The 72089-nt window shown below is 33.0% G+C and overlaps 5 protein-coding genes and 2 long non-coding RNA genes across 8 annotated transcripts in view; 3 read left to right on the forward strand and 4 right to left on the reverse strand.

The window, feature by feature from the left end:
* LOC144551283 (putative polyol transporter 1) overlaps positions 1–19 on the reverse strand; it is an 8206-nt gene extending 8187 nt beyond the window's left edge. The window contains exon 1 of the mRNA XM_078299196.1: positions 1–19. This exon is cut by the window's left edge and continues 186 nt beyond it. The gene's annotated coding sequence lies outside the window, so the exon portion shown is untranslated.
* Positions 20–7122: 7103 nt separating this feature from the next.
* Positions 7123–9546, reverse strand: LOC144551286 (putative polyol transporter 2). Its single transcript, XM_078299198.1, has 3 exons — positions 9308–9546; positions 8862–9224; positions 7123–8310 (listed from the first exon to the last, which is right to left on the reverse strand). Exons 1-3 carry the CDS (start codon positions 9411–9413, stop codon positions 7271–7273), a joined length of 1509 nt encoding a protein of 502 aa, XP_078155324.1. The 5' UTR covers positions 9414–9546; the 3' UTR covers positions 7123–7270.
* Positions 9547–29992: 20446 nt separating this feature from the next.
* Positions 29993–35521, reverse strand: LOC144551290 (uncharacterized). 2 transcript variants are annotated; one of them, XM_078299207.1, is made up of 7 exons: positions 35399–35521; positions 34321–34880; positions 32232–33820; positions 32059–32137; positions 31652–31971; positions 30956–31054; positions 29993–30332 (listed from the first exon to the last, which is right to left on the reverse strand). In XM_078299207.1, the coding sequence occupies exons 2-7, from the start codon at positions 34766–34768 to the stop codon at positions 30162–30164; spliced, it is 2706 nt and encodes a 901-aa protein (XP_078155333.1). In that variant the 5' UTR covers positions 34769–34880; positions 35399–35521; the 3' UTR covers positions 29993–30161. The 2 variants fall into 2 exon arrangements, with proteins under 2 accessions (XP_078155333.1, XP_078155332.1); XM_078299206.1 differs by having other exon boundaries at positions 29993–30335.
* Positions 35522–40065: 4544 nt separating this feature from the next.
* LOC144551934 (uncharacterized) lies at positions 40066–41366 on the forward strand. The gene is made up of 2 exons (XR_013510892.1): positions 40066–40700; positions 40823–41366. It is a non-coding gene; the product is annotated as an uncharacterized LOC144551934 (long non-coding RNA).
* LOC144551933 (uncharacterized) lies at positions 41132–42761 on the reverse strand. Its single transcript, XR_013510891.1, has 2 exons — positions 42313–42761; positions 41132–41840 (listed from the first exon to the last, which is right to left on the reverse strand). It is a non-coding gene; the product is annotated as an uncharacterized LOC144551933 (long non-coding RNA).
* A 2422-nt stretch (positions 42762–45183) lies between these two features.
* LOC144551291 (pfkB-like carbohydrate kinase family protein) lies at positions 45184–49717 on the forward strand. The gene is given in 11 exon segments (XM_078299208.1): positions 45184–45354; positions 45431–45553; positions 45907–46009; positions 46105–46152; positions 46757–46854; positions 47474–47588; positions 47800–47827; positions 47829–47916; positions 47993–48545; positions 49008–49133; positions 49229–49717. Coding segments are annotated over 10 exon segments (1293 nt in total). The 5' UTR covers positions 45184–45264; the 3' UTR covers positions 49055–49133; positions 49229–49717.
* Positions 49718–64865: 15148 nt separating this feature from the next.
* Positions 64866–72089, forward strand: part of LOC144551293 (ent-copalyl diphosphate synthase 1-like) — a 10903-nt gene continuing 3679 nt past the window's right edge. The window contains exons 1-10 of the mRNA XM_078299209.1: positions 64866–65046; positions 65523–65633; positions 69504–69595; positions 69677–69980; positions 70107–70290; positions 70540–70754; positions 70933–71053; positions 71148–71260; positions 71466–71692; positions 71997–72089. The exon at positions 71997–72089 is cut by the window's right edge and continues 23 nt beyond it. Coding sequence (XP_078155335.1) covers positions 64938–65046; positions 65523–65633; positions 69504–69595; positions 69677–69980; positions 70107–70290; positions 70540–70754; positions 70933–71053; positions 71148–71260; positions 71466–71692; positions 71997–72089 — 1569 coding nt within the window. The 5' untranslated portion in view covers positions 64866–64937. The remainder of the gene's footprint in view (positions 65047–65522; positions 65634–69503; positions 69596–69676; positions 69981–70106; positions 70291–70539; positions 70755–70932; positions 71054–71147; positions 71261–71465; positions 71693–71996) is intronic.

A 72089-nucleotide genomic window follows, 5' to 3' on the forward strand; every position in this document is an offset into this window, starting at 1 on the left:
GTGAGTGCCTACTGTCTACAGAGCTTGTGTGGTTTGCAAGTTATATAGACAGAGAAGGGATGGTCAGTACCAATCGAGTCCGTATCTTCTGCATTAACTCGACTTCTTAGTTAATGCATTTCGGCCGTCTGATCAGCATCGGGACCAATCCGGCCGAGATGAAATGTTCGGAACATCTTTAATATTCGTGCCAACACGGATCGGCCGGTCCGGATTCAGTATGCATTATCTCTAAAACTTGAGTTAATGCTGAGGAACGAACTCGAGGTCGATGCGAGGATTAAATACTAACTAGGAGTATATATACACCTCTAGAATCTACGAACTTTTCACATTTCATTGGTTTAATTTAAAACTATAAAATAATCTGCCTACATGTGTATTTAGTGAAGAGTTGTGTAACGTGTCTGGTGGTACATCATAACACAGAATATATATAATTTACATTGTAAGAAAATGAGTCCATGCCTCCGTGGTGGGTCTATTGCCAGTTGATTAGTATTTAGTAGCAACTTATTTGGCCCCATGTGAGTATGTGACATGTTGTACAGTGCTGTTCGCTGTTTTCGGAAATATTGTACCAGATGAATTTTGCATATGTACCTTTTAATATATTTTTCTATTTGAGCTATAATTTTTTAATCAAACTCTTTAAAACTTTCAATGTTCAAATGTTATCTTAATCAGACTTCAACAACTTCTGTCAGCTCTGCACAGGTTGCTACACTAATATCTGAATTTATATTGATTACTTATGATTATGAGAAAAAGTTTTCATACCCAATTTTATGTATTCACTTTTTACCTACATCTCAATTGGATAAGACTTCTAACCACCTTAACCATTCTTTTAACCTCTTTCTAAAATTTCTCCCATTATCGGTGTTTCTCTCAAAACTGTTTTCTTCTCCTCCAACGCCTCTCTGTCCTTCGTTATCTTCCTCTAAAGATCTCTCCCTCTCCCCTCTGTTTTCTTCTCATGAAGATCTCTCTCACCTCCGTTCTCTTCTCTCTCCCTCATTCTCTTCTCTTCCCCTAATGCCAGCTCAGCTGTTGCTCCGACCACAAAGATAAGAAAACACGATTTGAGAATATGAAGGAGAGAGATAAGAGAGAGGCGATCTGGAGTATTTACCTGGTTGTATTCACATTGTAGTTTTACAGTATGCATTTCGTAGTTTTATAGTATTCATTTTGTAATTTTACAGTATTCTCTTATGACAATCTGAAGGTGAGATGAGAGAAAAGCGATCTGGAGGAAATAGGAGAAGACGATTTGAAAGATGCGATTTGGAGGAGAAAGATGAGAGAGAGGCGATATGGAGTTAAATGACAGTTGTTTTACAGTATTCACCTTGTGGTTTTACAGTATGCTTCTTGTAGTTTTATAGTATTCATATTCTGGTGATCTGAAGGAGAGAGATGAGAGAGAGGCGGTCTACATGAGATAGGAGGAGACGATCTTTGAGAGGCGATTTGAACTCGAAGGTGGCATGGATCCGGGACTTTTCAAGGCAATTCTAAGTCGGTCAGGCGTCAATGCAGCACCGCTTGAAGAACGGTAAGGAGATCATGCTCTTCTTCCTCAACACCGATGGAAGCTGCAACAACTATCGGCCGCTACCGAACAAGCAGTCTGAGGAGTAGGAGGAACGGTTTTACATCTTCTATGTCCCTATTGTGCTTAAACGGTAGATGACAAATATTTTCATCTTCTATGTCCCCATTGTGCTTATGTCATCCATAGTGTACAATTCAAATAAATAGCGCTCACTTTTGATCAGTATTTTAAAATGCAGTTTTGTTCATGCATGTGGAAGGCCGCTGCATACCGCATATGCGGCATGCGGCCGCATATGCGGATTTGTATGCGGAAGTATATATGCGATTTTTACTATGCCTTGTTAAAGAAATATAGATAAAATTAAACTAAATTATATCTAAAGACTTGTTTAGTCTAGTGGTGTTGTGCTCTTTATTATATTATGAAGGTTATAGATTTTAATTTTCTCCACCGCAAAATTATTTGTAAGCTTTTTTCAAGTCCATGTGGACCATATATGTACCCGTATATTCAAACCGCATGAACTTGACTGTATGAAATTCTGTATGCGAAAGACCACTGCATAAACATATGTGGCCGCATTTTAAAACACTACTCTTAACTAAGAGTTGTTTGGTTGAGGTTTTATTCCATGGATTTAAATTCTAGTTTTTTAAAGTAAAGATTAGAAGTCAAAGACATCTAACTATTTAATATTTACAAGAGATTTTTCTATTCGAATTTTAAACCTGCAACCTCTCATTCAAATGTCATTATTTTTGTCACTAAACTAAAAACTGATTTTTGAATTTAAATTCTATTTTATCATAACACATATTATTATGCCAACTTAATTAGACGTAAGTTTAAAGTTAAGACCGGTCTTAATTTTGACGAACTTAAACTTAAACATTCATATATTCCTATTTAATTTGAATATACATTCGTCCATTCTATTTAAAATTAGGGCAGTATTCATATTTTGAATATTAATGTTCAACGCCTATCTTATTTTCGTAATACATTTGTAATATCATATATTTAATAAATTTATTTTTTTATGCCATAAGAAATTCGGGTTCTCTCTGTCTTTTTTTTTTTTCCCTTATATCTCCTCCTCCGTTTCCTTCAATTATTTTATTAGATTAAAACTAAAAAATCCACATTCTTTCAACACATTATCGCTCTCTTGCATCAAAGCCACTCGTATCCCTCCATCGCTCTCATATATTTGTATCTTTTAAGGTGCTATTTAATATGTCGGTGAAAAGTGCGAACCATCTAAATTTTGAAATCGCGAATGTTAAAACCGTCCGCTCAGAAAATACATTTCATAAATTTTAAGTTGGTCCTTTCAAAATTTGAGTTAGTTGCTCTCTTACCCCCACAGCACAGAGAGCCTGCAGTATATATATATCATACGATTTGAGTTCAAATGATTCTAATCAAATTCAATTCAGTCTTAATATCTGAAATATGTGGTACAATTTGGTGCCAGTTGATTGCAGGCGGGTTTAATTTTGATCAGATGTGTAAATTGCAAGATATTAGGAGGGGATACCGAAAAGAGACCAGAAGAGAATTGTTGCAATGAATGGAGTTAAGGGAGGCGGAGAGCTACTTTTTTTGTTTGAAAGTTAGCAGATTGAAAATATGTGTTACTAACAATTATATCAATAACAAAAAAAGTAATTACAATACTTATATACAAACATTTATTTTCCTTAATCCTTCCAAAATATGAATAACATTATTCCATTTTTTTAATCTAACATATTTAATTTTTTTATTCTCTCTATTTTTTTCTATTCTACATATTTAAGTTAATACGAAGAGGAGAACCAATCTTTAATCTAGTAACAAATGCAATATTCTCTATGTGAGAGGTTGTAGATTTAAAACTCGGATAAAAGAATTTCTTGAAAATATTAAATAATTAGCTAATTTGACCTCCAACCTTTATTAGAACTTTATATATATATATAGGGTTTCAATACTCCATGTCTTTCATATCGCATCATACCTCATATTGTATATCATCGTTTTCAAAGTCCAAATTGTGGATCCAAATTGCTCAACATAATATCCATATTAAAATATGCTTAGTGATAAAATTTTATATTTTTTTAAATTTTTGTACTATTTTTAAGATAGGTACAAAATCAATGTTTTTGGACTATTCAAAAACAATCATTTTCTATCTATCTAAAAAAATAGTAAAAGATTCCATAAAATTATCAAATTTCATCTTCAAGTATATTTTAGTATGAATATTATATTGAGCAGTTCGGATCGACACATTAAACTTTAAAAATAAAAATATAAGATATGAGATATAATAAGATATAAAAAGAATGAGATGTTAACATTAAAAGATTAGAAGTTTATAACAAAACAAACCAACATATACATGAGAACAAAATTTGTTTCCAGTTGGAACTTGGAAGGAGAGGTAATTTGGGGAATTCGTGTCAAATTTCGAGTTTTGATCCGGATAAAAATTAAAGAAATCTCGTCAATTCTACCGAAATTTTTATTAATATACTCAAAAATAATATTAAATTATACAATTTACCCACTTTTCTTTTTTGAATTTCGAAAAGTGTTTCACTAAATAACCGGACAAAAGCTATATTTCTTGTTGTTTACAAAAGCTATCTTTCTTGTTGTTTAATCACCGGATCCAAAAAATTGATCCGGTAACTAAATAACCGGAAAGATGAAATTGATCCGGTTATTTAATCACCGAAATTTGAAAAGGTGATCAAAAGATTTAGCTCAGGTTCACAGCCGAGGTCAAATTTCTCTTGCTATCATCACGCTTTATAAGGTTTGTTTTCACCCACTGCCAATTCTCCATTAAAAAAATAGTTGGCATGAAAAAAATCCAAGAATATAGAGATCTTTCTGAACAAGAACAACAGACGTGGACAAATGTATAGGACCAAACTTAATACTATATATCATTAGGAAGAATTTTATTGGCCTAGCCAAAGCAAAAGCAGAGCTATGGATTACATGCATATAATTTATTTAATAGATATTTATCTGTTAGTTGTAGTCCCCAGGATCAGGTCATGACACAGATAGAGACAATTTTGAATTTCATTTCATTGCATAATTATCTCAAAAATTAATTATAGAAATGTATAATTAAGCATTAAAAATAATCTAAGTTTAAGTATCATAAAATTCACATTTAAAATTATTGCATTAGCTATTTGCCTCCTCCAATAATGATTTTCTTATTTATTATTGTTTTGATGTCCCTTGAATATAGTACATATCGTATTTGATAAGTTATGTATTCAGATTGTAATATTTTTTTTAAATTTGATAATTATTATTGGATCTTTACATAATAATATAATTTAGGACTTTCTGCAAATATATATCAAGGGACATCAAAACAATAATAAATAAGAAAATCATTATTGGAGGAGGCAAATAGCTAATGTAATAATTTTAAATGTGAATTTTATGATACTTAAACTAAGATTTTTTTAATGCTTAATTATACATTGCCATAATTAATTTTTGAGATAATGCAATGAAATAAAATTCAAAATTGTCTTTATCTGTGTCATGACTTGATCCTGGGACTGCAATTAACAAATAAATATCTATTAAATAAATTATGTGCATGTAATACATAGCTCTGCTTTTGCTTTGGCTAGGCCAATAAAATTCTTCCTCGTGATATATAGTAAGTTTGGTCCTATATATTGTCCACACTTGTTGTTCTTGTTCAGAAAGATCTCTATATTCTTGCTTGTTGTTCTTGTTCGGAAAGATCTCTATATTCTTAGATTTTTTTCATGCCAACGATTTATTTTAATGGAGAATTGGCAGGGAGTGCGGCCATTTTTATTAATACTCTTAAAAAAAGAAAATTTTAAAACTGTCCCGCATTGGATTTTTTTTTTAAATTGCCCCTACCGCTGGGTCCACGAGCGGCCCACCCTCCTTAGCAAACCGCCCGGGCCAGGGGCGGTCCACTAGGGACCAGACCGCCTGTGGTCCGGGCGGTCCTCTTTTTTTTTTTGTTTTTTTAGAGAGATTTTAATATTTTGATTTAAATAATTTTATGAAGAAAAAATTTTCTTGTTTAGAGTGTATGCCAAAAAATAAGACATTTGATATATTTATGCAGTGATGTCGTAACTCTTTATAACTTTGATTTGGTTTATCAGTTGGATATCACAAGTTTAAAGATAATACTAATTAAGGATTTGGCCATGATTCAAAAGTTTCCAAGCTCTGACAGCTTGTTGATATTCTTCTCTGTATTTCAGGTACTAAAATAGTAGTTTATGCACAAAGCACCATAGACTGACCTCTGGTATGGTACCATGTCCAAACTCAGCAGCCAAGCACTAAGCAAATGCCACTGGTATAGTGCAATACACTAAAAATATCAAATTTGACCTGTTTTGGTAAATCATCAAGTCTGGACTGATATAGAGACCAAACTGAAAAAGTGATTACATTAGCATGTAGAGTATTAAAAAATACACATAATTGACATAAATTTTAATTTATTTAGATTTTTCTACAATTAGTTATGAATTTTTAAAGTTCAACTTTCGAAAAAACTTTAAACAACCATAACTTTGGCTATGAAAGTCGGATTTGCGTGTATGACCACTTTTCGGAAAGGAGGGGACAAGACAGATCCGAATATTTCTCGAGGGGAGAATCCTGGGCATCCGAAGCATCAGAATTTCAAAAAAACGTTGTTTAGTGCGTCAAAAATTTAGTTAAATTTTCGTTCAACGGTAGATGCACAACGATCGGTATTTTGTTTAGTCAAAAGCCTAAGAGATTAAATTTTCGTTCACTGTATTTTTTTTCCTTCTAAGTCGTAATTTGCATACAATTAAATTTTTGGCTTTATAATTTGAGAGCTTTTTTTTTCCCTTTTCGAGATGACCATGGCCATGAGAGGAGAATATAAAGAAGAAGAGGAGAAGAAGAGAGGGTATTTTAGTCATTAATTATTTGGAGTGGCAAAATTAAAAATTAATGAAGTTTAGAGTGGAATTATTACAATTTCAAATTTCAGAATGATATTTTTCAAATTTGAAGGTTTTAGAGTGACAAATAACTAATTTTCCCTTTATATAAATGCCCAACTGAAAATTAATTTTAAAGATCAATTTTTTCTAGATCTAGATCGATTTTGTTTTTAAATAGAAAAAGATATATAGTTTATTTCATGATGCTTAGATTTTTTTTTAATAGAAAAAAATATATAGTTTATACCATGATGCTTACGTTATTTTGAATGAAAAAAGTAAATAGTATATGATAATAGTAGAGATACTTTGAATAACAATTTAGACTTTGTAATTGTTCAATATGAATGTTCTAATTTCTTAATCAATTTTTTATTATTTATTGCTCTATGAAATTTTAGATAATGTTGATAATTAGTAAAAAAAACACTATTTAGGATAGCTTTTGCTATAGCTACGCTATTCGCGATAAATTTTTTTTTAGTCTTTCTGCTATAATGCGACAATCGCTATTTAGAACCTTGATTGTAATATAATATGGTGCAGATTAAAGTTAACAAATTAAAGACCAATAATTCATTGAAATAAATCAAGAAGATTAAACACTGAAGAAGCATTCTGCTTTTCGATTAAGGGGTTGTTAAAAAGAAATAATTAACCCACTTGATTGTGTCATTTTTATTCATTTCATTTACATACAAACCAGCTGCTAGCTGGCCATTCCCTTGGATTCAGTTGGCATCTCAACTTCTTTCATCTCCTCAGGTTTGAGCCCAAACAACATGCCAATCTCCTCTAGCGACTTACCACGTGTCTCCGGCAAACACGTATAGAAAAAGATCCACCCGACAGTTGCAATCCCCATGTACAAGAAGAAGCTTCCACCGATGGTTATCGCCTTGTACAATGAAATAAACGTCATGCCAATAATGCCACTCATTGTGCGATTTAGAGCAACACCGATCGACACACCCTGAGCCCTGAGCCTGATCGGGAAGATCTCTGACGTGTAGACCCATGTGATTGGGCCTTGACCGATTGAAAAGAATGCCACATAGAAAAGCACGGATGAGACGCATAGCCCGACGGCCCATGGGATCTTTGTAGCGGGATGTTGGTCGATGACAGTTAGCCCAAGGGCAAGGCCGAAAAGGGAGATGATCATCCCTCCAGTGCCTGTCAAAAGAAGAGGCCGCCGGCCAAACCTGTCAAGGAAGAACGTTGCAACAAGGATGAATACGGTCTTGACAAATCCGACTGCCACGGTGGCACCCAGGCTGGCGTTCTTGTTATGTATCCCGGCTTTCTCAAAGATACGGGGGCTGTAGAGCACGACCGAGTCGATACCAGATGCCTGTTGGAAGAAGTGGATCGCCAGAGCAGACAAGAAGATCCGACGGACAGGAGGGGATGGTTTAAAGATCAGCTCCTTCCACACCCCTTTACCTCGGTTCTTCTTTGACACGGTGACTCTGTCATCAGTGCAAGACTCAGGGATTCCAGCAGCCTTCTTGATCTCAAGAAGGCGGACCATGGCTTCCTCTTCCGTCTCAGAGGTTTTCTCCAAGACAGTTTGTGCGTCCTTGAGGCGTCCTTGTAGAACCAGCCACCGGGGGGACTCCGGCATAAATAAGACCCCGATGCCGAGAAAGACAGCTGGAATGGCTCCAATGCCGAGCATAACTCGCCACCCCAGGTCCAACCGGAGCTTGGATAAGAAGTAGTTGGACACGTAGCCAAGGAGGATCCCTGTCATTACAAAGAGCAATGTGTATACTTAATTATGTAATTTAGCAGGAAAATTTTCACAGCATATGTACAAATTTTCAACGTGTTCATTAATGCTTGCATTATACTACAAGGTTAATTTGACATGTTATTCACTTTTGCGTTGCGAAATATTTTCAAATCATTTTAATTTATTACAAAAAGGGTGATGAATGATGATACCACGATGGCGGGGGACGGATCTTATCATATATATTAGTATGATGGATATATATTTTATTTTGACATGTATTAGTATTTTTAATTCATCATGTGTAGTCTAAAAAAGAGAAAAAAAAAACAATATTGATGTCGTTTATATAACTTTTTAATTTAACTTGAACAATAATTTTTAGAAATGATGATAGTCCCTCTCATATTCAAATTGCAGTTTCTAAGGTGACAAGATTGAACGATTGAAGAATGTAACGAAAATTTATCACATTCAAATGGTAACTTTGTTCAATATCATTAGTTTTGATCAAAAGTTTAAAAACCGAATGATATAAACAAATGTAGAAATTAATCCATACCTATATTGATAAAAACCTCAGGGAAGGAGGAGAGAAAACCACGATAGGCAGCCGGGGCAACCTCTGTCGTGTAAACGGGAGCGATCATCATGGCAAAGCCGACGCCAATGCCTGCCACAAAACGGCCGACCATGAGGAAGGCAAAGTTTGTGGCCAAACCCATCAGAATGGCACCAATGAAAAAAATCACAGCTGCCATCACAATTGTGTACCGCCTCCCGACTATGTCAGAGATACGCCCAGCAGCAAACGAACCAATCAGCGAGTAGAGGTTCAAGACACCCGAGATGACCTCAACCTGCGTGTCCGATATCTTCAGGTCCTCCTTGATGAATAGAGTCGCACCACTCATCACGCCGATGTCTGACACACACAAAATTTAACATTTCATCTAAATTTAATCATCATACATTCTTACTAAAAAAAGGAAAATTTGGTGATTTTACCATAACCAAGAACAATAGATGTCATCGAGGCAAGAATGCCGCACACCAAGGCGTAAGTCTTGGCGCTGACACGCTTATCCGATTGTCCAGATTCTACGTTGGCCATTGTTGCACTGCTTTCACGAGTTCTGAAAAGAACGACTGGGGGTTGTACGTTGCTTTTCTTTTCTTTTTTTCCCGGAGAGACTGGGCTACATCTACGACCCCTCTGAAATAAAGAGAATTAAATGGAGGGATAGGAGCAATATGCGTCAGTTTGGATGCTGCATTTATAGGGAACTTGTACCGGATAAGGGGTCGATCTAATGTATACTTTAGGTTCCGAAACCTGCGTATCAACCAGTCTTTTTTTCCTTTGTTTTAGAAGTTTAGCTGGAAATCTTATCCTAACTACTAAATTTGGGGTTTTACAAATTTATATTACTCTTCTTGAGTTGTGAGAATCTACCAGGCCGCAAATTAATCACGTCGTCCAACTTATTTGAGCTCATTTTAACTAAATCCAATCAGTAACTATTTGGATAACTAATTAACCGCGTCTATATTGCCTAAGATTGATTACATTAAATGACAATTGATTTTAATAATTAATTGTAATATTCAAATAATATACATTGTATATATAATATAATATATATTTTCTTTTATATGAATGTATATATACCATCACTATAGACCGAGATGCAGTGTCAATGCGTCAAATTTAAGGATAATGACACAAAATTTGAGAGGATGAGCCTGTCAAATAATAAAATGATTAAATTTTAGCATAATGCCACAAAATTTGAGAGGATGAACCTCTAAAATAATAAAATGATTAAATTTTAGGATAATGCCACCAAATTTGAGAGAATGAACCTCTAAACTAGAAAATGATTAAATGTTAAGATAAAATTATTAGATTATGTTTTTAAAATTTTATCATTTGAAAATTTTTCCTTTAACCACTACTACAAAAATGTTAATCATAAACAACACATTATATACAGTCATATAGAACCAAAAAAGTTCCAACAATATGCTGGTGCCTCTCTAAGAGACGAGCGAGCTGTTAATCTAAGGTACCTCGGTGAGTGTCTAAAGAAAGGAGGTCCGCGCGCAAAAATGATTTCTAATATACACACACGGTCAGATCGTTGAGAACCGTGTCCGAAAGACACATGCATTTGTACATGGTTTCCTAAAACACCCCGTTATACACAGTTTAAATGATAGAATCCATGTATGATTTTACCCAATCTCCAAACACATTTTTTCTAACAGAACCTCGTTATTTGCACACACCTCTTCACATTCTCCTGATCTTGATCCATTTAAGTCCTGCCCCACCCCCTCCCCCCTTCTGATCGATCTTCATTTCTCATTATTTTTGTTGATTCTTTACACTCAAAAAGAGAATGACATGTAAGAGATAAGCTACTATGCTTTGCAAATTAAAGTGAGTATTTTAATTTGCGTTCACATTTCTAGTTTTAAAATTCAAATAGTCATCAATCTGAACTTCTCAACATTTCTTCATATTGAAATATGTTTGGAGACCAAATTTTATATTTTTTTTGAAATTTTTACTTTTTTTTTAGAATTTTTCAAAATAAGTGTTTTTCATTAAATAAAAAATTCAGAAAAAAAAAACATTATTTTTGAAAAATTCTAAAAAAAATAGCAAAATTTTTTTTAAAAATATAAAATTTGGTCTCCAAGCACATTTCAATATGAAAAACATGTTGAGAAGTTCGGACTAACTATTTGAACTTTGAAACTAGATATATGAACGCAAATTAAGACACCCAGTTTAATTTGCAAAACATGGTAGCCTATCTCCACATGTAATTCCATTATATATGAATTCATCATCGGCGTGGATAAAGTAGAGGATATATAATTGTACAAGAGCAATTAAGTGTTGAGCTATGTCATTCTTCTTATTTGGCCTTTGAGGCAAATTAATCTCGTTGCAAAAGGGGTTAATCCACAACTCAGGCCAAGTAAGAAAGACAAGTTGAGCTCGACAATTAGTTGCTCAGATTTGCGAATTTATGTCTTTTTCTTCCATGCCTATCAATTCATACATATTTGCAAATTTAGTTGCTTGGGATTGAGAGCTCTACCTTATTTTTTTATGATGCATGTATGTTATTCGTTAATTTATAATTAATTCTCGGTTTGTTTTGCATCATCATTTCACCTCCACATATGTTAATTAATTACTAGCTTCTCCTTGTTCTCCTTTTACCCCCACAATTGTCATTTTTACTGATCAGTTTGCAATGATAACTGAAGAACTGACATCGAGACATTCTTGGTCTGATATTTGGATTGTGAAACACGTCATGATTTTGGTTCTAGACTTCTTGTGCTCAATATCTACTTGGATCCGTATCTCCTCAAATACATGTATACTTAAAAGGAGAATGGTCTGTATTTAGTTTCAGAGTTAAAGAACGATCTGAATTTAGTTTCAGAGTTAAAGAATGATCTGAATTTCTTAATTAATTGTACCCACATGAGGGGATACAGATTCATATCTACTGGCGAGAAGAGGTTGTGCAAGGCTTGTGTAAGAAATAAGTTATCATTTAAATTTCAAAACTAGTGACTTTCACACTGCAATATGTAAACCTTGTACCGAAGTTTGTAAAACTAGCAACTTTTCATTTAAGATGTCGTCATCAATCAAATCTCTAAACTAACCGCTTTGACGGAGATACTTGTTGCATCTAAATATTAAAATCGAATTTTTCAAGTATGTAAATCTTACTATATAACTCTGTAAAATACTATTCTCAATTATGTAAATCTAAAATTTTATATTTTTAGATCTGCAGATATAACATGCAAATTACAGCATTGCAAGTCTGTAAATTTTTCATATCAAGTCTATAAACTTATCATATCAAATCTACAAACCAACCAGGTCAAGTCTTTCCCACTATTCTTAACAAATTTAACATATTATTTTATTTCAAAATCCACAACATATTCTTTCCAAATTGTAAAGAAAATTTATAATGTGAAATAAAATTGACTAAGAAAAAAAATGACACAAAAACAAAATTCAAGAAAAAGGAATCCACTAGAAAAACAAAATAATTATTCCATATTACTGCAAATCAACACTATAAATCTTTCATATCATGTAAATATATCATATCAAGTCTGTAAACTTATCATATCAAATCTCAAGAGATCCAGCAGACTTAGAAAGCATAAGCAGCAACCGCAGCAAGGTGATCTAGGAGGTGGAGAAGCTTCCAGCGACCCTCGACTCAAGGGTGGTGCTAGAAACCTCTGTTGGTGTTGAAGAGGATGGAGGAGTGGGCCGGGGGGAGACGCGATTGGAGAGGTCTTATGAGTCGAAGTTAGTCAGAGCTATGGCTGGGGCAGCACCAATAGAAAATAAAATATCTAATCGGAGAAGAGATTGAATCCAAAAAATGAAAGAAAGAGAGCTCAAAAATTTTAAAAAACAAAGAGAGATGAAAAAAGTTTATATAAAGAAACTAGTGAAGAAGACAGTTAGAGTTGTTAAAAAAGAACATGTAAATATTAGAATTTTTTTTTAATAATAAATTGAAATGTGGATAATATATTTTTCTCATATATATTTACCTCAAATTCGTTGAATATTTACTTAATTCAGGAAAAATCAAAAGCAAAACAAATTCAATGAACTGGTTTTTGTTGTTCTCTTAGATAGCTGTCAACTTTCATTTAATTTTCTATAAAAATTCTCTTTGCCACTAGTTTCGAACCCAAAACTCCCACACGGAGCATCTTGTTTTTTGCCACCGAACCAAAAGTGATTATTAATTTTTGTTGATTCATTGGTTAAGTGTTCACAGTTACAAGTTACTTTTCATCTCTCTGATTTTATACAGCTAATAGTCCAAAAGTACATGGCCTTTGTATGGCACATATGAAGAATAAAAGTTGAGGATATAAATTGCAAAATAACCTTTTTATCTATATCAATGAAATGGAAGCTTGAGTCATATTTTTTTCTCAAAAAGAAATTGCTAAATAACCACTCGGGTATGCTAAGTGTACCCAAAGGTTGTGATCTCCAACAAAAACCTTAAAACCAAGCCGGACATCTAATACAAGCTACTAAAATTCAAGATATTTAATCCCACGTGGAAAATACCAAAAAACTTCTAAAATTACTCTATTAAAAATGTGGATAAATTATAATAAAGTATTGATTTGATTAAGAAGGCCGGAACCTAAACCCTAGCGATAGAGATGTCAAAAGGAAGAGAAAAGTACTCAACCATCTTGTAGCAATTTAAATGCAAGAAATTGAGTTTTCAAACAAAACAAAAATTGTAGCTTAATTAGGCATAGAATCAAAAATTCAAATTGAAGGACTGGATAAATAAATAAATGTCATGTAATTTAATTTTATGAAGAGAATGATATTCACGTGAGTCCGCTCACTGACCTTCAAAAAAAAAAAAGAGAATGATATTCATTTTATGAGGAAACTAATAGTAATTTAGAAAAAAAAAATGAAAACTGTTGATTGGTGCTTTGGTGAGTGAAAAGAGAGAGATGCGAGAAGAAACAAAGAAAGGTTTGCAAATTGCGAGTATGACTGTATGAGAGAGAACAAACAATTAAAAAAGGAAAATAAGAGGTTATAGCAGCACGGGTGGGTATTTTTATCCAAATAAAAAAAAGATAAATCCACCAGCACAAAAAAAATAATTCAACGCCCGAGCAACTCAAAAGAGAGCTGACGTAAACAAATTTTGAAGTTGATATCAAATTCCCATCTTTTAGTTTGACTAATTTTAGTCTTCAATATCGTGCGCTGTTTGGTTGTCTTTTATGGCAGGTAATATGACACCGCTAGTTGTGGTAAAAGAGATATTGCTATTTTATTTTATAAATTTTAGTTTCGTAATCCGAATAGTTAATTTAGATTATTCAATGTAATATATATGTTGACATTTTTTGTGAAAAAGTAATATATGTATAAGCTTTTCTATATTATTTCTTAGATAAATAAAATCATTACTACGATGAAGTACATAATGTTTAAATTTAATGAAAAAATTTCCTATTTAAGAAATACTAAAAGAATTGAAAAAAAAAAATTCCAACAAGGTTTCAAACTTTCAATATATATAGTTATATTAACTAGCTAAAATTGAAAATTAAAATTTTAATATAAGAATTTTTTTTTATCTTATAGAGTACAAGTCATGATAACAATACATATTATTACGATTAAATTCCTCTCCTATGTTGACAATTCTTCAAAGTGTATGCATTGGAATGTGGTCTAAGTTGAGTAGTTTGTTATGCCGTTATTCCATAGTTTACTTAATTCATTTATTTCTAAAATTTGGTAATCATTTTATTATATGATATTATGAGATATCACATACAATCATGATTCATGTTGTGTTTGCCGCAAATTGTACGGATGACAAAGTTTTGTTATTGATGTCAAACATTTTTTTTTCCCATGACAGTAATAATGGACAAGAAATTGCTATAATTAAAAAAAATTATATGAAATTCGCCATCTAATTTTATAACGAGTTCAACTAGTATGGTATCGGTGTTATATATTAATTATTAATAGGTGGCATGCATTAATTATAAATTTTGTGTATAAACGCACAACTATTGAAATATATCGGTTTGAACAGTTTAGATTCACTATTTAAAAGATAGTGTTATATAGCCGATTTTTTTATTTATATTCAAAAAATAAATCAAATTACAAAAAATAACCACTATGCCGTTGAAATTCAAAAATTACCCAATCCGGTTAACCAGTAACCAGATTTTTTCTTTTTTTCCGGTGAACCAATTCCCGGAATTGGGAAAAATGTCCGGTTATTGGATAACCGGAAATATGGTTTTGGTCCGGTTATCCAATAACCGGTTTTTTTTTATAATAATAATAATAATAAATCTATGTGCCGAATTGGGAATTCAGCACACCGGTTTTGTGTTTTTTTTTTTTTTAAAAAAACAGAATTTTTTTATTTTTTGTATTAAAATATTATAAATTTTGAATATATTTCTTTGAAAATAGATGGAATACAATATAATTTGATTTATTAGAAAGACTGCAACAAATAACCCGGATCAATATTTTTCAGATCGGATTTTTCGCGGCTGTAAAAAAAATTAATATATTTCTTTATGTATTATTGGAAAAAAATAAAAATGCTTAGATTCCGAGTTATTGATCCCGGTTCAAAAGTCACTTCTAAGTAATCTAGAAAATATTATGATCTTTCTAATAGATTTAATTTATTAAAAGTTGTATCTATTTTGAGAATTATTTTTGAATAACAATCATTAAATAAATTAAAGTTTTTATTATTTTTTTCAAAATAGATACAACTTTTAATAAATTAAATCTATTAGAAAGATCATAATATTTTCTAGATTACTTAGAAGTGACTTTTGAACCGGGATCAATAACTCAGAATCTAAGCATTTTTATTTTTTTCCAATAATACATAAAGAAATATATTAATTTTTCTTACAGCCGTGAAAAATCCGATCTGAAAAATATTGATCCGGGTTATTTGTTGCAGTCTTTCTAATAAATCAAATTATATTGTATTCCATCTATTTTCAAAGAAATATATTCAAAATTTCTAATATTTTAATACAAAAAATAAAAAAATTCTGTTTTTTAAAAAAACAAACAAAACCGGCGTGCTGAATTCCCAATTCGGCACATAGATTTATTATTATTATTATTATAAAAAAAACCGGTTATTGGATAACCGGACCAAAACCATATTTCCGGTTATCCAATAACCGGACATTTTTCCCAATTCCGGGAATTGGTTCGCCGGAAAAAAAGAAAAAATCCAGTTACTGGTTAACCGGATTGGGTAATTTTCGAATTTCAACGGCATAGTGGTTATTTTTTGCAATTTGATTTATTTTTTGGATATAAATAAAAAAATCGGGTTATATAGACTAAAATGATACTTGTATCATAATAGCCGGACTCTTTTAAAACTAATTAATTATCACCTTGATATTTTTACTTGTTGAGAGAAACACCTATTCGAAGAAAAAAAAAATTGAAGGTGAAGAAATTTTTTAAAAATAAGATGGAAGTACAAGGAGAGAGAATGCTAGGTTGGCAGACATACATTTCTTACGTTTTGCAAATGACACAATAAATCCAGTGTCATGGTCGCTGGTTTAGCTGAAATTTCGGAGCCGTGAAGAAAAAGAATTAGAAGAAAGAAGATACCATGGTGCTCCGAGAACAAAGCAAATTTTTATTTATAGAAATTAATATAAATCACTATAGGTTATTTGTGGATTTAGATGTGCCAAACGGTAAAGTACAAACAATCGGCTTCATTTATTTGAGCCATTTTTTAAGTCAATATTCTTAGAATCTTATAAATACATCACACATCACATATCACATCACGATATGGACTTGATCATGTAAGATCTTAATAATTCATTGAATACACCTCTCCTCTCTCTCTTCCTCAATCCAAAGCAGTTTTTTTAACTGCGGTTGTGTTCATACATATAGAAGATCACTACTATAGTATGCTATCACATATGCAGATTTACTGTGAGTTGTTAAAAGAATATACATAAAATAAAACTAATTTATAATGTAAAAATATTCTATTCTAGTGATTTGTACTCTTAATTTACCACACTCACATAGATCATGAGTCTAAGCATCTCCAAAATAATTCTTTTCTAGACCTTTTTCGAATTTGGTAGCAACTAGTAAAAATTCGCATAGACATCCGCAAGATCATATATAACGCCGCATATTTAAATCCGCATAAAATGGACTACACGACCTTTTGAACGGCATCCGACTGCATATACATATGCGGTCGCATTTAAAAACACTAATCCAAACTATGGATCCAATTTTTTTTTATTAGGATCAAATTTTTCGTGTGATGTTTTGTGTTGTTGTGGAACTCTAATAGATCAAAAAAAAATTTCGGCTCCATTGTTGGAAGTTTTTTTTTTTTTTTTTCAATTCCGTCTATACAACTAAATTCAGGAGCAATTATTCTAATACCTGATATTATTTCATATTTATTTCTGTAAATGAAAAATTCTCAATAACAAATCTACACAAATTGACCTTTTGTCATTAAGCTCACCGATAAAGTTTAAAGTTAGTTAATATCTCCATTTTTTCTTCATTTCCGGTCAAAGACGATGGGCGCTGTATTTAAGCGCGTCCATATGTGCTTTCGTTTTCATAAAGTAGGGTTTTGTTTTTGTTTTTTTGTTTTATTTTTCTTTTATTTGAATGTTCACCTTTGACTTGTTGATGTCATTTATGAAGAACTTTTAATTTGAATATAATCCATCAATTTTGGAATGGACACCTCACTAAAATAACTACTATACATTACAAAAAATTGGCAGTATATACATTTCATTAGAGTGTATCATATAACTTCCCAATCTAAAAGAACAAAGTTCGACCTCATTCAAGGGACAGATTTAAGAGGGTAGGGAGACTAAATCCTACTGATTTACAATAATTGTAATTTTTACGTATAATATTTGCTACTTTTAAATAAATTCTAAAATTTATCTCTTTTCATTGAAGCAATTATTTAATTATAATAACAAAAATATTCCGTTACAAAATTATGTTAAATATTATTTTTAATTAAATTCGGTCCACAATAATAGGGTGCTTGCACTCTATCCTTAACACACACACACACACACACACAAAATCAAAAATCAAAAATCTTGAATGAATTTTATTGGGGTAAGGGGGGGTGTCCGATGGGCATCGGACCAAATCCTGTTCGATGGGCTGTTGGAACCGTCGGATCTGCTTTAGGATTCGCGCCCGCAATTTCGTGTATGCTTTAAAATCCGTACACACGAATCCTAAAGTAGATCCGACGGTTCCAACAGCCCATCGAACAGGATTTGGTCCGATGCCCATCGGAAACCCCCTCTCCCATTTTATTGAGGGTTGATATGTGGTTTGCATGCATGAATTTGTAATTTAAAATAACATTTTATCTAAAATATTGAGGAATAATTAAAGGGGTTCACACACCAATTTATTCTTAGCATATATTGCATGACAAGTTTTTTTGCTTCTTATATATTTAGTCACGCACTGCTTCTTAAATGAAAAAAAAAAAAAAAAAATTGAGAGAGGGGTTTGTCTCCGTTCCACCCCTAATCAAACTTACATAGCCACACATTTGCAGTTAGTATAGTAAACTTTACACAAATTTAAATTTGTTGTGAAATGCTTATAGTTAGTATTAGATGGGTAAATATGTCAGATCAGGTACAAAATCGGGCTAATATAAAATTATTATTAATTAATTTCATACGAGTCAAAACCGACTCTAGCCGACATCGAACAAAAATTAATGTTCCGATCCGTACCCAACCTTGATGGGTCATGGTTGACTAACGTGACCGTTCAATAAATATTGAGAACATGTTAACATTTGGTAGTAGTGACTAGAATCTTGGCAGCTTTATAATATTTAAATATTCTAAAAAAATCATTAATTATTTTAGAATAATTAAAAAAAAAAAAAAACAGATCCGATCGAATTGATCACTGATGAGTCAAAAAAATTAAACCCGTATTCAATCCAATTACGTTCAGTTTATTTTTAGGTTTGGTAGGATACTAATTGATCTATCCGATTTCGACCATATGAAAAAAAAAAAAAAAAAAGTCAGCAGAAAAGCCGGAAAATAGACCGATACATGTGGAAGCAACTCATATTATAATTATTTTTCCTCTTTCTGAGCTGGATAACTCATCTCTTACGATTCCTTGCCTTTTCAACTTTATTACAGATTTGGATAAGAAAAGTTCTCGTCTCGTTTTGAGAATTATCATTGACTGGTTTGATTTTGCAAATACTTATTTAATTAACAATTGTTCAATACACATTAGTATTGTGTTAATACACACTTGTTTTTGTTTTTTGTTTTTTGTTTTTTTGTTTTTGTTAAAAACTTGATCAGAAACAATTACATTGTTTAGTAGGTAAAGAAATAACATTTCTTATTCTTATTCCCATGCAATGCTTAAACGACTTCTCTCTGTTAAATTCCAAATATTTTCTAAAGTTGATTTTTTGTGCGTCCAGATAGTAGATACATTGCATGTACCTTATCTGCCGGGTGGACCCACTAATTTGGCCACTATCTGATCTCTATTTCTTATAAATCTTAATTGTTGTTATTATATAGACATGCAAACTATTTGATCTCTATTCTTATCAACCTTAATTGTGGTTATTATATAGACATGCCAATAAATCATTTACACAAAATTTAAAATGTCGGATCAAATTTGATCTAATATATGATTGGAGAGGAGGGTTCAAATGCATCCAAATGCACTCTATCTTTCAAATTATTTTTCTCCGTTTTCAAAGTCCGAATAGTCAATCCGAACCGTTAGATGCGATTTATATATTAAGATGTGCTTGGAGACCAAATTTTACATTTTTTTGGAATTTTTTTACTATTTATTAAGCCACTTTGAAAATCGCTGATTTTACATTTTCTGGACCATTGGATCAGCGATTTTTCAAAGTGGCTTAATAAATAGTAAAAAAATTTCAAAAAAATATAAAATTTGGTCTCCAAGCACATCTTATAGATCGCATCTAACGGTTCGGATTGACTATTCGGACTTTGAAAACGGAGAAAAAGGATATGGTGCATTTGAATCCTCCTCATGATTGGAATAGTTTGATCTGCTTTAAATTTCGTGTAAATTATTTATTTTAAAATCCATTTCGTGAATTTAAATAGACAACAAATTTTAAAGTGAATTCAACAATTCCAATCAAACATATTTGATCACACGGCTCCTTTCTCTGTACATTGTGGTCACCAAGTGCTGTATGATAGAAAAACGATACCGAATTTCAAGAAAACGTGCTTGGAATAAGCCTCCTCTTTTGGCGGTTTCGTATCTTGTCATTGACTATCAAATATTTTCTCCAATAAAAGAATTGATATTTTCTTGTGATTGCTAGTAGTTGCGTTTCATACATTTGAAAGCTACAACAGAAGAGAATTGTCAATTGGCCGGCGATTTATCTTGAATTTTTTTCATAAACCATAATTAAAAAAATTAATGTTACGGAACCAATATGATTACTTTTTTTTTTTTTAAAAACCATAAAGACCGTGGGGTTCCCACGGTCTCAAAATTTTTTTTTTTTTAAAAAAAAAAGAATTTTTTTTCCAAACCGTGGGGTTCCCACGGTCTCAATTTTTTTTTTATTAAAATATTAGAAATGTTAAATATATTTCTTTGAAAATAGATGAAATACAATATGATTTGATTATTAGAAAGACTGCAATAAATAACCCGGATCAATATTTTTCAGGTCGGGTTTTTCGCGGCTGTAAGAAAAATTAATATATTTCTTTATGTGTTATTAGAAAAAAATAAAAATGCTTAGATTCTGAGTTATTGATCCCGGTTCAAAAGTCATTTCTAGGTAATTCAGAAAATATTGTGATCCTTCTAGTACATTTAATTTATGAAAAGTTGTATCTATTTTTGAAAAAAACAAAAACTTTTAAGTTATTTAATGATTGTTATTCACAAAGAATTCTCAAAATAGATATAACTTTTTTATAAATTAAATGTCCTAGAAGGATCACAATATTTTCTGGATTATCTAGAAGTGACTTTTGAACCGGGATCAATAACTTAGAATCTAAGCATTTTTATTTTTTTTTCTAATAACACATAAAGAAATATATTAATTTTTCTTACAGCCGCGAAAAACCCGACCTGAAAAATATTGATTCGGGTTATTTATTGCAATCTTTCTAATAAATCAAATTATATTGTATTTCATCTATTTTTAAAGAAATATATTCAACATTTCTAATATTTTAATACAAAAAATAAAAAAAAAATTGTTTTATAAAAAAAAAAAAAAGTTGAGACCGTGGGAACCCCACGGTCTGGAAAAAATTTCTGTTCTTTTTAAAAATATATATATATATATTTTTGAGACCATGGGAACCCCACGGTCCTTGTGGTTTTTGAAAAAAAAAAGTAATCATATTGGTTCCGTAACATTAATTTTTTTAATTATGGTTTATGAAAAAAATTCCTTTATCTTTCCGTTCGTACTTTTTAATATTTTTCATAATCATCTCTAAATATTTTCGTATTGTACTCCGTGTGAAATTTGGTAAGTACGGGATTTATACTTGTTATTAATTAAATATAGATAATGAGGATAATGTCTCCGTTCTTTTTGTGAAAAATATGAGAATCATTCTATTATTGATCTCCATAGTTATAATCTATATTTTCAATAATTATGATATCAGTATAAATATTACATATGGTACTTGATCCACATCTAAAAATTTTATGGTTACAACTATTTATGCTTTTTATCTAGAATGATTTCAGAATAAATAAATTTATGTACAGTTTTTAAGAATATTTAGCACACTTTTACCAGTATAATGTCTAATCTTTATACTGCTGACTGCTGAAAGCCCAGTCCAATGCAATATGTTGTCTTGTCTCTCTCTTGCCATCCCCAAGCTATGTTTTAGTAGGCTTTTAAAAACTAGCTAGGGGTCTGTCTTTTCCTTAGTTGGCCTTTTTTAATACCTACCACTGTTCTTCTACACTTCTACAGTAGTGATATATGGATTTCATTTATTGAGAAGTGTTTACAATTTTACACAATCTTGCTACTAATTTATTGCAGCCGCAAGTGTAAGTCACGCAATTACTGAATTGCGCGGAGGGCCATCAGGCCAGAATTTTTTTCATAAACCATAATTAATAAAACGTTTCTTAGGGAACCAATATGATTGATTTTTTTTTTTCAAAAACTATAAGGATCCTGGGTTCCCACGGTCTCAAATTGTTTTTTTTTTTGTTTTTTTTTTTTTAAAACAGAATTTTTTTTCAGACCGTGGGGTTCCCACGGTCTCAAATTTTTTTTAATTTTTTGTATTAAAATATTAGAAATGTTGAATATATTTCTTTGAAAATAGATGAAATACAATATAATTTGATTTATTAGAAATACTGCAATAAATAACCCGGATCAATATTTTTCAGGTCGGGTTTTTCGCGGTTGTAAGAAAAATTAATATATTTATGTATGTGTTATTAGAAAAAAATAAAAATGCTTAGATTCTGAGTTATTGATCCCGGTTCAAAAGTCACTTCTAGGTAATCCAGAAAATATTGTGATCTTTCTATTAAATTTAATTTATGAAAAGTTGTATCTATTTTTGAAAAAAACAATAACTTTTAAGTTATTTAATGATTGTTATTCAAAAAGAATTATCAAAATAGATATATTTTTTTATAAATTAAATGTCCTAGAAGGATCACAATATTTTATGGATTACCTAGAAGTGACTTTTGAACCGGGATCAATAACTCAGAATCTAAGCATTTTTATTTTTTTTCTAATAACACATAAAGAAATATATTAATTTTTCTTACAGCCGCGAAAAACCCGACCTGAAAAATATTGATCCGGGTTATTTATTGCAGTATTTCTAATAAATCAAATTATATTGTATTTCATCTATTTTCAAAGAAATATATTCAACATTTCTAATATTTTAATAAAAAAATAAAAAAAATTCTGTTTTATAAAAAAAAAATTGAGACCGTGGGGTTCTGAAAAAAAAATCTTTAAGGGCGTGTTCGGCCGAATCACTGTTCACGTGGGAAAAAAAAATTCAGTTCAACTGAATTTTTTTTTCCCACGGGAATAGTGTTTTTCAGTTCAATTCCCGTGCCCGTGCCCATTCCCATTTGTCGGCCGAACAGGCCCTAAAAAAAAAAAAAAAAATTTGAGACCGTGGGAACCCCACGGTCCTTATGGTTTTTGAAAAAAAAAAAAATCAATCATATTGGTTCCCTAAAAAACGTTTTATTAATTATGGTTTATGAAAAAAATTCATCAGGCCATGTGTTCGTCAAGCTTGACGGGTGTACGGATACTTTTATCCGCAATTATCTGTATACGATCTGATTTTCAATTTAATTTTTTTTTCACTGGTAATGATGCTATAATATAATAGCATTATTTTTTTTTTCTTTTTTACATCCATTTCTTTCTTCTTCATTCTTTTTTATTCAAGACTTTAGTCCGTAAATGTAGTAGTATGCTTTTAGTCTATATTAAATTGGTTTTAGTCATTGTTTCAAGACAATAACAAAGCATTTTTTTGTGTCTTAAAGCGTATAACTCAATTATTCAACAATTATTAGTTTCGTATCAATATTCGAATCTGTATTTGAAGATTATTCGTTCTGTATTAGTATTCATTTAAAACGAATTTAATTTTAAATTTTAATATATATTTACTATCTGTATCGGCTCATTAAAAGGCGAATACGAACATCATATTAACATTCTCCGCTCCGAATCCGCTACGTTGACGCCCCCTACTCTCCGTGTAATGTTCATTAAATGTCACAAAATAAATAAATAAATAATTTAAAAAGAGGTCGCTGTTAATAATATATCTTGACAACGCTGTGCACTTACTATCTTGATTCGATTTTGCACTTATTCCAAAAATTTCTAATATTTGAAACACTGTTTTATATAGGATGATATCACACTATGACTTGTCAAGGTTTGACGCGTAACGGCACAGAGGTATTCATGTCAGCTGGATCGTGACTATATATGTCCACTTGTCAAAAGGTTACTAGACTATATAGTCCAAATGAGTATGACATGTTTAATTCTCTCTTAGAGTCTTAGTAGTTAGTACACATTTAAATATTGTTTCCTTTGAATTTACTGACGCGACGGAAAACCCCGACATTTTTATTTTTACTCAATTTTTAAAATATTTTAATAAAAATAACCATCAAAATTTTAAAAATGCCCAAAATGTAAAAAAATCCACGGTCTCGGATAAAAATTTGAAACTGCGAAAAAATCCACGGCCCCGAATAAAAACTCGGAACTGCAGAAAAAATCCATCGCCTGGGCCTATATATTTGGGTGAGCTTTCCGAAATTTTAAAACAGAATTAATTTGTTAAATTAAAAATTTCGCTCAAATTTAAAATTTTGGTTAATTAAACGACCTTTCATATTTTTGTATGATTAATTTTAAAGTGAAACTAAAATTTTGAGATATAATCGAACTATGAATTTAATGTGTTAAGAATTTGAATCTAAATATAAATTCTATAAATTAATGGTAATTATTCGAGTAGTTCGTGAATTTAAAAATTCATTACAAGTTTCGTTGAACCATTTAGAAAAGAAATTAAAATTTGATTTGTATGAATAAATAAATAATTGAATTCTAAATAAGAGTATAATTATACAAAGTTATTCGTATAAATAAATTATGAAATTTATAAAACTAGTTCATTATGGAATTTTAGAGATTTAATCGAATATATATAATTATATAAATTGAGAACGAATTATTCAAATCCAAATTTGAGAAATAAACATACGAAATATTCGTACGAAATTAATTGCCAAATTTTACGAAACTTCGACTCGATTTTATACAAGAAATGGACCATAGATCAATGAAATGAAACCATATTAAAATTCTGAATTGATTGGACCTTTGGATTAAAACCCAGCACGGACCTTTGCCAAATTGTACTGGTGGCGATCTGGGGTGAGGATTTGGTTCAGGCCCAAGTAAGGATGAAGGACCTCCATACACGGATATAGGTGGGATAAAAGGTGGAGATTGGGGTGAATTACTATATATTTATGATTCTGGTTATGGTGCTGGCATTGGGATAAAAGAAGTGTGTGGTTCATAATTTGGTTGATAATTTTTTGCAATCGAATTTTGACCTGAACTTCTAGCCCATGAATCTCTGTGAATTCGGCATGCAAAAATTTCGCATACTGATTCACTGGACCTCACAACCTGCGCGATCAAGCCTCTCAATGCCCCGTCATCTTCCAATACGATTCTGACATACTTTCCTGCTTGGACCATTCAGTCCATTATTTCTAATTCACAACGATTCCTATTGTAGTCACTCACTTCATAAATAAGTGATTGCAACTGTTCAAATGAGAAATTTAAGTCAACCAATACATATTTACTGGCGGTTTGGAGTAATGTATCTCATTCTGGTAAAAAATAAATTTTCCTTCAAAATGTACTGAAATTCCAATAGGCATGGCCAATAAACTACTTTCGTAAATGGTAAATATTTTATCATTTTACTGATTTCAATTGTGAATAGTAAAGACATATATGCACAGTTTATGAACATTAAATATGTATATGAACATTACATGAACAGTAAAAACGTATATGCACAGTATATGAACAGTAAATACTACATGAACATTATATGAATAACAAATACGTACATGAACATTATATGAACAGTAAATACGTAAATGAACAGTTACAGAAAAAAATTTACCTAAATTAGAAGCTGAACAGTAACTATGTTTCCTTCTCTCTTTCTCTCTTTCTCCTTCTCTCTTTCTCTTCTACACAATCAGATCAGTAGCCTTTTATAGTGCAATAAACCAAAAAAAAAAAACACCGGGCCGGGATTTTTTCCGTTGTTCTGAATTTTTATTCGGGGCCGTAGATTTTTTCCGCGGTTCCGAATTTTTATTCGGGGCCATAGATTTTTTTCGCGGTTCCGAATTTTTATTCGAGGCCGTGGAAATTTTCCGTAGTTCCAAATTTTTATTCGAGATCATGAATTTTTTTTACGTTTTGAGCATTTTTAAAATTTTGATCACACCCATTTTTATTAAAATATTTTAATAATTGAGTGAAAATAAAAAATGTCGGCGGAAAACCAGTTGCAATTTTTATTTTTTGAATAAAAGAGACGTTGATGATCATATCCCCCCTCTGAAAATATCAGGTTAACAAACTTCACATATCTTACTTGTCCGTCTAATATTCAAAGATTTCAATGGTTTGAATAAATATTATTTTTAGATCCGTATCCGACCCCAACGGATTATGGATTATCCCAACTAGACCCATATATAACTTAATAATAATTCCATTATTAATTTACAATAATAAATCTTAATTAGTGTATAATAGATCTTAATAAGTTTATAATGAAAAATAACTGTGCTAAATTAAAACTTAATCAAATATAACACAATCAAACTAGTATGATTGAGGTATACTCAATTACTCATCCTTGGACCTTGATCCAACTCAAGACTAATAAAGAAAATTTTAAGATTCATAACCGAGTTAGGCTAATATGACACTAGTGTTATATCAAACTAAATAACACCACATCTTAAACCCTTAGATCTGCTTTAAGATTCGTACTATCTGCTTTAAGATTCGTACTATCCGCTTTTACTGTTCAAGCACTTCATTTTGTACGAATCTTAAAGCAGATCTAAGGGTTTAAGATGTGGTGTTATTTAGTTTGATATAACACTAGTGTCATATTAGCCTAACTCTTCATAACCGGTTCATTTATGCTTTGAATAAGTACAGTATGGATCAGGTTGAGTCGAAGATTATCATCCTATTATAAATAAAACTTCAAGCATTAAAAAATGTATGGACGTGAGAAATTTAACTAGAATTAAAATTTACAATTATATTGCCAATACTGTTACATATCAAAATAAATGTGTTTGTGTGCTGACAATTAAGTGGCGCACGCCATTTTTTAATTTTTTTTATAAGGTTTTTAAGTTTTTTTTTCTAACCGGTAAAATTTTTAAGTGTAAAAACCTTTTAATTGAAAAGGTACACGATCAATTTTCCAAATTAATGCGCCACCAGAATATTCTAATAATTTGTGGCGTGGTGTAAAGACAGCAACAGTACTCACCAGTGGCTATAAATTGCCCAACAAGTGACTGTCAGCTTCAGGACAAGGTATAAAATGAAATTTGGAAACTGATTAATAAATTTTATATTTTAAAAAAAATGTGAATTTTAACGTATAAAAGCAGTATTTTTTTTAAAAAACTTTGGTCCCACCCTTTCAGTCAGATTGAAACAGCAAATACCAGCTAAATATGATAAAATACTATGTCGATCTTAACATGTAATTAATTCTAATTTAACATTTTCTATTACTTATATATATATATATATATATATATATAGAGAGAGAGAGAGAGAGATGGGCTATGGTGGAGCGCATCATTCAAGACGGTAGGTTGTGGCTCACATACTGCAACACAGGGGCACGACGCTTAATGGGCACCAATCTGATTGAGGATCCGGATTGAAGCAATTTACGGAAGTACGGGGGTTTATTTGTAAAATTTCCCTCAGATTTTTCTGCTTCTAGATTATTAATTTTACTTGATCGCTGTAATTTTTGATGTGGTATGTTTGTTGCTGATTTGCAATTTTCGTCGGATAGCTGAATCTTACTGGTACAAGGAATAGATGAAATAGGTCACCTAGCCTATACGAATGTTAGGAAAGAAAGGAAAATTCCACTTGTAACTCTTAACTTTATTTTATATAATATATCCAATTGGCAGCTGCTGCCAATTTTTCAAAAAAAAAAAAAGAGAGAGATGGGCTATGGTGCATTGCAATGCATGAAGGGGTTTGTGCATTGGACCATAAATTTAAAATTCAAAATTCAAATGACCGATCCAAACCGTTCATCTTGTTCTCCATATTAATATGTGCTTGGCGACCAAATTTTACATTTTTCTGAATTTTTTTTACTATTTATTAAGTATTTTACAAAATTGTTGATCCAACGGTGGCTGCTGATTTTACTGTTTTGTTAAGCCACCGTTGGATCAAAATTTTTGTAAAATACTTAATAAATAGTAAAAAAATTCAGAAAAATGTAAAATTTGGTCGCCAAGCACATATTAATATGGAGAACAAGATGAACGGTTTGGATCGGTCATTTGAATTTTGAATTTTGAATTTTAGATTTATGATCCAATGCACAAACTCCTCCATGCATTACAATGCACCATAGCCCATCTCTCTCTCTCTCTATATATAATATATTGTGGCTCTTAGAATTACAAAATGATATTATTACCTCAACAGGAAAAAGTAATTTTATTTTGAAAAGAAGATAACGTACAAACAACTTATAAATATAATTTTCAGTTTCATCAATTTTTATTCCTTCTGCTATTTTGAATTACTCATCAACTAATTACACATAATACTAATAATTGTGAACCCTGCAGATCATGAACAAAATATATATCTCCATATTTTAATTGATTCTTTTTTTTTTCTATTAACTTTAGACAAATTAAATTGGCTTGAAAGAATATCATACGAAACTCTTGTAAACCTTAAACATATTTCTAATGCTAAGATGGAAACTTTAAAAAATTAACAGTGCAAAATACAGAAAAAATAAAAATAAGTAAAAGTGTTATTGTGATTGCTAAAGCTTCTATATTTTTCTTTCTTTTTAGAAAATAGGCACATGACACCTTTTTTAATTGTTTTCTTGTGGTGATTGAACAAGAAAATAAGATGCTGGAAACATCCAGTAGTTTTCTTGTTAGAATAAACAAACATAATTTGTTTCCTTTTAAGGCTTGAACCGAGGTAAATGCATCATAGCAGTTAATCAAATTTGAAGTTAATCGGATGGCCGAAGAACCCTTTGGACTGTGAAAACCCGAAGAAGTTTCCGATAGTCGGCCCATAACTTATCCTGGTTCAATGAAATCAGTCCATAACCAAAGGAAATATAGGCCCATATAGGACTGGGAAAAAAGCTCGTGGCTCGTGGCTCGTGGCTCGTGGCCCGCTTGGTATTCACCCGTGACTCGATCGGTAACAGCTCGTTCGTTAGTGGATCGAGTTAAAATTAGCTCGCTCACTACATATTCGAGCCAACATTAATGAGTTTGAGTTTGGCCTAGCTTGGCACGAGCCAGCTCGGTCATTAACGAGTTATTTAATATATATAGTTTAATAATTTAATCGGATCTGTTCACTTTAGATTAGGGATATTATGGTCTATGGATATTATAGCCAATGTTATGACAATTGCACTTTGGACTGTGTTTAAGTTGATTGGTAATTTTGTATAGAATATGTGTGAATTAATTATTAGCAATTAAGTTAATTTGTAAGAATTTGTTTGGTTTGGTATGCATGAATTTATTCTGTGAATATATTTGTATGAATTTAGGATTTTGATATATTTGTATGTATGAATTTAGCTGTAAAGTTAATTTATAGTAGTTGATTTGCTTAATTACAATTGAATTAAGAGTATTCCTCAGTAATTAGTCATATAAATATTATTTTATTTTAGCCATAATTGATAAAATGTGTTATGAAAATTTAAGATATAGCAGGAAAAAAATATACAAATTTATAAATCTGCCAAGCTAGTAACGAATTAGCTCGGCTCGCTTAGATAAGCCACGATTCGGTATTGAGCAATAGTTTTAGCTCGGACCTAAAATTTAAACTCGCTCGCTCAGCTTGATATACCAACAAGCCGAGTACGAGTGTGACCTAGGTCACTCTTTAACAGCTCACCCCTAGGCCCATATACCCCATGTCAAAAATATTGCGTGAAGATTTTTCATGTCAGGTCTATTTAAATGGAACGTGGTACTTGTTCGTAAGATTGGAACAATTACTCCCAAAAACAACAACAGAATCAAAAACATACATCAACTGTTTAATAGCACCAATTGAAGACATTCTACTCAAATTGTAAACGTGATTGACCCATGAAATAGTTGATTAACTTATCTCACCACTTTATGTTTACATAAGCCTCTCGATTTGTAAACACAGCTCATTATAGGCCGCTCTTCCAGCAGGTTCATAACAAGATAGACTATCATAAATTACATAGACTAGACAACATAATGTATGCAAGAAAAGGCACTTTATTGGTCGGCATTCTCAGCCTCGGCTGTTTTAAGTGGAGAAGATGCCTCATTATCAAAAACCCTAATATGGCACAAAGCACCACCCGCTTCATCAGCAAATACAATCTTTCTTCTTTTTTTAAAATCATAGTTGCTAGCTGGAGGTGGCGATGCACTATTACCGGCTGACTTCTGCCATTGAAAAAGATAGTTTTTCAATCTTACTAAAAACGGAGTTTCGATCTCACTAAAAGGGAGGTAATAGTTTGTTACATTTGCCCCTTTCAAACCTAAATATATGTACCCTTGGAAAATGAGAAATATGGCCTGTAGCCCTGTTTTCATAATGCTTTTCCATAAAAAAAGTTCTCCCTCGCTTTTCCTAGAAGGAAAAAAAGGAGCACCCTCCTATTCTTCAATCCGAGCCGTTCAAAATCGATCACACGGCTTCAATTACTTTTTTCTTTTATATCAATATAATCTATTAAAACGAATCAAATGCAATTGAAGCCGTGTGATCAATTTTAAACGGCTCATATTGAAGAATAGGAGGGTTGAATCCAAAAAAAGGAAGGGTAGTTTGGGGCTTTGGGCATCTTCTCAATGAAAAAAAGATACGCAGGATATAAATGACATTTTATGTTTTACAAAAGCATATGATGCTTCCTATGTTTTGCGGGGTTAATATTAGTTATTCAGTAATGATAATTTGGTAGAATCATGATCAATCAGTTACCAAAATTTGGTTATTGCACCGGCGCAAAGAAATAAAAACACAGGATAACACTATAAGCTGAAGAAATTGAACTTACCAGAATTTTACAAAAACGATTGCAATCTTTTGACATGAGAGCTAACCACCTCTTTGTTGTCCTTTCTAGTTCTGATGCATTCTCAGAAGCTGCCTTTATCTGGTACAAAAGAAAAGCAACAATTAAATTAGGCTCCTATATTTTTTACTAACAGATAAATTTACAAGGAGCAAAACTAGAGTGTGATGTGCTCACCAAGAGGGGTTGGTATGCACACCTCCAAATGACTATCGGATTGACTCCGAACTACGAATCTAAACTATTGAAATCCAAGTACTTCATGAGTGATGCATGTACATGCAAAATTTTTAAAGTTTGGAATTCATTTAGCACGTGGTCAAGCGGTCAAAACAATGAACATTTTATAAATTATTTTTTTAATTGTTTTATGTATTAATTTTTCATCATCGTTTTGACTGCTTGACCATGTACTTAATGAATTCGAAACTTTAAAATTTTTGATGTACATGCATCACTCACGAAGTACTTGGATTTCAACGGTTTGGATTCATATTTCGGAATCAATGCGATAGTTATTTGGAGGTGTGCTCACCAATCTCTCTTGGTGAGCACATCACCCCCTAGTTTTGCTCAAATTACAAGATAAGGGTCGTATTAAAGCCAAAGTAAAGAATAGTGCACATGCTATCATCCCAGAAAGAAATCTTAGAAAGATTCAAGTTACTAAAAATGTACCTCCTCAGCACTAAATTTGGAAAGCGAAGGTGATGGCACAACCAAAGACTCCTCCAACACACCCTTCATAAATCTCATATTCTTTAGAAGCTTAGTTGTGACATTCTCAAAATCTTGCATCTGCCGGCGCGAGAACTCTATAGCCTTTTCTGTGTCCATTTTAGGAGAAGAATCCTTTGTGCAAGCAGCTCCTGTTGACTTGAGGTTACCTTTTTTAATCACGCCATTTGTTTTCTGGAGAACCCTTTCAGTACTTTGTGTGGCTATTGCACATTTTTTCAATCTGGTGCAGTTTTCAAATATAATGCTCTTCTTGCATTCTGCAAATAGTTTGTCAGAGATATATATCAGTTTAGAGAACTTTGAAGTAGAAGCTTAAAGAAAATAAAGAAAGTTTAGGGGCTTACTTGAAATTTGTGCTTCTTTGCAGAGGTCAATTTCAGTTATCGCTTGACAAAGCTTTTCCTGGGATGTAGGTGAAATTATCTGAAACAGACAAAATTCCCATATCATAAATCTGTAATGATAAAATATGAAACATATAAAACAAAGAAAAGAATGAGAAGTATAAAGAACATACTGTTCTATTGGATAGAAGCTTTATGGGAGCATGCTCTCTGGTGGTTCTTGGATCCCCGTTTACCTCATTTTCTAATATAGCCCCTTCATTATTAGTAGTTGATTGGCATTTCTCCAAGCTATCGCAAAACTGCAGAACTCCAGTGATTTCCCTCTCAGTTTCTTCAATGGATTGTTTCTGATTGGATCCTTTAAGCACCTCATCAAAAGTAGTAACAGCCCCATTTCTATGATTACTATCAGTTTCAGAATTTTCAGTTGGAGAAACAAGTGCGCTATGAACTGAAGGGGAGACATCATCTTCTTTCTTATAGAAGCACTTAGATGTGGAGATGGCACTATAAACTATACTCTCAAGCTGTCCCTCACTTGACCTCAAATTGGTATTGTCAAGAAAATCAGGGACACCTTCACAAAGAAAATCATAATTATCACTGCTTGCATTCTCTGTGTGTGTATTTGCGGGTACATCCACAGTTGCACTGTCAGTTACCGTGAATGGATTTTTACTAGCCCCAACCTGAGCATTTTCACTTTCTTCCAAGTTGCTTCGGCAGTTTTCAGGAAAATAGACATTCTCCTCATTCTCACTGTTATTGTCACATGCCTCGTTAGAAGAAGAGGTTATGTTCTTTCCATCTGGTGAAATTTCTGTAACTGGACTTACATCGCTTCGTGCCTCTGTAACCTCGCTCCCGTGCAAGGTGTTTTGACTGCCCTCTGGTGAGTATAAATCCCCACCAGACTCCACATCACCAGTGCATGCCTCATTACAAGAGGAAATCAGATCTTTGCCACCATAGATGTTTTCAGTTATGGCAACTGCACTTGGACCATCTTGGATTTCCCTTTGAACAGAACTGTAATGGGTGCTTTCAGGTGAGTACAAATTCTCCCCAGATTCCACATCATTCATGGATGCCTCTTTAAATGAGCAAATAAGGTTCTCACCAGTAGGTAGTTTTCCCGTTTTAGAAGTTGGACTTACATCACTTTCCATCTCAGTAATTGTATCCTCATGCAAGCTGCCTTGGTTGTTTTCAAGTGAGTACAAACTTTCCTCGAATTGGCCATCAATACATGCCCTGTTGAAAGAGCAAGTAACGCTCTTGCTGTCGGAAGCATTTCTAGTTAAGCCAACTGGATTTGCACCAACCTCTGCATCCATAATTTTACTTTCAGGCAAGTTGCTTTGACCATTTTCTGGAAAGTAGAAATCCTCCTCAAATCCCAAAATTTCCGGACATGGCTTGTTACAAGTACGCATTAGGTTTTTGGGAGATTGTGCATTTCCATTGGTTGGCCAGATCAGGTAAGAGGATGGGTCACAGGAAGAATCAAATTTTGCAACAAAATCCACCTTGCAGGGAGCAATATCAATTGGTTCCACCTCCAAAATTGGCTCACTGTCCAGATAGAAAGAGTTATTTGTCATGTCGATTTCATCCCAGGTTTCACTGTTAACATTACAAATTAAACCATCTGCTCCAGCACCAGGACTGGTGACATCATTAGACGATGATGTGGCATTGAATTCCGTTTGCACTGAAAGAGTCTCCCGAATGCCTCGAGTGTCTTCTTCAGCGAGACCTACAATAAGAGACAGAATTGAAAAACTTATAAAAATAGAAAGAAAAGTTGAATCATGTGCAAACAATTGAAATGAATGACAGATTTTTTTTTCCAGTTGATAGTGTCACATTACATATCATGTTTTTTATTTGTTCCTATAGTTGGAATCACTCAACAGGTCTCAATCCTTTCACAGAATTACAATTTATGGATTTCCATAGAGGTCCCCTCATCAAATTTTGGACCTAAGGTATAAGGAAATCACCAAGTTTGTGTGCAGAAAATGCACTAAATATTTTCCTACGTAAAAAACAAGATATGGAGCAAGTCAGGAAAAAAAAATATGCAACGACTTCAATTATTAGTGACAAGGAGGTAATTTAAAGGCAAGATACTAAAATTAGTTTTTATAAAGGTACCCAATACAAATTGGCCATGTGGTAAGGCATTTAATGTGCCCCTTGCTATTAGTTAACATCAGCTCTTTTTGCTGCATAAAGCCATAAACTGCCGCTCACCTTTCGAGCATTGTACAAGTAAACATTCTGAAATGACTTCGGTGACCGTGATTTTGCTTCTCACGGCATAACAAGATTTTGACCTCTTTGCTTTGAAAACTATAAGTGGCTCATCTAGGTCATCAGTTTCTTTTGGTTTGGCATCAGCCTTTCTCTTCTTTGTAGCTTTGCACCTTGCTCTGAGGTCCTTCAGAGAGACATCCAATGTGCCCCACCTGCCGTTCTCGAGATCATTCTCTTCTGATCCAAAGGAAGAGTAGATTTCTTCAAAATCTATTGGCTCAGATTTCACATTTGAGGTGGTACAACTGAATTCTCCTGGGAATTTCGAAAGTGAATCGAAAGAAGCTGCTTTTCTGGCATCTTCCGCTGCATAAATGGCAGCTAGAGACTTCGTTTTTAGAAATTTGGGTGGATTTGTCAAAACACCTTTTTCCGAGGTGCTCATGGTAAACTGTGAAAGTTAGGCTTGGATAAGATAGGAGGGTTATGGAAAATTTTATAGGGAAAATGAAAGGTTAGTGTCTTGTAACAGCAGGAGCCAGCGGTTTAGTATAAACCTGTAGAAATGGAAGTTGACAAGGATAATAACATTAGACTATTGCATGGTGATGGAACAGTATTTGCAAATTCATGAGGGTATTTGGGGAAGAACAAAATTAATGATAAATTGATCCCAATTAGAACCCCATTCATTATAGGCATCAAACCAACCAAGAATGTCAAAACTAATAAGCTTGAAGCTATTGGGCAATCGCCCATCAACCTTAAAAAAAAAAAAAAAAAAAAACCTTGATGCTATTGTAAATGTGGTTCAGTGTCTTTTTTTTTCTTGCAAATTTATTTTAGTGTAGCAATTCAATAGTCAAATCTGGCGCATTTCTTGTAACCTTTAACATTTATCAATCAAATAGTGAGATCAGATCAGCAAGAAGTAGGAATTGATGCACGGAAAAACAAAGAGAACAAAGCCAAATAGCCCAATGAGACCACAAATCGGAAGTTCAAGAAACAAGATTAGTGTTCACTAGAGCATAGGGTAAGATGCAAATAAATGTACATTCGGATGAGTACTTACCGTAGCAAGATCAGATCTAGATTTGTAAATGCATGCCCACCGATTTGGATTGGACCCGAATGGACAGATAGGAGCGCTGTAGAAACCCTAGCACGGTGGAGAGTGTGCGAGAGATAGAGAGAGAGAGTGGGGGGGTGGTGGGTGGGGGGCGAGGGAGAGAGCAGAGGAGGATATTATCAAAAAGGGGCGGAAAAAAGAGGTAGAATTCGCATTCGCGCCAAGCTGCCAAGACCCTGCGGGCGGGAATTCGGAATCTACGCCTCTGAAGCCCTCGTCACATGGAAAATGGAGTCGCATCATCTGAGGTAATACAATATTTGAGTTCAGATCTGGACAGAGGTGGAAATGCATGGGGCCTTTAATATTCGTGCGTCTAAAGTCAAATTTTCTGTTACCTGAGTGAAATTAATTCTGTAAATTGACGGTCCAGAAATGTTCGGTGAAGAAAATTTACGGGTGTTAATGAAGCTCTTTTATTCGTTTATATTATTTGTATTGTATTTCACAAGACAAATAAAAATCAAGAATCTTTAATTTATATTATTTGTATTGTATTTTATAAACTCTTTTATTCGTTTATATTATTTGTATTGTATTTTTATTTGTTCGTTTATTGGAAAATAATGCGGGTAAGATAATTTTCATCAATTTATGGAATAGGATATGGATAAAAATTATCTAATATCCGTTATCTTATGTGATAATTATTAAATATAGAATTATATGTATAAGTTTCTTATTTGTATATTATCTATATAATATAATGATGAAATTTTATTTATTTCGTAATTTATGGGGAGATTGATTTATACAAGAGAGAATTTCATATATACCACTCAAAAACTGTGAAATTACATATTTATCATCCAAATTTTTATAATTACATATTTACCATCTAAAAATCTAATAACTCACATATTTACTCAATTAATCAAAAAAATGAGATTAATTAAATTTAAGATTATATAAAATATAAATAATGAGTTATTTTGTCTCCTCCTTCTCTGCCCCTTCATCTTTTGTGCATAGATTTCCCTCCCGTCTTTTTTGACGTAACTTCTAATTTTCGCTTAAACTCTCTCCACATCTTGTCTCTCCCGCTTAAACTCGGAGAGAAGAGACAACAGACTCAGATATAAGGATTCTAACTCAAGTTTGATCGTCTAAAAATAAGGTAACCACTTCAACTTTTCCAGCTGAATTCGATGCTGATATCGCACCCCGTTATCAAAATAGTAACTGAGTTTGAGAATCTGTGTTTTGTTACTGACTCAGTTTAGAATATCTATTTTTAATATTTTATATTGGTATAAAATAGAACGGTTTTAAGGAAAGAAAGAGAGAGTGCTAAGTTAATCCTTGATTAATTATAATTTTAAGAAAATTAAACATAATTAATATGAGTTTTGAGTATATTTGATATATACTAAAGTTATATTGGATAAATACATGAGTTATTAGATTTTTAGATGGTAAATATGTAATTACAAAAATTTGAATGATGAATATGTAATTTCACAGTTTTTAGCGGTATATATAAAATTCTCCCTTTATACAATATTTTTAGAGTTATGCTAATGTATTGACTTTAACACATCGGTCCATATGCTAGCGAGTTAAATATTATCTTTCACTTCCGAACATAAAAATCTTATAGAATGCTGAATTTATCAATATTATAATTTTTCTACTACCTTTTCATAATATTATCAAAGATGATCCTAAAATAACTAAAAAATGTATTGCCATTTCGATTTGATCGGGTATTACTTTTCAAAAACATGAACCAAAGCTTTTCTCAGGAACTTTTGGGCGTGTTTCAGAATCGGAGACCATAGAGGAAGGAGAAGGAAGAGAGAATTATCTCCTTATGAACAGTAAATCCTGCATTTCAAATCAGAGATGACAAATTTTGTCAAAAATCAGCATCACACCAAAAGAAAGGGAATACTTGAAGAAGTGATTTTTTTTTTCAGTTAACTCTTGAATTTTAAAATATTATAAATAGGCTCAAATGAAAAAACAAACAGTGAACAAATTATGTATTTGTCAATCAAAAGGTGTATAGCATTTGAAATTATATTTGAAGTTAATTTCATTTGACAGTTATTTTCTATTTGCAATTGCATCTCAATTGCATGAACGGAGATGCTCTAATATTAGGGGTGAAAACGGAGCCGGATTATCCGGCGGATATCCGCTCCGTATCCGGATATAATCCGAATCCGGATAATCCGGATTCGGATAATTCCCGAATACGGATTCGGATAATTTTCGGAAATCCATAAAAGATCCGGATACGGATTCGGAGTTCTAAACGGAGCGGATATCCGGATTATCCGGATTCGGATAATTTGGCCAAACCCATATAAAAGAGGAATAAATATTTGCTATAGGTGGGATTTGAACCCATGTCCTTCCATCTCAATGCCTTAAGACCAAGCTTCAAACCACTACACCACAACATCTTTTGTTACCATACACTTATTTGATATATATATATTATATGAATAGATTATCTTTCATCTCTTATAAGTTCATTAATATTTATATTTAATGTTTTAATTAATATTTGTATTTTAGAAGTTCATATATCTTAATTATCCGACCATTATTCGTTTTATATCCGTATTCGAATCCGTATCCGTGGACTATCCGTTCCGTATCCGTATCCGTATCCGTTTAAGGCGGATTTGGTTTTGAATTTTGATATCCGTTTACTATCCGTATCCGTATCCGTATCCGCTCATTATCCGACAGATGCGGATATGGTATTAGCATTATCCGCTCCGTTTTCACCCCTATCTAATATGCTATTTTTGTTTTAAAATATGAATCAAGAATCTGAATTATATATGTATTCTTATTGATAGCCGTTTAATACTCATTAATTATGTTTCCATTTAATATCAGATTCATATCTTTATTTGAAAAATACAAATAAATATATATATATATAATTTTATCACTATCCGATCCGTATTCGATCCATTTGCACCCCTAGAATTATAGCTTAGATTTTCCAAGGAGTGAGGTTACCACTATCCGATCCGTATTCGATCCATTTGCACCCCTAGAATTATAGCTTAGATTTTCCAAGGAGTGAGGAGGAATTAGATTATTAGAGAGGCTGCTGCGGAATAGGTTAAGCTCAGAGAAAATTTTGCATCACAATATCTAATTTGTCCTTAATAAATATTTTCCTTTCTTTACTTTAAATTAAACAACGCTCTTAATAAAGAGTCAAGTACAAATGCAGTGACTCTTGTATGTTGGGAATTATAAAGGTCAAACAATTACGTTTTATCTAGAGATCAAACAATTACATCTCATCTAGGGGTCAAACACTTATACCCCGGGGAAGAAGAAACAATCCCCACCTTAACCTAAGACCGTTCTATGCCAAAGAGACCCAAAACATAATCTTTAGTGCGGAATACAATACCTGATTCCATGTCGTTTGCCATGGAATATCAAACCCTAGGTTGGAGAAGCAACCGTCTCCGTGAGCGCGAGACAAGACTCTTGCAAGCTTTTTCTTTCACGCCCTTTTGGTTGAATTTTAGATTAGGCCTTCCAAAGCAACAAGATCGCCCTTGAGAAATCATTTCCAAATTTCTAATGGATTTCTCCTCTCAATTCTTTGATGGTGGAAGAAGAGAGAAGGCTCTTAGAATTCTGTCTAAGAATAATCTCTTTTAAGAATTATGAGTTGAGTTGGTTCATCTTGTGCCTTGGGGACCCATCTATATATAGTTATACACTTCTGGCGACACGAGTGCGGGTGGTTCACCCGCACTGGGTCAAAACGTGTCTAAGTAACTGTCACGCCCCGACGGCCGGGCCGGGCACGCGACGCGACAGAACGACATCCTCGCATCCATCCGCCGTCCTGTCAACCTACGTCGCAATAGAAATAAACAGAAACAATACGAAGTCAGCTACAAAGCCGAGTAATCAGTTATTTAACGACGCAGCTTCTCTATAATTGGCTTAATAACAGTAAACAACCATTTCAATATGATTGGATTAATCCACACAATTAAAAAATCAAATTACGTATGCAAATTTAACCGGTAATATCAGTTGGGTCTAGGTTTTCAGTAAAATCAGTTCCATTCCAGTTGGAATCCCTGAAACAGGCGATTCCCAGTATTTCCAGTCCATTAAAAATAATTTCAGTATCTAGACCCCATATTCCAATTAAATATGCTATCATAATCCGATTACCCAATTCAATAGCAAATAAACCATACAAATCGAAACCACACATTATAGAGAAGTCTGATTACCTGATAGTGATCAATTCAGAATCCAATTCAAGTTGCAATAACTTTTCAGAATCAATGCGACGTAGTCAGAATTCTAATCGAACATGAAATATTAATCAGTATCTCAAATTTTTGGAAAAATTGTGAGATTGTCATTATAAAACTTTGAAATTGTGAGATTGCCACTACAAACTTTGAAATTGTGAGAATGCCACTATAAAACTGCTAAATTGTGAAAATGCCATTAATAGTGTATTCTTATACTGTTTTTAAACAGAATTAATTGAAAAAGATTATTTTGGTATACGTATTTTTATATTTCCAATTTTACCCTTCATACACAAATAATTTGAGTACTTGCCACCTTATGCCTCCAGTTCATTTGTTTCCTCTGATCAATGAGAACAACACGCGAACCAGGCGATTCCTCCCTAATCGCCGCCCTCCTCCTCTTCAGTCCTCCTCCCTAACCGCCGCCTCCTCCTCTGATCAACGAGTCCAGGCGATTCCTCCTCCTTCTCCTCCCTAATCGCCTCCTCCTCGTCCTACCCAGCAGTAACCCTAATCGCCTCCTTCCTAAATCGTGCTGCTGCGATCTTCGTGTTGCTACTGTTAAGGTTTTATGTCTTCCTTCTTTTTTAAACTCATCTATAGAAAAAATTTAGGGTTTTAGAATTTCTGAAAATTGGGTTCAAAAGTTGACTTAGATCTATAGAAAAAATGGTTTATCACTGTTGACTTAGATCAGGTTTCGAGATTTAATTAACAATTTATTTGGATTTTAGATTTTGGATTATGGAAAATTAGTTAGGAAATTAAGCATGGAATTCCTACTGGTTTCGTTACTGATTTTTTCTTTTTACTTGCTAATTTTTATGCTTCAACATGGAATTCCTACTGATTGACATTATTTACTCTTTAATTTGTTCATTTTCTATATATCTATGATTTTATCTTACACCTCAAAGCTGTATGAGGACCTTGAGTTTCCAAGAACAGAAATCCCTGTCAGAGTGTAAATTATGACAATGGTAGGATTTTTTTTGGTAATGCGCTGATAATACCATAAATAATACCTCTTGGAAAGTGCTCTTGTAAATGAATATCTAAATGAGCTTGCTGTTAATGGGAGGTTTTGATTGTTGTGAAATAGGCTCACCAGTGCATTATGTGCTATGAAGGAGGTGGTATTAGTTAATGATGACTCCAAATCACTTGAATGCTCAAAGCAGTTGAAGTAGGATTTGAATTCCATTCATTGCATAAGATTTGAATAAATTTTACTTTAACATCCAAATTATATACATAATTGTATTCATACATAGTCAAAGTAATGTATGCATCCACTATACCTCTATAATGCTACTGTTAAATAAGTAACAATATTCCAGCTTATGGTATTAGGACATAGTTTAGAAAATTGGAACTTTACAGTTTACCAGTAAAAGAGCCAGGGTTTAGATTTGCTGTGGGGATGCTAACAGAGTACGCCACCGGCTCAGATTTCGTGCAACAGCTAAAGATCCTTCTCTCCAATTTTGGAATTGTCGATTTAGATTAATTGGTATCTAGCTCGACATTACTATGTAAAAGTTTCTCTTGTACTACTGATTTGAGTGATAGAAAAGATGGCTGTTGTTCGACTGGCATATATATATACAGTTTTTATTGTTTTGTTATATATGTAAAGTTCAATCGGCCTTTTTTTTTTTTTAACTCATTTTCTTATGAATACAAAGAATAGCTTGCTCATTTATATTCATTTATCTTGCATGGTTGAAGCTACAAAAATCAGATTCACTTCTTGCCATTTTTTGCAGATGATTTTAAATTGTTCTATTGAAATCATATATTGAAGTTCTATTGAAATATACATAACCATATTCATACAATTACTCCAATTAAACATTAACCATATTCACACCTCCTAATACTACTTGCACATAATTACAATCAAAATACTAATTATCAAATTGAGCGACAATTTGAGAGTTTTGTTTCTTCAATTTTCCAATCTCATTATCAAATTGAGCGACAATTCGATTAGGGAAAATTCGAATAACATCGGATATGTCATGCTCGGGATCACTACGCATGCCCACAACTCCAATGTCACAAAGATGTCCCTCGTAGTCCTCTTCCCACATCCAGAACCTGCACGAAAATGAATTCTGCAAAATGAAATAAAATCACATGTCAAATTGTTTCAAAAATCCAATGAAAATTAACAAGCAAATTAATGTTGCAGTGACCTTGAGATTATAATAATCATTAGAAAATTAACAAGCAAAAAAGCTTTTGAGTATCCCTGATAGAAGTTCATTTTATTGAAGAAGAAATTAAGGTAACAACATTAAGCTTACTTCTACCCAATTTTTCTTTAAAATGAACAAATCAATAGAGGTCAAAAAAATCATACTTTTTGCTTATAGCTAAACCATTCCAAAATTAAAAGAAACTTAAATTACTAAAACCATGCTATATATTGTAAGTAATTAAGAAAATCAGTCAGATTAGGATAAAACAAGAAAGAACACATAAATACTAATAATAAACAACCCATAATTAACAAACAACAAGCATAATGAAGTCAGAATTCAAATTCATATTGAATTGAGATAAATCTATCAAGTATCAATAGACCTGGTGGTTGATAATTGTGGCAGAGAGTCTTTGGATTTCACGTTCCTCTTGGTCAGCAAACAATTTTGCTTTCACAGCAGCTGCCGATAGCCCACAACTTGCTGCATATTTCACACCTTGTGGGGAAAGCGGGGAGGGAGGATTATCTGTACTCCAATCTGAAAGTCACAAATTACGAGCTTTCTAATAACTATATATATTTACAAGAATAATTTATGCACCCATGATGGACACGAAGATGGATTAACAGATGGACACGAAGATGAATTGGCGAGAGAGGAGGCAGATGGATTTCCCATGGAAGACCCCTTTCTCGCGTGAAAGAGAAGAGAGGAGGCAGATGGATTTCCGATGGAAGACCCCTTTCTCGCGTGAAAGGGAAGAGAGGAGGCAGATGGATTTCCGATGGTTCACCCCTTTCTCGCGTGAATGAGAGAGGAGAGGAGGCAGATAATGAACTCATTAGGCTAAATAGATAAAAACTGGTCTTTATAATTATTATATTTCAGTAATGAAATGGACACTTTTTGTCTTTTTTAAAAAAAAAAAGAAAAAGAAAAAAAAGATGGATTTTCCATAGTTTGTGTTGCTTGAGTGAGGATATTTTAGTCAATATTTTTATTTTTTAACAAGATTAATAGTATAAGAATACAATATAAATGGCATTTTCACAATTAATGAAGTTTTATAGTGGCATTCTCACAATTTTAAAATTTGTAGTGGCATTCTCACATTTTAAAGTTTGTAGTGGCAATCTCACAATTTTAAAACAGAACTTCAGAAATTGACTAAGTCCTCAGTGCGGGTGGTTCGCCCGCACTAGAGCTCAGTGCGTCCGCACTGCGCTCGGACTTTTTCCTGCATTGAACTTCCAAAAAATCGACTAAGTCCTAAGTGCGTCCGCACTGCGCTCGGACTTTTTCTTGCGTTGTTCTGAAGTTCCCAAAAATTGGCTAAGTACTGAGTGCGTCCGCACTCAGATCCAGTGCGGGTGAACCACCCGCACTGGGCTACCAAAAGGCTCCCAAAAATTGGCTAACTCCTGAGTGAGTCCGCACTCAGATCCAGTGCGGGTGAGCCACCCTCACTGGGCTCCCAAAAGGCAGTTTTCTCAATTGCAAAGTTCAGAATCAGTCCATCAATGATTTGATCTTTGCCTAAATTGTTCTACATACTTATGGACCGCATCCTATTGAATACATAGATTGTCTAATATCTTAATTCCATATTATATCACTTTAATTGTGATAATCATATATGACAGTAAACAATTCATAATTATATCACATATATGCTCAACGTTGAATTAAGATCCAACATTGTATGCAAACCCAACTTAAATTATGGCCGATTATAATTTTTTTCTTAACATCCTTAATTAAGAATCAACAAATTGAGTATTAAGATGTAAGTTTTTTTCTCAGCACCGAATAATAGAATTAGTGATGTGAAATTAGCACTTCCCTATTTTTTTTTATCTCAAAAACCTATTCCGTACAGAATTCAGATCCAGTTTAATACCTGACTGTGTATAATGAAATCCGAATCGTCGTTTTAATCTGACATGAATCCTAAAGCGGACCCTTGTTCCAAAAATAGGCTCCGAATTTTGCAAAAGAACTTGTGTTGGGAATTTTGCAAAAGAAAACCCTGTCTCTCTTTTTTGGGAATTTCTTGTATTCTCCTAAAAACATTAATATTACGTATGTCTCTCCTCAAAAGTCTACAATATCATGTTTGTCCTTCAAAATTGTATACACTCACATAGATACTCATTATAACTTTACAATACATCAAAGCGGAATTCTCGTACTTTTACCAGAATTGCAATGAGTCAAAGCGAAGATTCATCTTCTAAATTTTGATAATATATAATTTGCATGTGTGGAGAATTATGCTGTTGTTTAATTCAGTGGCCAACAATACATGAAAAGACTAATATTGTCAGTCTCTAATGGAGAATATTGACACATTTTCAATTATTTTTACGAATTTTGATCGGAACTGATGCCAGTACAAACTCAAAGGCAACAAAACAAATGAAGAGGGGCGATAATGCCGTAACAAAGAGGGACAGTGCAGAGAAAAAAATTTGGCAGGAGAGCAAAGCCTTTAACTAAGCATCAGACAGAGAGAAAGTATCAGAGAGAAAAAAAAAGTCAAAAAGAGAAGGGTAAAAGGGTGTAACCGTGTGAAGTGAATTTTAGAGTCTCAAATACTGTTATTTACTTATATTTAATTAATTTTAGATATTTATCAAAATATGATGTAACAAACTTTTAAGGGTAATATGTAAAATTGAATTTTTTGAGGGGTATATATGAAATTTCACCCTTTCTTTTGCACAAGAGAACGATTTTTTTTATAAATCATAATTAATTAAATTAATTTTAGCAAAGCATGATTACTTTTTTTTTTTTTTTTTACAAAAATCATAAGGATCGAATCTCCAATTTGGTCTCCACATTTTACTTTTTTTTCTGAACCAAATTAGGGATTTGGTCTTCCTTTATTTTGAAACAGGAGGTGTCCCTGGCAGAAACAGCTTGTTCTTGGTAGAAATAGGGACTGCCTCTGAACATAATAACAGAAATACAGGGTGTTCGAGAAAAACCGAAACAGGACGAAACATGACTGAAATAGAGATCGAAATAGAGGAAAATGTGGAGACCGAATTCCGGTCCTAAAATTTGAAGACCGAATTGAGAATTCGATTCTTATAGCTTTTGTAAAAAAAAAATAATTATACTACTTTGCTAAAATTAATTTAATTAATTATGATTAATACAATAAAAAAAATTCCAAGAGAACCCTCTTTTCTTTTTTTTTATTTGAAGGGAACCCTGTCGAAAGGCTGCATATTCGTAAACATCTCGATTGCACATATCATTCATAGACAGTTCCACTAATCAAGTGCATCCATCTAGCTAAATTCGACGATCGCTGACGGAGATGGAGAGCTCCGCTAAGAGGCGACTCGAATCGATCTCTCGCCACCTCATCCAACCGTCTCAACGCATACTCTCCAGTGGCTTCTGTCCGGTACAACCACTGCCTCTTCTTTGAGTTCTTTCCATCATCTCTTTACTCTTAACAGTTTTCTCTGTTAAAAATCCAGAGTCCCCTGAGTGTTGACACAGGATTCTGGGAGCGGGCCCCCGTTGTCATAGGAGGGATGGTTTTAGACATACAAGCCATACCCAGGGAGGAACCTAGTCCAGGAACTACTACTCCTGGAAAGGTACTATGTATTGCACAAGTTACTCTGATGTATTCAATTTAATATTTATGATTATTTAGTCTAATAATGGGATTAATTTTTAAATTTTAAAAAAAAATTTGCCCAATTTGATATTACCATATTAATGACCCTTCTACCCTTCAAAATGATAACTCTAGGGCACATTCAAGTTGTATTGTACATTCATAATTACAACTGCTCATTTTCGGAGGGCATGAAACATTTCATACTAATTTGTGTCATTGTCTATGAAATGAGAAAATGAATTGGTTTGATTTTAAGTTTATCAACTCTAAGTCTCTAACATATGAAATTGGGTTTCAATTTAATTTTTCTGTTTAAATAATCTCCAGGTTCTTTATATAAATGGGGGCGTGGCAAGGAATGTAGCTGAGTGCATGTCAAAACTCGGAACCAAACCGCTTATTATTAGTGTAATTGGTGCTGATATGGCAGGTGACTGATTTAACACTTGCTGTTTCTTTTAGCATCTTATTTGTTTTTCAAAAAAATCTTTATGATAAAAGTATATTTAAATTCATGGCCTGAAGGGGAGCAGCTGATGAAATACTGGAAATCATCCGGGCTACCAACTGAGGGTAATTTATTTTTTAACCACATTTTTAGTTTTTGTGTAAATGATGGCTGGTTTATTTTCAACTAAAATGAAGACCTAGAATTCCAATTAAGATGTTGAATTGGTATTATATAGACACAATTTATATTTGGTTCTTCTATTCCTTTCTTTGTTCCAATTGATTCCAAGACTTATATTTTGTTCAGTTTATTTCCTATATCATTGTTGTAACTTAATCCAAGCCACCTATCGGTATTATTTTTTTTATCAAAGATGACATGGATTAAAATGACTTGAAATGGTAGACCTCGTGATCTTAGAAACTTCTTGTCTTTTACTAATTTGGCTTCCTTATCTTTAAAGCTAAATAAATGATGTTATTTCCCATTTTAGAAAGTAGGAAATTTGAAGGTTGTCTAACCCACTTGCATAATCATGCATCCAATTCATAAGTTAGACACCATGTCATCTTTTGGTTTTTAAGAGGACCAAATGGGGTACATATGAAAGCAATTATGAAATTATTTGCACAGAACTTGGATCAAGAAAAGCTCTTACCAGGGCATCATAATTCAAGGGCAAAGATTTTGCCTATTTTCAATAATATATTCAAATTGAATATGTAGGTATCCTGAAGTTGGAAGGTGTGGCAACACCTGTTGTATCAGTTGTATTTGGCTGTAAAGGAGAGTCGGTAGCAGCTGTTGCCAGTGTTGATGCTGTTGTAAGATCCTCACCATAAGAGAATAATTTTTTTTTTTTTTTTTTTTTTTTTGGGAAATTTGCAGAAAAATGGTCATTTTTTCCACATTGCAATTGTTCCTTTTCTTTCAATATTTTTAATTAGTCCCCTATGTTGGAGTAATTTGAAAGATGGTTGATGTGCTTGCTTATCCCTTAACAGTACAAGTCTTATTCATCAATAAGGGATCAAAATAATAAAATGATGATTGAATAAAAGAAAGTCAATAGAAGCAGAAATAACAAAGTCGAGTATAATTAAAATGAAAAAGTTGATATACTTTGAAATGTTCTCTCAAGAAAACTAGATTTATTTTTATTAATACTAGTACTTTAAGAGTTGCATGTGTTAATCCATAGTTAAAGATTAATAATTCTTGGTACAGATTACTTTATCAGAACTGCATAATATTGAAGGTGTTGGAGATTGATTAATAATTGTAGATTTATATGCAAAATATTCAACATATTGAGGCTTTTATTGAAATACTGAGTCTTCAGGGTTTTCTTTGTAATTTCATGGTAATTAAGGGGCTTTTGGTTTTGCTTCAGGTAGGATGAAGTTATTGTTGTACTTTTTACTTTATTTTTATTGGGCACAGGAATCATCTCTGACTCCTGGCTGGGTAGATCGGTTTCATCAAAATATATGTGGTGCACCAGTAGTGATGGTTGATGCGAATTTACCATCTCAAACTCTAGAATTTGCTTGCAGAAGTAATTATATCTAATTACTTTCAATTTTATAATTTTTCTTTTTGTACTGGAAAATTCAAATGTTGAACTTCAGGGTAATTGGTTAAATGTTGTTTATTTGCCTTGTGTTTAGTTGAACTTCAGGGTTCTGTTATAAATGAAAAAGAATTTGACCAATTAACATTGGATGAACTAGATACTGGTATAATAATATCATAATTCTGATATTAAGAAACTGACAAAGAGGATATAATTCAATTTTCAAGTGGCAGTAGGAGCTGGGGTGCCAGTGTGGTTTGAGCCCGTCTCTGTTATCAAGTCATCTAGAATTGCTCCCATTGCAAATTTTGTGAGTATAATACAGATATACAACAATAATATGTAAGGCTGTAATGTCCTTGTACTTATCTATTGATTTTATGCAGGTAACTTGTACTTCTCCAAATGAAGTGGAGCTTATTGCCATGGCAACCGTATTATCTCCCAAAACAAAATTTGAAATTAATTTAGAAGAAATTAAAGAAAAGGGGCTCCCTGTGGAAGATTTATTTCAGATGCTAAAGCCGGCTATTGTCTCTTTGCTTGACAAGGGAATAAAATTGCTTCTTATTACACTTGGTTCGAATGGTTTATTCCTATGCCACAGTCAAAATCTGAATTTTTCGAGAAAAAATTCTAATTCAAATGTGAATGCTGATAGGTTTCTCGGACAGTTGTACCAAGCAGTGAACAGTATTTATTACAATGGTTTCTTTGCAAGAGGCTCATCTGAATTTTGTGCATTTCATTTTCCTGCAATTCCTGCGGAGGTGGTCAGTGTAATTGGAGCTGGGGATTGTTTGGTTGGTGGGACCCTTGCTGGAATTTGTGCTGGATTGGATGTGGTGAGGAGTGTTGCAGTTGGGGTTGTGGCAGCAAAAGCTGCAGTCGAGTCCAAAAATAATGTAGCTGATAATTTTTTGGTGACTAATATTCGAGGTAACTGGAACCTAATATTTGTTCACTAGTATTTATTTTGTATTGGACTATTGTTGGTAATTTGATTCTAATACTGAACTTATGTCTATGGCAAAAGTGTTTGTTACTGGTCACTGTCACTGTCACAGCTGCTACGTACCTGGCTGACTTCTATGGAATACATGGCCAGTTTCTTTTCAAGTGGTTTAATTTCTTGTTTTTTTTTAGAACTTTCTTTTTCAGTTCTGCTTGTTAATATGACTGGACTAGGGGCATATTATGTTGTGGTCCAGAAACTGTAATAAAGTCTAATGCCAGTTGATGAAAAATGTGCCATATAGCAAATTATCACGCTGAAGAATTCTGGTCTTTATTTTGAGGTGTAAAATGCAACTTTATTGGACTAAGAGAAGTATTAATCTCTTTATGTCACAAGCCGGTTTTGATGCAGTGGTCTTTTGTTTTGTTTGCTTTGTGTTACAGATGAAGTGAAAGAAGTTCTCTCATGTGTGAAACCTCTTTTTCTTTGAGCAAAAATCACACTGGACGGTATAATTTTTAATATTTTGTACAATGGCGCATGTTCTTCTTCTGTCAAACAAAGGACAGGTAAATAAATAAGAGTCAGTAATATACTTCTGCTATTGTATTGTTGTTTGTCAATTTTAATGTGTTGGTTGTTTTGTTTTTCTTTATAAATGAAGGGGAAGAAGTTCTCTAGGCTGCAAGACACTCTTTTGCTTTGAACAAAAGGTTCTCATAGGAGGTCAATAACAAACAATTCAATAAGCAAGGAAAAGGACAAGAAGAAACTGAGCATTCTAAAGTGGGCAGCTTTTATCGTTTTCAATAATGAAACTTCAAAGAATACTTTACAAATATGCCCCTTTCTTTTAACAAAGAAGAGCGACTTTATAATGTTGACTTCAACAGTTGTGTACCTCAGCACATGCACTGCAAAGCTTGAGAGCGGTTAATAAGTAATTTAAATGCTTATCTTGTTCATTTTACAGAAAGGGGAAGCTGAAGGGGTAGACCAGTAAGAGTCCAAGTCTAAAACATAGAAAGATAAAAAGTTTGCTTTTCTGTTCGGTTCGGGTTTTGGGTTGCTCAGGAGCTAAGTTGGGACATTTCATGTCTTTCATGTATTTACCCTGACAATATCAAATGATTGACTTTTTTTTTTTTTCTCAGTTGACTTGTTTTTTTTTTCTCTGGTATTAGGCCAGCTAAAATTTCAAGTCCAGAAGGTCATGTTCATTTTGTGTAACAGTTGGGTTTTCGGGTTTCCTTGGTTTGGGATTGCCTGGATTTAAGCCAGGTTATAGTGGTTTTCTGGTATATGGATTGTGGTGGTTTGATCTTGTAGCGGGTTTAAGAAACAACAGTTAGAAAAATAGACCTGTCGGGTTCTGGTTTAGGTCCATTAAGTATGTTTTCTCGGTGAGGTGGATTTTTGAAGGCTTTAGTAGTATAGTTTCAAGAGTATATTGATTTTTTTTTACAGTGAGGCTAACATTGATTCGTTGACAAGCGGTCATTTGAGATCACTTAAAAAAGGTTTTTTTTTTTTAATTGAAACCTTATATATTTCTCAAGCTAATTAGTAAAAAATTGATCTTGATGGAGGGAAATATTTTTGGAAAGAACTGCGAGCAATGTTATTTCTCAAGCTAATTAGTAAAAAAAATTGATCGTACCTGTTATGCGATCCGATCTCATTGACAGTGTAGAGATTAACCAACACATCCGAGCAAAGGGGCAATTGAAGAGCAAGTGGTTGATGTCTTCGTGGTCACCAATGCAGCTTGCACATGTAGGATCAATTCTGATATCTTTAGAAGCTAGTATTGATCCCAAAGGTAGAGCTTTGTGCAATAAATGCCAAATAAAAAGCCTAATTCTGGGAAGAACTGAGCCTTTCTCCCATACGCTCCTCCACAAGCTCAGATTGACGTTCCCCTGGATTGGAGACACCTCTTAATTGAACATAGGCCTTGTTAACCGCATAATCACCATTTGTTGCCATCTTGAAGATTAGTCGATCAGCACCATGGTTTTGATCTGGTGGCTGAACTGTTGAGACGATGTTTACTGTGCAGAGTGCAGACATAGCCTAGCAGTTCTGTCATCCTGGCCACATCCCACGATGCCATGTCAGATGTCAGAAGGTCTCTAACCCGCAGATTGGCCTGAGCATGGTTTACTGGCCTCAACTCAAGGGCTTGTGGCTACCATTGTAATTATTTGAGTTATCAACAAAAGATGGTTGCTTCAAATCTTAGTCTTTGGGTTATTGTTTGCATTGCCATGACATCTTGAGCTAATCCTTAGCCACTTCTTTCTTTTAAATTCTGCATCTGTAAAAAGAAAATATTGGAGGTGACTTTGTAGTCGAGTTGTGTATAAAAAGGCAGTTAGCCGAGTTAAAAAAAGTTGTAAATTATAAAAATGTTCAGGATAACTCATTGCATAATGCTTGTTTATTATAGCAGTTGCAGAGGTTAAGAAAATAGTGACAGCAAATTAAGCACATAAAATGGCAATATAACTCATGTATAGAGGAAAGAAATGGCTTATTAAAGAACAAATATAGAAGATGTTAAATGTCACGAGTAGAATTGGGGTGTTTTTAAGTTCACCAAGTTTTTAGTGAGTTTAATAAATTTTAAAATCTATTGGATTGGCTTCAAATGATGAATTTAAACTGTAGACACTGATTTATTTCACGAGTTATACATTTAAAATAGAGTATTTTTTTCTTTTAAAATATTTAGGATATCATTTCAATTAACCAAGCGAATCCATTTTTTTTTTCAATTAACCAAGCAAATCCAGTTATCCGTTGAAACCGCTAAATATACGAGTTTGTCCAACTTCACGAGTTATATACATCATATAAATCCTACATATTAATCAAGCTATTTCATCTCAATTAACCAAGCAAATCCATTTTTCACTTATATTTAGCAGTAATATAAGTTTAAAAATTAATCACTTTTTTTTTTCATATTTGTATTTACTTTTAAATTACTCTAAAAATAGATGTATAATTTTAGAGGCTAAGCCAGGACTGAAATTTGTAATTTATACCGCCTCCAACCTCCAGTGTTGGAATTTTGAATGTTGATGCTAGACACTTTCTTCTTTCTTTTTTTCCCCTAAAAATGATTAATATTTTCCTAAGGATTTAAATTGATTTTGCATTCAAATACAAATATTCGGAGGAGTGGGTTGAGGAGTCTTATCATTTTTTTTTAATTTAGTACTCCAGTAGAAATGAAAGTCAAAACTAGCGTATATGTATGCGAGGTTACTGTATATGATTTTACAGTGAATAAATTGAGATTTACTTTTCACATCTTATTTTTTTTTTCTCTTTTTCTCAGTCTCATTAATTTACCAAAATTCTAGCAATTTGTTACAAATAGGGAGAAAAAAGAAAATTAGATTTAAAGGCTAATCCACGTCATAACACTAGGACTGAGCGAATGTACCACCAGATATTTTAGCTTATTGGTTGAATTGAATTTTAATACCAATGTCTTTCTGAACTCCAAATGTCATGTAATATGTTTTTCTTCAAAATCTTATGTACTTATTAAATGTAACATAAGAACTCTCGCACTTTCATACGTATAAACATCGGTTATATCCTCAGAGGAGATACTCTCATCCAAAAGGTTTTGATTCGCTTCTATTGAATATGTTTTGTGAAAAAACAAAAAAAATATAATATTTTAAGAAACATAGATTGAGCTTCGAGATATATATGATTAATTGGGCTGCTACAAGCAGGGGTGGATCCAGGATTTTTGCCGGAGAGGCAAAAATTATTGAATCGGATTTAAATAGCTTATCGGATTAATCCCATTAACTAATTAGATACTTGATAAAAAAAATAATGCTTTAACTTATATTTTTCAATACTCTGACTTATAATTTTAATTACCAATCATAATTTAAGAAAGTTATTTTGATTTTAACACTAAATTTAATCCGAATTACAAATCAAACATCTAGAGGGGGACAAAAATTTTTCCAGAGAGGAGCAAAGTCGATCGGTACCGATAGATCACCACTAAAACTCGAAATCCAGAAAAATAGTATCCATACAACTCTATACATCTTTCACATAATTTTTCATGCATCTCACAATGCACATTTAAATATATATCATATATAATACAAATCCGGTTATTACTAAATGTATATTTCGATATTATGCAATGCAAATTTATCTATATTAGCATGAAACAATTGTTACTAGGTGTCTTTTCAAAATACATACTTGACCGTTTCATAGTACAAACTTGGCTATTGCAACGTATTTCAATCTTTCACACTAATTGTCCATACCACATAAAACCGACACTTGTTATTACACAATACACACTAATTAGTAATTACTATAAATCAGAGGCTAATTTAAGAAGAGGTAATGGAGGCCAATTGACTGCTATTTTTTATTTTATTTATGTACGATTTTCTATACAATTTAGATTAAAATGTTATGGTACTGTAAAATTGATTATATTCTCCACAAATGGTTTTTATATGATTGATCTATATATGTTTGATCTTCAGAGTTTGAAATTTTGACTCCACCTATATTACAAATGTAGAATTTTTTTTTGAAAAGCTGATAGCGGCTATCAGTTTAGTTACATCTTTAAAATTACAACAGAGTTTGGAGATAAAACCACAAGCACCCTAATACAAATGTAGACTTATTTATTAATTTTTTTCTACAACTTGACTAAAAATAATTGGAGTTGTTTGGGATGGCAAAAAGCCCACCGCCATGCCACTGTCTTCCGAGGGGATCATATATTAGGGTCGTCGGGCATGCACTTAGGGCAAAACTCGTCTGCCAAATCATAGCATATGTTATTAAGTTTACATACTTTCCAAAAATTTATACACTTTTTGTAGAGTTATATTGAATATTTTTTAAGATGGTGAACACGAATTAAGGATTAGTTTCTATGTTTGACTCATTTTATGTTTACTAGTTACTATATTAGTTATATTCACATAGATAAAACCCTCCATTAAAAAATAATTTCAAAACTATCGTTTTTTACTGATTCTTTTGTTGAGATTTTGAATTGAATATATATTCTTAGTGAGATAATTCTTAGTTAAATAAGAGAAAAATAATTCGTGAAAAAATCACATTTAGTATGTACAATTCATATGGTACTATTAACGTTGAGATCAAATTCTCAATCTTTTGGACATTTTTTGAAGTAGATTCCATTAATATATATTTATTTTAATTAATTCTATACGGACTATTTATATTTGCTTTGAGATTCAAACTAAATTATGAATAGCGATTTATGTAGAACAAAATTCTAATAAAAGGTGTAAAATTTCTCCGACGAGGATAATTTTTTCGTTTAGCTAAAAAAAGGGGGAATTTCACATATACTCCTCAAAAGCTTCAAAATTACGTATTTCTCTCTCTAAATTTTGAAATTATGTATTCCCTCCTTCAAACTTCAAAAACTCACATATATTTATCCATTTTTTTTGGATCCTGATAACAATCCCCGCAAAAAATCCCGCAGAAACTTTCAAAAAAATCATGGGGGGATCACTCAATTATTAATAAGCTGTTAGTAAATTGTTAGTATTTAACTTGAAGCATTAAAGTATTTATGTTGAATTTGCAAGTATTAATCTTTATGCAATGGTCTTTATTTATGAAATAATAAATCAACCCATCAGTTATCTCTGCACAATTTTTTTTTTGTATCGTCCCCGCACAACTAGGACCATTAAATAAACAATCTCCTCACTCAATAATAAATACTTGTCAGTTATCCCTGCACAAAATTTCCTTTTTTTTTTTATCGTCCTCGCACAATTGGGGACCATCAAATAGACAATCCCCTCACCCAATAATAAATACTTCTCAGACATAATGATAAATACTTAATGTTACATAGATAAATACTTCTCAGACATAATTGCAACTTTCAGTAAAACATCAATGATAAATAATTTATGTTACATGAATAAATACTTCTCAGACATAATTGCAACTTTCAGTAAAATATCTGTGACTTAAATAGATTAGATGAATATTTTATGTTACATGGATAAATACTTAATGATACAAAAATGAATACTTTGTTCTTGAACTTGTCAATAAATAATGTTTAATCAAATCAATGTATTATCATGTCAGTGACAATGATAAATACTTCTCAAACATAATGATAAATACTTGTCAGAAACAATGATAAATATTTTTTTGAACTTTGTTCTTGGACTTGTCAATTGGTAATGTTTAATCAAATCAATGTATCATCATGTTAGAGACAATGATAAATACTTCTAAGAATCAATGATAAATACTTTCTTGAATTTTGTTCTTGAAACTTGTCAATAAGTAATATTTAATTAAATCAAAATATTATCAAGTCAGAGACAATGATAAATACTTCTCAGACATTATGATTAATGGTTGTCAAAAATAATGATAAATACTTTATTGAACATCAATAAACAAAAACATTTATTAGCGGGGATTGTTATTAGAGGACAGTATAATTAATGCAGGGGTTGTTATTAAATGATAGTATAATTAATGCAGGGATTGTTATTAAAGGACAATATAATTTAATGCGGGGATAAATGAAAATTATTAGCGGAATAAATGGGGGATAAATGTTAGTTAAGGAAGTTAATATTGAGAGAGAGAGTGCGGGGATAAATGGGGTGACAGGGTGAGGGGAATGATATAATTATTCATTTTTTATATTAAAACTTATTCTAAATTTATAAAATACCTATTTTACCCTTCATTAAAAGTATAAAACTTTCCATCAAACTCAAATTTGAATCCGAAAGGTTCCTCTACCGTCCGATCCACGCGCATCGCAATAAGATTATTGCGTGTTTGCTTCAAGATTCTTGCTAATCTAGCCCGCACGGATCTCAAAGAAATTTTGATATACGTGCATATTGCTTTAATATTCGTGCGTGTTCGCTTCAAAATTTGTGCTGATCTAACTCGCACGGATCATAAAGCAATTCGGACGGTAGAGGAACCTTCAAATTCAAATTAGAGTTAGATGGTTTTTGAAGTTTAGAGGGGAAAATATGTAATTTTGAAGTTTTTGAGGAGTATACGTGAAATTCCCCACCCCCCCCCCCCCCCCCCACACACACACACACACAAAATTGAATGATTTAGAGCCGAACTGTATTGGGTTCTTGGTCAAGGATATAACAAGACATGTCAAAGGAACCGGACTAAGATTTGACAAAAAAAAATGAACCTACAACTGATTTATTAGATTCGCTAGAAAAGATTGAGAAATTAGAAGATGATTATAATATTCTCAAATGCAAACATACTCTTTTTGCTAAAAGTTAATAATATTTCTCAATCATTATAATTTGATTTATTAGATTCGCTAGAAAAGAAAGATACACTGATTCAATTTAACTTTTCCATATTATCCTTATTTCTCAATTATTATAATTTAATTTATTAGATTCGCTAGAAAGAAAGATACACTGATCACTCTATGATGTTGGTATTCTGTTCGATGTTTTCCACTGAATTGTACATGACTTGATTGCAGAAAGTTGAAGGGTGGAATTAGAAAGGGGTATAATTATGGGTGCAACACAACTGAGGCCAGTAATGGAGGAAATAATAGCAGGAACAGCCAATAATATGATGCGTCTTTAGGGGTGAAATAATATGGATACTATTCAATCCGTATTTGATCCGTATTTGAAAACTTAGATGTAGATATTTGATATCTGAATTAGTGTTTGGATAAAATTCCCACGGGCTCCACCCGGACCGGTCCGCCCGTGCCCGGACCGAACTGTGCCCGTGCCACGGGTATGCACGAGTATACAGGCACGGGTATTAAACGGGCCGGACCCGGTTTTTCGGAAAAAAAAACCCGTGCTTACTCCGGCGATTTTTATTAATATCCCTAAAACAAATCAAAATTTTAAAAATGCCCCTGCTCCCAATTTTTTTTAAAAAATGCCCTGACCGCCTGGGCTTCGGGCGGCCCAAAAAAGCCTCTGAGGCGCCGGCCCAAATGGCGGCCCACAACACCAGTGAGGCGCCCCCCCATCTGGCGCCCCACTGCCCAACTATAACCCCACCATCTGAGCCGCCCCTCCTCTCTCTCCCCCATTGTTTCTGCCGAAAAAAAGAGGAAAAAAAGAGAAAAAAAGAGAAGAAAGAAGAAGAAAGAAGCCGTTCCGAGCCGACCCCTCTCTGCCTCGCGCCTCGATTCGCTTCTCTCTCGATCGAACAAGTGAGTTTTCTTTTTTTCGATTTGATTAGGGTTTAGGGTTTCGGTTAAATGTGATTAAATGATGTAATGTGATTCGGTTTTGTTTGATTCGATGTTTAGGGTGAAATGTTAGTAATTAGTTGAATTGATTGAATTGGTCGAGTTGGTTCGATTGGATGCTTGAATTAGATGATTGAATTGCTTGATTGCTTGAATTAGATGGTTGAATTGCTTGATTGCTTGAATTGGATGCTTGAATTGCTTGAATTGGTGCAATTGCTCGAATTTAGGATTATGATTTATGGTAAAATTGCTTGAATGACATATGGTTGAATTTAGGGTTTGTAGTTGTGAATTGTGATTTTTTTTTAAAATTTAGGGTTTATAGTTAAATTTAGGGTTTATGGTTGTCAATTGTGAATTACTTACAAATTTAGGGTTTACACTTCAATTTAGGGATTATGATTTAAAAATATGCATATTTATTTTTTGAAAATTATTTTTGTGATAGTTTATAAAAAACATGTATATATGAATATAAAAGATTTGAAGTAAAACTAATTATTTTGAAGTATATCAATATTTGTTTAAAAATGATATATATTTTTTTTATTGTAAGTAAATTGCATCTATATCTCATTTTTTTTATTGTAAGTAAATTGCATGCATTTGTTTACCAAAAAAAAATGCATGTACATGCAAAATTAATTTTGTAAACAAATTGCATATACACCCAAAAAATAAACCCAGAATTGTATATGCATTTTTTTTTGTAAAGTTTATTTATTTTCAACAAAATTATTTTTTGTAAAAAAAAAATGCGTATGCATGCAATTTACTTACATGCAAAGTGTAAATTAATTGTATATACATGCAAATGCATATGCATGCAACAAAATTAATTGTATATTTTTGAACATCATATAAATGCAATTTATTTACATACAATTATTTTTGGATTATATACATGCAATTCTTATTAAAAAAGTAAACCCAGAATTGTATATGCTTCTTATTAAAAAATTTTTATATAAATTGTATGTTTTGATTAATATTTTTTGAGCCCGCTGACATTAAAGCAGACACATCTATGGTATTATCGGGGACCGGTCGTCTGTTTCTGGATCGTGGAGTACCATTACCCCGATCGGGTATCCCGGCAGTTTGGCTTGGATGCTTTCATCCCGGAGCACCCGTTGATGGGCAAGGATGCTACCGACAAGTTCCACAAGTAAGTACCATCTACTTAATTAATTTTTAACTTTAATATATCCACTGTTTCTCTACTTTCTAATTAATTGCACTTGCAGAACGGCGCACACTAAGGCTAAAGTCGACTGGAGCCAGCATTTCGTCATGCAGTACAACTGGGCTCGACATCCGGAGCAGCACTTATGGAGCCCGCCAGATACTACATCGTTGGGTGCTGGTCCCGGGGATCTGAGATATGCCATATGGTACCAGAGATGGGGCATGCCGTCAGTCTACCTGACAGGCCATTATGGCGAGACCCTACGACGTAGGCTGATGGATTCATCCAGCAATTATATGCCCTGGGGTCCGATCAATGCTCGCGCGGTAAGTAAAACCGAAACATACTTTAATTTTAAAGTGCAAATCCAGATTACTTACTGTAGGCATAATCATGTTGTGTGCAGCAGTAAGTTCAACAATACAATTAAAGTTCAACAATATAATTAAAAGCTTAACAGTATACTTCAAGTAATTACATTCAAACTAAGAAATTATATTCAAGTAATTACAATTTCTTCACTATTTGCGACCCACACTCCCAGCAGACCGCCTGTGACAGGGGCGGTTTGCTAGGGTCCTGACCGCCTGGGCCACGGGCGGTCCACTAGGGATGCCTATTTATTCGTTTTTTCTCTCTCTCTTCTCACTCCAACATCAGTCTACCTTCCACCTCAAAGGCAGAAAGAAGGGAGAAAGCGCTCAAGGCGATTTCGGACGATTTCGGGCGATTTTCTGGGCGACTACAGCTACAGGTAATTTAAATATTTTTTAAATTATTCTTTAAATATTTTTGGTAATTATTTTTTAAATATTTCTTTTAATTATTTTTAAAATATTTATTTCAATTATTTTTTATATATTTTCTAATTATTTTCTAATTTGCCGTTGATTACTGTACAGTTAGTATTTAATTACGCACATAATTAGCCTTCCTAATCAATTGCTGTCACTTCAAACCCTAGTTATAATGGCACCCAAAGTTGGAAAAAATAGAGGAAGAACTGAAACCGAACGCGAAGCAAAAAGAGCACTCATTAATAATTTTTGGACGGCTGAAGCCTACGCGATGAGGAAATTGGAAAGATTGTTTTCACCCAAAAATAAAGAAGCATTTCTGAGCATTCTTGATCCATCAATTAGAAAAATGCTGATGGAAGGCTGGGTGGACAGGGTCCCTCCACCTGGATGGGGACAGTGCTGCTTATGTGAGCTGAACGGAGATATGGTGGATATGTTCTTCTGTTATAAATGTGGCAAAGCTGTTCATCCCAATTGCATGGACCCGCATGCAGATCTGCTGAACGACGCTCGTCTCACTACGTGGGAGTGTCCTGCGTGCGTCCGTCGGGCTGAGGAAAAAAAGGGAGCAAGCTCCTCGTCTCGTAAGGCTTAGACCCCAATTGTATGTTGTTGTAGTATTTTATGTTTTAACTGTAACGGTTTGTATAATTGATATTTGAACTGGTTGTTGCTGTATGAATTTTATGTTACCTTATTCTATGGACTCGACGGTACTGTATTATTTAGTAATGTATTTGAATTTTAAATTCCTGGATTTATTATGAATTTTAATCCGTTTTTCTTCACAAAATTCTTCAAATCAAAATTATCAGATCTATATAAAAAAAAAAAAAAAAAACCATGGGGCGCCAGATGGGGGGGCGCCTCACTGGTGTTGTGGGCCGCCATTTGGGCCGGCGCCTCAGAGGCTTTTTTGGGCCGCCCGAAGCCCAGGCGGTCAGGGCATTTTTAAAAAAAAATTGGGAGCAGGGGCATTTTTAAAATTTTGATTTGTTTTAGGGATATTAATAAAAATCGCCGTGCTTACTCAGACCCCTATACCTGTTAACCCATACCCGTGAGTCCATACCTGTGAACCCGTGCCCGTGAACCCGTGACAGTTTTTTTTTTTTTTTTTTTTTACTTTTGTTTTAAAATTCAAATTTTATACAAAAATTCCCCTCATTTCCCCCACACCTTCATTCAAATCATGTTCAAATTAAATATGATGCAACAATTGAATTGGCCGTTCAACATATTTTAATACAAATATGTACTTGAAGACTAAATTATATATATATATATATATAGAGAGAGAGAGAGAGTTAGGCTGGGGTGCTATGGATAGCATAGTGGCCTCTATGCTACGGCTCAATATTCGAGTTTTCAAAATCCAAACGGTCGATCCGAACCGTTCATCTTATTCTCCATATTAATATCTGCTTGGAGACCAAATTTTATAATTTTCTGAATTTTTTTACTATTTATTAAGCCACTTTGAAAATCGCTAATCCAACGGTTTTACTGTTTTGTGCAGCCACCGTTGGATCAACAATTTTGTAAAATACTTAATAAATAGTAAAAAAATTCAGAAAAATGTAAAATTTGGTTTCCAAGCAGATATTAATATGGAGAATAAGATGAACGGTTCGGATCGACCGTTTGGATTTTGAAAACTCAAATATTGAGCCGTAGCATAGAGGCCACTATGCTATCCATAGCACCCCAGCCTAACTCTCTCTCTATATATATATATATATATATATAGAGTGTGGCTAATTTGCTACCGGAAGCACTTCGACCGAAGTGCTTCCGGTGCTATATTAGCATATGTGATGTTCAAACAACAAATCCAAACCGTTAGATGTTTAATCTATATTAAAATATACCTGGAGACCAAATTTTACATTTTTGGAATTTTTTTACTATTTATTAAGATGGTTTGAAAATCGCTGTTTTTATTAAAATTCTGCACCATAAAAAACAGCAACTTTCAAACCATCTTAATAAATAGTAAAAAATTTCCAAAAAATATAAAATTTGGTCTCCAAGTAGATTTTAATATAGATTAAACATCTAACGGTTTGGATTTGTTGTTTGAACATCACATATGCTAATATAGCCCTGGAAGCACCTCAGTCGAAGTGCTTCCGGTAGCAAATTAGCCACACTCTCTCTCTCTCTCTCTATATATATATAGAGTGTGGCAAATTTGCTACCGAAAGCACTTCAACCGAGGTGCTTCCGGGGTTATATTTTAGTGTGTGATGATCAAACAACAAATCTAAACCGTTAGATGTTCAATCTATTATAAAATCTGCTTGGAGACCAAATTTTACATTTTTTGAAATTTTTTTTACTATTTATTAAGATGGTTTGAAATCGTTATTTTTTAATGGTGCAGAATTTTAATAAAAACAGCGATTTTCAAACCATCTTAATAAATAGTAAAAAAATTCCAAAAAATGTAAAATTTGGTCTCCAAGTAGATTTTATAATAGATTGAACATCTAATGGTTTAGATTTGTTGTTTGATCAGCACACACTAAAATATAACCCCGGAAGCACCTCGGCCGAAGTGCTTCCGGTAGCAAATTAGCCACACTCTCTATACATACAGACATACAGACACACAGAGACACAGACACACAGACACACAGACACAGACACAGACACACACACACACACACACACACACATACACACACACACACACACACATATAGATACATACATACATACATATATAATTTTTTAAAGAGGTTACAAATTATTTTTTCTTGAGATGGTTCAGATTTTTTTAAGATTAATTGATTCTTTATTTATCTAAAAAATAGAAAAAATAAATAAATGTGAAATTTGGTTTGAAGTAAATTTTTGTATGAAAATTATGATTATATGTAGTTAAATATAGAACTCAATAAATATTATTCTTTATTATTCAAGACGTACAAATTCAATTGAGCTGGTGGATTTTTCTTTTTGTTTAGTCAAGCTCCTAATTTTTTTTAGTAATTGTATCTTGATTTTGCTATGAATTTTGCTAATGAGATATACAATCAGTACCATTTGAAACAATTTATTTAATTAAAAATTTAGGTGAGGAGTGGCACACAATTCAGTGCCGAAAGTTTTAGAAACTTAATTGAATAAAAAAAATTAAGCGGCTTAAAAATCAAAGACAATAGTTTAAAAACTTAATTGAATAAAAAAAAAATCAAACACTCAATTGATCTTAAATAATAACTTAAAATCTTTATTATAACAAAAATTATTGAGTTCAAATATACAACTATGTCAAATGAATTTTAATTGGTATGAATTTGGATTTATAATTTATTGGTTTTCAAAGAAAAAAAACAAAAAAAAATAGGAAAAAAAAAATCCGGATCCGAACCGGACCGCCCGACCCCCCTACCCGGACCGCCCTGCCCCCGAACCCGTGACAGGCACGGGTATTAAACGGGCAGGGTAGGATTTTTGAAAAAAAAAACCGTGATGCCCGGCCCGTTGTACCCGTGTGCCCGTGACGCCCGTGACCGTGTCTGTGCTCGGGTTTTGCCCGGACCACCCTGCCCGGTCCGTTTGCCAAACACTAATCTGAATATCGGTGTGGATAAGAATATTGATATAGTTTTAAGTTTCAATTATCCGTATCCGAATGGTAGATATATATCATATATTATGAAAAATTTATGTTATTCATTATTATAATTAAATAAATATTATGAACTTTAATATTTTTTATATTATTTTAATAAATATCCGATTTGATCTGAATCTGTATTCATATCAGTCTGATATATCTGATATATATCCGTATTTGAAAAATAAAAAAAAGAATATAAATATAATTTTACCACTAATTCAGAATTCTAGTTGAAAACCAAAAAAAAAAAAAAAAATACACTGATTCAATGTAACTTTTCCATATTATCCTTATATATTTCTCAGTTATTATAATTTTGATTCGCTAGAACGAAATATACATTGATTCAATTTAACTTTCCCATGTTATCCTTGTTTCTCAATTATAATTTAATTTATTAGATTCGCTAGAAAGATACACTGAGGGCCTGTTCGGTTGCACTAGTGGGAATAGGAATGGGTACGGGAATCAAAAATTTTGAACTGAAAATTACTATTCACGTGGAAAAAAAAAATTCAGTCTGAGTGAATTTTCATTTTCCCACGTGAACAGTAATTTTCACGGTACAACCGAACAGGCCCTGACTCTATTCAACTTTCCCCATATTATCCTTCATCCAATGGACGAAATTAATTGTAATCTGTGTTTCTTTTGAAAAACCTTAGCGGCAATTCTGTCTCAAAAAAATAAGAGTAAAGATGTTGTCCCCTTGAATCTGTCCCCTATCTGTTCCCTATCTGTTCCTCTAACAACCTTCCTTTTTTGTTCCCCACGTGATCAAAATCCACCCTCTTCAATCTTCTCTTAAAAAACCAAAAAAAAAAAATTCAACACAACTCAAAACCCACTCTGTTCTTCTCTTCTACTGCTCGCCACCAGCTACCCACCCCGATGGTTGTGATGGCGGTTGAGATCCGACGAGGGGAGCGTGGTGCACCGTCGAGATCCAGCGAGTAGAGCGTGGTGCACCGTCGAGATCCGGCGAGGAGAGCGTGGTGCACCGTCGAGATTCGCCGAGGAAATCATGGTACACAGTCGAGATCCGGCGAGGAGAGAGTGGTGCACCGTCGAGATTCGGCGGGGAGAGCGTGGTGCACCATTTGAGGGGATCCATGCTAGCCTAGCGAAGGTTGTCACAGTAGAACATATAAATATTTTATTAGTTAGAAATGAATACTTTATTTGTTAGATATGCATACTTCATGTTAGATATGAATACTTATTGGAAGAGGTGGGGGTGATAGAGATGAATTTGACTTTTGAATGTTGAATTGTATAAATTATTTCGAACATGTATGAATACTTCGTAATCGTCAGTATGAATAATTCTTTAGTTAGATATGAATACTTCATTGTTTTAGATATGCATACTAGTCTGTTGAGAATATTTTTTGGTCCCAATCTGGGCAAGTGTGAATATTATTAGTGTCAAATGTGAATATTGTTAGTGTCATGTGTGAATACTTCATTAGTTAGATATGAGTACTTCATTAGTTAGATATGAATACTTCATTTGTTAGATATGTATACTTCATGTTAGATATGAATACTTCTTGGAAAATGTGGGGTGAGAGAGATGAATTTGACAATAAATTTTGAATTGTATAAATTATTTTGAACATGTATGAATACTTCGTAATTGTCAGTATAAATACTTCTTGGAAGATGTGGGGTAAGAGAGATGAATCTGACTTTAAATTTTGAATTGTATAAATTATTTCAAATATGTATGAATACTTCGTAATCGTCAGTATGAATACTTCATTTGTTTAGATATGAATACTTCTTTATTTAGATATGAATAATATATAGATTCGCTGTAGTGGTCCCCAATCTTGGCAAATGTCGCTTTCAGACGATTGCGGTCCCCAATCCAGGCTGTCACAAGACATCAGCGGTCCCCCTGATCGTTACTGGTCCCCTCCAGCTTGTGTTTACATATGACGAATGGTTCTGATAATAAGTATGAATACTATAAATTCGTAAGTATGAATACTATACGTTTTGACTATTAATAAAATAGCATTAATCTTGCTCTTTAGTGGTAGTTAGCATGTTTTAACTTTTTTTTTGTCTTTTAATGCGGGAGACAGATAGAGATTGAAATAGGGGAACTGTTAGTCCATCCCAAAAAATAAAAACCTTTGCGGCAATTTAATTGTACACGGTTCTCTGTGACCAACATTCTCTATCGGGGTTAATATATTGACAGAACAGATTGTACTTATGCAACGCACGAGTTATATGGAGCGCTGTTTTAACTCTTTGGTCCGTGCGCTGTACGAAGCAAAACTGCTCTGTTAACCTTACCCCTCTATCTGCCACTTGCCACCACCGCTGTAGGGGCGTATAGAGTCCCTATAACCCTCTCTCTCATATATATATACATACCCCCCCCTCTCGTTGTTTCGTGTTACCCTTTCTCTCCCACCTTTAATTAATCTCTAAATGCATACACCATCAGCCTTCATGGCCTCGTCCAAACCATCGTTACCACTCAGTCTCTCTAGATCAAACCGCCTTCATGGTCTTGTACCACCAGTACCTTTCCCTTTAGGTACCAACCTAGTGATCATGTCTTCATCTTTGTTTTTTTACTTAGTTAAAATTACATGCTTAAGTGGTGCTTAAAGTTGTGTTTGTTCCATGAAAGAACATATTGCCTCTCTTTCTCTCTCCATATCTCTCCTGTGGGTCATATATTTGGGGTCACTAGATAGCTAGGGGTCCGATTTAGGAATAACTGCTCTTAAAAGATGAGTTAGTGGGTTCTAAGTTCCAACACTGTTGTGAGAAAGGTATTTTGTTGGGTCCAGATTAGCAGAATAACACCTCTCTCCGTAAACATCAGATTTTATCAAAAATCTGATACCAAAAAAAAGTAAGAAATGTTTTGGAAATAACAAAGCTGATCAAAAGGGATCTCCGTTTGTCATGAAATGGAGGGGAGAGTTTATGTAATTTTTTTAGTTTGTATCGCCTTTCTTTTTTCTTTTGTTTTAAACTTTTTTTGCGCGTGATAATTGTGTGCAGGTAATGGAAAGGAGCAAGCAGTGATGAAGGTATGGAAAGGATTGAGGTGCAGTTGTTGTAAATGTAACAACCAGTGGCAGCAACATGCGTTATCCAAAATCAGGACTCAAGGTGCCTATTCTCATCCATGCTTCCCTTGTGCTTCTTTGTTTCTTTCACATTGTCTTTTTTCATTTCTACTTTTTTTTTTCTTCATTATATATCCTCTCCATTACTATTACAAAGGAGACACGTTTCACATATATATCAACTTCTAAATTCTAGAATATACCCTACATATATATGTGTAATAACGTATGCCTACAAATTTCAAGATATTATAATTAGGTTAGCTTAATAATATTCCATTCTAATGTACTTTTCTTTATTAATCTTTTGATTTTTGTTCCAAAATTCTAATGCAAATAGATAATCAGCAAATACATATTACAGACAATTATCTAAAATCAACTGTTGTATTTATAAGGAAACATAAGGAATAAAGAGGCAAAAACTTTAGCTTTTGTTATCTTTTAGTGTAAGGATTTCCTTTTCAATTATTCTTATCCGTTTCATTAGGTAGAGGAATGTTTGTAAGCATTCCAATATTGCTGATGAATAATTATGCACGGAAGCAAACATGCATTTTCATGTGGTAGTTCTAGTGCATGAGCAAATTTTATTCACCTTCTAATATTTCGGTACATCCAAATTAAATAATGAAGGGATATAGTTTTAGTTCCCACCGAGTCTTATGATGTATCAATTAGTCTTACCAATAATTACTTGGTGGCAATGGTAGAGCCACGTACTGGCAGGGGTCACCCCTGGTCCAAATATTTGTAGAAAGTGCTTCTATAATCATACTTATATATAATTATATTGAAAAAGTATCATCTAAATTTTGCTCTACCATATTCTACATCCTGGCTTAACTTTAATTTTTGGTGGTTATTACGATTTTATCATAAGAAAGTAAGAAACACAATAATTATTTTTCTTTAATACTAGTAGGGATATATTTTTCAGTAATTAATTCACTAATTAAAATTATATAAATTCAAATTTCTTCATTAAATGCTGCAGATGTGGGAAACGGAAGGAAGTTACAAGAAGTTACTAAAAGACATTTCACTCTATAAAAGTAAAAACCCAGAAAAAAAAAATGTATTATGATCTAAATTGGATAAATCAGTTATATATTTCAAATTAAATCATAAAAAATCGCTAGGAACATTTTGATAATTTCAGTGAATATAACTCCGGAGTAAAAAAAAAAAAAAAAAAATCTGATAATGTTGCATGCATTTTGCAAACAACAAACAAATTTCTTATGCTGCTTTGTGTATAGTAGCTTATCCACTTGTAATATAATAAGAAAATTAGACGACTGAAATGATAACCTATAAAATTAGTTTGTGTTTTTGAACACCAAAAAAAATCTTTAACATCTTAGTTTGACATATACTTCAAGACGATTTTTTCAAAGCTAGTCAGAAATATATACTGAAGTACAATAGAACTTGAATGTACTAGAATTATTATTTTGAAGGTAGAAGGGTCATTAGTATTGTGATATCAAATAATAGAACAAATTTTATTATTTAAACTATGTGAACTAATCCATTAATTAGGTTAAATAATTGATCTTCAAAGTTAAGGCATGCGTGTTGGATTATGGAGCAAATCGTGTGAAAACTTTAGAAAAAATAATAAAAAAAATGAAAATAACTTCGTATTGCCCCGCAACTCCAAAATTCACTCTAGTTTCTTTTCTCTATTCCAACATTCTGTGTCAATGATTGGGTGAAACAATCATTTTTTTTTATTCAGATAATTTAGGGAAAAGATGTATTAATACTGAAGAAATCTCAATTGATTTATATATAATGATAATTGAAAATCTATGGTCATGATATATGCCAACCTGTGATAAACCTCCATAGATGTGGATTCCTCACTTTCCTTCTTTCGCTTTTCTAACTACAGTATAACAAGCAACGTGTTGCCTAGCTAGAACATGGTTATCATACTTTCTAGACTGCAATGATTCAGAAATTGTACTTCAGTAAAATCAAATAAATAGCCAGATAATTGGACCACAATATGAAGAATATGATTTGCGGATTATGTTTCTGTAATTCTGTTGTACATTTTATGCAGATTGTCATGTCATCATTGCAAGTAAATAAAATCTTATCATTGAACTGCGTTGGTGATTGCATTGTTATCAAGCTCCTGGCGACAAATGCCTAATTATAGCAAGTCATAATTTTAAGCCTAATTATTTTAGTTACTCGTAGACAGTTGCAATTTTATTTGTTAGGTGTCTTTGAGTCGGGAGTTGCAAATATATAACAACAGCGCCTGTCTTGTACATGCAATTCACGGTGGAGCTTAAAATCGTTTCATATGGCACACACGTTTACAATTGTCAAAATGATATTAGGAGGAGAACTATCTCCAGTGTGGAACTAGTAGATTTCCAGGTTTTCCATTCTCGATTTTCTCACACAATCTTTTATGAGAAGCCACTGACATATGGACCCTACAAGTAGGAACAGAGTAAATTTCTACCAGAGGAGCCCAGAACTCTACACTTCTTCTTCCTCATCTAGATCTCTAATTTCTATACAAATAAATTTTAGTATATTTTAGTAATATGAACAATTAAGCACAGAACAAAGGGTACAAACCTCCAATGTTTATATATCTTTTACCAATGCATCATTGATCTATATTGTTAAAATAATATATAAGTGTAATGGTCCGTACAAAATTGTGTACCAAATTTTGATAGCTGACTCAATGGGTGCATTTGGCCTGACCCGCTAGCTCTGCTAGCAGGTTCAACATGGACCAATAACGTACTTGACCCACTAACATTTCTCATCTAGTTTGAACCATCATCGTTTGAAATCTAAGTTTTGATAGAGGCAGGGTCCTCGGCATCAAAGTAAATCGCGATTTAAGAAAGCATCCCTGAATTTTAACACCCAATAAAGCATCAACTCTCAGCTGTAACTAATTACATAGCCAAGCACTGAATTATTGCAAAATCTCCACTACATTAAAGGTTCTTAAACATCCAAAAACAAAGTTCAGGTAATTGAAAAAAAGATCTCTTGTATAATCTTTTGTATAATTTTTTTTCCGCACTCTTGAAACATCTCTATATCATCAGGGTTTTTGTGAAAATATTCGAGTGCTTACAATTTTTAAAATAGTAATTTATACAAGTTGGACTAAGAGAAGGTTTTGTCGAATTAAATCTGAACCAAAGGTCACAAGTTTGTCACTTTTTGAGTAGAGAGACAAATAAAAACTCAAATAATACTTTTATTATATTACAAACAGTACAATCTTACAATACAAACCCTTTCTACTAAAATCTCCAAACTGACTAACTAGTACTCTTTCTTGCAAAGAGGAACTTGATATTTTGCTTGGAGAGCCAAGGCCCCCCTATTTATACTTCTAGAATTAATTAATTATTCTGAAATATCTATCCAAAATAACAATGGTCCTAGATATTTTGAAATATTTCAGATAAAAAATAATAGCCTTCTAGAAATGTCTAGTTTCTAGACATTATTGTTGATTTAATTTGGATTGTTGACTCTGTAATGTTGCCTATATTTAACATCAAGGGCTCGATAATGATGCTTAGCGTACAGTGGTGGTTCTAAATACCGGATTATATGGTCATGATATATGTGAACATAGAACTTTAAAAACTCAATTGATAGTGACCTTATTATTTCCAGAGTATTCTGTTTTCTTTTTTCTTTTTTCTTTTTTCTTTCTCAAATTCCTTCTTAATTGTTTATAAAAACAAACTTATTTCTCAATACCAATCACTCTTTGACCATTAAATAGTTGATCATCAAATGTTATGATTCACAATGTCTCAAGTAGTGGGTATTCTCAGTTTTGTACAAATTTACAGAATACTTAAGTGTCATGTACATGGATACCCATTTTATTAGATTTTATATACAGGTCACAGAATGCAATTCATCAGTGGTGTTGCAGCTGCTAGATCTTTGCTGGATACTCTTCCAACCGATGAAGAAACAGAGGCATTACCAAAGGTGGCTACTTATTCTAAAACTCATTTATTTTACAAAATTATAACTTCCATAAGAAATGCTTTTCCATACATTGTTTTGCAGCTGTCAGATGGAACAAAATTATCAGAAATGGTTCATAAAATCAAGGATATGTTAAAATCAATTAATGATGGAGAAATTACCATCTCAGCATATGACACAGCATGGGTTGCGTTGATAAAAGACATCAATGGGGGTGAAGGTCCCCAATTTCCATCAACCATTGAATGGATTGTCTCCAATCAACTGCTAGATGGATCATGGGGCGATGCAGATTTTTTCTCAGCACATGATCGGATGATCAACACTCTTGCATGTGTCATTGTGCTAACTTCATGGAGGATTCACCCTGAAAGTCGTAACAGAGGTAGTGACTACCAATTCAATAAAAGGAATCACATATATTTGGTCTAATATTCATAAATTAGCACCTGTGGGTTTGTAGTTTTTATTTATTTAAGACAAACAAGGAAATTTTTGTGTTTTCTGTTAGGTTTGGCATTTCTTCGTGAGAACATGTGTAGATTGGCAGAGGAAGCACCTGAGCTTATGCCTATAGGATTCGAGATTGCGTTCCCTTCTCTAATGCAAATGGCGAAGGATCTTGGCTTAGAAGTGCCCTTTGACGATCCCATCCTGCAAAATATAAACGCCATGAGAGACATAAAACTTAAGAGGTTCAGTGAGGCCTTGCATATATAGATATTGTTTTAAGATACGATCTAGTTGAGGTGTTTATTTTTCAAGAAACTCATTCAAGTTTTGACTGAGCTAGTAACCAAGCAAGATGTTGGAATGCCTACAATTAAGTTATTATTATCACTTTGATCAGGTTACGCACTGGTGTCAAGATGTCTAAAAATTTAATCTTTAACAATAATATTTTGAAACTTTTTTTTTTGTTTTGTTTATTGCATTTTGAATAGGATCCCAAAAGATGTTATGCATGAAGTGCCAACGACACTCCTTCATAGTCTAGAAGGGATGCCTAATTTAGATTGGGAAAGACTTCTCAAGCTCCAATGTGATGATGGCTCCTTTCTATTTTCTCCTTCTGCTACTGCATATGCTGCTATCCAGACAAATGATGAGAAATGCCTTGGTTATCTTCAACAAATTGTCAATAGATTTCATGGAGGAGGTAAATAATATTAATTGTTTATAAAATATTAACTTGTTGATATGTACCACAATTTATAAGCAAATGTCTTCCATCATGCACTTAAAACATATAATTTGGCAAATTTTCATTTGACAACCTTCGTAATTAGTAACAATGTATTTTTCTTTTGTTTTCCTTTTTCCTTCTGTGCTGTTAGCTCCGAATGTTCATCCAGTTGATCTTTTTGAACACATATGGGTTGTTGATAGATTGGAGCGCCTTGGCATCTCTCGGTACTTCAGAACTGAAATTGTCAGCTTGTTGGATTATGTCCATAAGTATATAGCTCCTCTTATCCTAATATTTATCATTAATTTTTTTTTCTTTTTTTGTGCAACTCAAATACTAATGATCTAAGCATGTATATAACAGATCTTGGAGTGATCAAGGAATATGTTGGGCAAGGAATTCGAGAGTACATGATATTGATGATACGTCAATGGCATTCCGCCTCCTTCGTTTGCATGGATATGAGGTCTCTCCATGTAAGTGGTAACAAACAGTGGCTTGTTTCCAACTTCCTTGCATTATTTCTATATTACAAATCTTTTCTTTGCTAAAAGAGGGATGTGGTAAGGGTACAAATTACCAATATCAATACATTTTCAACAAATCTTCGAATATTTCCCCAATTATACCTACTGCCGTTGTGTCTTAACAATATTGTTGTTACTGTTGAATTAATTTTAGGTGTATTTAAGCATTTTGTGAAGGATGGAGAGTTCATCTGCTTTGCAGGGCAGTCAAATCAAGCTGTGACCGGCATTTATAACTTGAACAGGGCTGCTCAGATCATATTTCCAGACGAAGATATTTTGCAGCAGGCGATGAACTTCTCTTGCAAGTTCTTAAGACATAAGCAAGCTTTGGACCAGCTAAGAGACAAATGGTTTATTACAAAGGACCTCCCTGGAGAGGTAGGTAAATGAACTTGTAAATGTCTTTATGTGGAATGAGAACTTGAGCAATGTTTAGTTTACATCATTTTGCTTTCAGCATTGATTTCATTATTAAATAGTTCAAAATGAGGACAAAGTTTCTTTTTTTTTATACCAAATATTTTCTTTTGTAATCTTGTATAGTTTTGCAAACCATTTACATGAAAAATCATTTTGTGCAGATGAAAAATTTAATGAATTTAAAGAAAAAAAAACCCTTTGAAGCATTATGATAGCGTTTATTAGTAAAGTTGAGATTCTTTATACAAGAAATTAAATGCAGGTGGAATATGCATTGGATTTCCCATGGTACGCAAGTCTACCGCGTGTTGAAGCAAGGATGTACTTGGATCAATATGGAGGCAGCAGTGATGTT

Source organism: Carex rostrata, chromosome 3, assembly GCF_964058835.1.
Source record: "Carex rostrata chromosome 3, lpCarRost1.2, whole genome shotgun sequence".
Classification (NCBI taxonomy): Eukaryota; Viridiplantae; Streptophyta; class Magnoliopsida; order Poales; family Cyperaceae; genus Carex; species Carex rostrata.

Coding starts and splice junctions, on each gene's coding strand:
- LOC144551286 (XM_078299198.1), bottom strand. CDS start 9,413: ATGGCCAACGTAGAATCTGGACAATCGGATAAGCGTGTCAGCGCCAAG. Junction 9,225..9,307: donor ATCTATTGTTCTTGGTTATG/GTAAAATCACCA, acceptor TGTGTGTGTCAG/ACATCGGCGTGATGAGTGGT. Junction 8,311..8,861: donor TGAGGTTTTTATCAATATAG/GTATGGATTAAT, acceptor TTGTAATGACAG/GGATCCTCCTTGGCTACGTG.
- LOC144551290 (XM_078299206.1), bottom strand. CDS start 34,768: ATGAGCACCTCGGAAAAAGGTGTTTTGACAAATCCACCCAAATTTCTA. Junction 31,972..32,058: donor CAAAGAAGCACAAATTTCAA/GTAAGCCCCTAA, acceptor AACTATTTGCAG/AATGCAAGAAGAGCATTATA. Junction 31,055..31,651: donor CCAAATTTAGTGCTGAGGAG/GTACATTTTTAG, acceptor CTTTTGTACCAG/ATAAAGGCAGCTTCTGAGAA.